Source organism: Tasmannia lanceolata, unplaced genomic scaffold (genome assembly GCF_043159265.1).
Source record: "Tasmannia lanceolata isolate RefF3 unplaced genomic scaffold, GAP_Taslan_0.1 ptg000044l, whole genome shotgun sequence".
Lineage (NCBI taxonomy): Eukaryota > Viridiplantae > Streptophyta > Magnoliopsida > Canellales > Winteraceae > Tasmannia > Tasmannia lanceolata.
This window is the reverse complement of record NW_027518721.1, coordinates 6,863,645-6,935,733: the sequence shown is the minus strand read 5'-3', so window position 1 is coordinate 6,935,733 and position 72,089 is coordinate 6,863,645.

Below are 72,089 nucleotides of genomic sequence, written 5' to 3'. Positions count from 1 at the left end.
GTAAAATTGAGTGAGTTATGGTCAATCAATCGGAGGTAGGTCAGTAAATTGCTAAACCAAAGCGCGAGTCTAACTATTTCCATCATAACTCTCAAAATACTTGGAGTTTTTCATCTCCGTTTCTTTCGTTTTAAACTACACTTCGATTCCTTCGAAATGAAACTAATTTCAATGAGTTAAGAGTTAAATTGAGAGAGTTATGGTCAATCAATCGGAGGTAGATCAGTAAATTGCTAAACCAAAGCGCGAGTCTAACTATTTCCATCATAACTCTCAAAATACTTGTAGTTTTTCATCTCCGTTTCTTTCGTTTTAAGATACACTTCGATTCCTTAGAAATGAAACTAATTACAATGAATTACGAGTTAAATTGAGTGAGGTATGGTCAATCAATCGGAGGGAGGTCAGTAAATTGCTAAACCAAAGCGCGAGTCTAACTATTTCCATCATAACTCTCAAAATACTTGGAGTTTTTCATCTCCGTTTCTTTCGTTTTAAACTACACTTCGATTCCTTCGAAATGAAACTAATTTAAATGAATTACGACTTAAATTGAGAGAGTTATGGTCAATCAATCGGAGGTAGGTCAGTAAATTGCTAAACCAAAGCGCGAGTCTAATTATTTCCATCATAACTCTCAAAATACTTGGAGTTTTTCATCTACGTTTCTTTCGTTTTAAACTACACTTCGAGTCCTTCGAAATGAAACTAATTTCAATCAATTACAAGTAAAATTGAGTGAGTTATGGTCAATCAAGCGGAGGTAGGTCAGTAAATTGCTAAACCAAAGCGCGAGTCTAACTATTTCCATCATAACTCTCAAAATACTTGGAGTTTTTCATCTCCGTTTCTTTCGTTTTAAACTACACTTCGATTCCTTCGAAATGAAACTAATTTCAATGAGTTAAAAGTTAAATTGAGAGAGTTATGGTCAATCAATCGGAGGTATATCAGTAAATTGCTAAACCAAAGCGCGAGTCTAACTATTTCCATCATAACTCTCAAAATACTTGTAGTTTTTCATCTCCGTTTCTTTCGTTTTAAGATACACTTCGATTCCTTAGAAATGAAACTAATTACAACGAATTACGAGTTAAATTGAGTGAGTTATGGTCAATCAATCGGAGGGAGGTCAGTAAATTGCTAAACCAAAGCGCGAGTCTAACTATTTCCATCATAACTCTCAAAATACTTGGAGTTTTTCATCTCCGTTTCTTTCGTTTTAAACTACACTTCGATTCCTTCGAAATGAAACTAATTTAAATGAATTACGACTTAAATTGAGAGAGTTATGGTCAATCAATCGGAGGTAGGTCAGTAAATTGCTAAACCAAAGCGCGAGTCTAACTATTTCCATCATAACTCTCAAAATACTTGGAGTTTTTCATCTCCGTTTCTTTCGTTTTAAACTACACTTCGATTCCTTCGAAATGAAACTAATTTCAAAGAGTTAAGAGTTAAATTAAGAGAGTTATGGTCAATCAAGCGGAGGTAGGTCTGTAAATTGCTAAACCAAAGCGCGAGTCTAACTATTTCCATCATAACTCTCAAAATACTTGGAGTTTTTCATCTCCGTTTCTTTCGTTTTAAACTACACTTCGATTCCTTCGAAATGAAACTAATTTAAATGAATTACGAGTTAAATTTAGAGAGTTATGGTCAATCAATCGGAGGTAGGTCAGTAAATTGCTAAACTAAAGCGCGAGTCTAAATATTTCCATCATAACTCTCAAAATACTTGGAGTTTTTCATCTCCGTTTCTTTCGTTTTAAACTACACTTCGATTACTTCGAAATGAAACTAATTTCAATGAGTTAAGAGTTAAATTGAGAGAGTTATGGTCAATTAATCGAAGGTATGTCAGTAAATTGCTAAACAAAGCGCGAGTCTAACTATTTCTATCATAACTCTCAAAATACTTGGAATTTTTCATCTCCGTTTCTTTCGTTTTAAACTACACTTCGATTCCTTCGAAATGAAACTAATTTCAATGAGTTAAGAGTTAAATTGAAAGAGTTATGGTCAATCAATCGTACGTAGATCAGTAAATTGCTAAACCAAAGCGCAAGTCTAACTATTTCCATCATAACTCTCAAAATACTTGGAGTTTTTCATCTCCGTTTCTTTCGTTTTAAGATACACTTCGATTCCTTCGAAATGAAACTAATTTAAATGAATTAAGAGTTAAATTGAGAGAGTTATGATCAATCAATCGGAGGTAGGTCAGTAAATTGCTAAACCAAAGCGCGAGTCTAACTATTTCCATCATAACTCTCAAAATACTTGGAGTTTTTCATCTCCGTTTCTTTCGTTTTAAACTACACTTCGATTCCTTCGAAATGAAACTAATTTCAATGAGTTAAAAGTTAAATTGAGAGAGTTATGGTCAATCAATCGGAGGTATATCAGTAAATTGCTAAACCAAAGCGCGAGTCTAACTATTTCCATCATAACTCTCAAAATACTTGTAGTTTTTCATCTCCGTTTCTTTCGTTTTAAGATACACTTCGATTCCTTAGAAATGAAACTAATTACAACGAATTACGAGTTAAATTGAGTGAGTTATGGTCAATCAATCGGAGGGAGGTCAGTAAATTGCTAAACCAAAGCGCGAGTCTAACTATTTCCATCATAACTCTCAAAATACTTGGAGTTTTTCATCTCCGTTTCTTTCGTTTTAAACTACACTTCGATTCCTTCGAAATGAAACTAATTTAAATGAATTACGACTTAAATTGAGAGAGTTATGGTCAATCAATCGGAGGTAGGTCAGTAAATTGCTAAACCAAAGCGCGAGTCTAACTATTTCCATCATAACTCTCAAAATACTTGGAGTTTTTCATCTCCGTTTCTTTCGTTTTAAACTACACTTCGATTCCTTCGAAATGAAACTAATTTCAAAGAGTTAAGAGTTAAATTAAGAGAGTTATGGTCAATCAAGCGGAGGTAGGTCTGTAAATTGCTAAACCAAAGCGCGAGTCTAACTATTTCCATCATAACTCTCAAAATACTTGGAGTTTTTCATCTCCGTTTCTTTCGTTTTAAACTACACTTCGATTCCTTCGAAATGAAACTAATTTAAATGAATTACGAGTTAAATTTAGAGAGTTATGGTCAATCAATCGGAGGTAGGTCAGTAAATTGCTAAACTAAAGCGCGAGTCTAAATATTTCCATCATAACTCTCAAAATACTTGGAGTTTTTCATCTCCGTTTCTTTCGTTTTAAACTACACTTCGATTACTTCGAAATGAAACTAATTTCAATGAGTTAAGAGTTAAATTGAGAGAGTTATGGTCAATTAATCGAAGGTATGTCAGTAAATTGCTAAACAAAGCGCGATTCTAACTATTTCTATCATAACTCTCAAAATACTTGGAATTTTTCATCTCCGTTTCTTTCGTTTTAAACTACACTTCGATTCCTTCGAAATGAAACTAATTTCAATGAGTTAAGAGTTAAATTGAGAGAGTTATGGTCAATCAATCGGAGGTAGATCAGTAAATTGCTAAACCAAAGCGCGAGTCTAACTATTTCCATCATAACTCTCAAAATACTTGTAGTTTTTCATCTCCGTTTCTTTCGTTTTAAGATACACTTCGATTCCTTAGAAATGAAACTAATTACAATGAATTACGAGTTAAATTGAGTGAGTTATGGTCAATCAATCGAAGGGAGGTCAGTAAATTGCTAAACCAAAGCGCGAGTCTAACTATTTCCATCATAACTCTCAAAATACTTGGAGTTTTTCATCTCCGTTTCTTTCGTTTTAAACTACACTTCGATTCCTTCGAAATGAAACTAATTTAAATGAATTACGACTTAAATTGAGAGAGTTATGGTCAATCAATCGGAGGTAGGTCAGTAAATTGCTAAACCAAAGCGCGAGTCTAATTATTTCCATCATAACTCTCAAAATACTTGGAGTTTTTCATCTACGTTTCTTTCGTTTTAAACTACACTTCGAGTCCTTCGAAATGAAACTAATTTCAATCAATTACAAGTAAAATTGAGTGAGTTATGGTCAATCAAGCGGAGGTAGGTCGTTAAATTGCTAAACCAAAGCGCGAGTCTAACTATTTCCATCATAACTCTCAAAATACTTGGAGTTTTTCATCTCCGTTTCTTTCGTTTTAAACTACACTTCGATTCCTTCGAAATGAAACTAATTTCAATGAGTTAAGAGTTAAATTGAGAGAGTTATGGTCAATCAATCGGAGGTATATCAGTAAATTGCTAAACCAAAGCGCGAGTCTAACTATTTCCATCATAACTCTCAAAATACTTGTAGTTTTTCATCTCCGTTTCTTTCGTTTTAAGATACACTTCGATTCCTTAGAAATGAAACTAATTACAACGAATTACGAGTTAAATTGAGTGAGTTATGGTCAATCAATCGGAGGGAGGTCAGTAAATTGCTAAACCAAAGCGCGAGTCTAACTATTTCCATCATAACTCTCAAAATACTTGGAGTTTTTCATCTCCGTTTCTTTCGTTTTAAACTACACTTCGATTCCTTCGAAATGAAACTAATTTCAATGACTTAAGAGTTAAATTGAGAGAGTTATGGTCAATCAATCGGATGTAGGTCAGTAAATTGCTAAATCAAAGCGCGAGTCTAACTATTTCCATCATAACTCTCAAAATACTTGGAGTTTTTCATCTCCGTTTCTTTCGTTTTAAACTACACTTCGATTCCTTCGAAATGAAACTAATTTCAATGAATTAAGAGTTAAATTGAGAGAGTTATGGTCAATCAATCGTAGGTACGTCAGTAAATTGCTAAACCAAAGCGCGAGTCTAACTATTTTCATCATAACTCTCAAAATACTTGGAGTTTTTCATCTCCGTTTCTTTCGTTTTAAACTACACGTCGATTCCTTCGAAATAAAACTAATTTCAATGAATTACGAGTTAAATTGAGTGATTTATGGTCAATCAATCGGAGGGAGGTCAGTAAATTGCTAAACCAAAGCGCGAGTCTAACTATTTCTATCATAACTCTCAAAATACTTGGAGTTTTTCATCTCCGTTTCTTTCGTTTTAAACTACACTTCGAGTCTTTCGAAATGAAACTAATTTAAATGAATTACGAGTTAAATTGAGAGAGTTATGTTCAATCAATCGGAGGTAGGTCAGTAAATTGCTAAACTAAAGCGCGAGTCTAACTATTTCCATCATAACTCTCAAAATACTTGGAGTTTTTCAACTTCGTTTCTTTCGTTTTAAACTAAAGTTCGATTCCTTCGAAATGAAACTAATTTCAATGAGTTAAGAGTTAAATTGAGAGAGTTATGGTCAATCAATCGGAGGTAGATCAGTAAATTGCTAAACCAAAGCGCGAGTCTAACTATTTCTATCATAACTCTCAAAATACTTGGAGTTTTTCATCTCCGTTTCTTTCGTTTTAAACTACACTTTGATTCTTTCGAAATGAAACTAATTTCAATGAATTACGAGTTAAATTGAGTGATTTATGATATATCAATCGGAGGGAGGTCAGTAAATTACTAAACCAAAGCGCGAGTCTAACTATTTCCATCATAACTCTCAAAATACTTGGAGTTTTTCATCTCCGTTTCTTTCGTTTTAAACTACACTTCGATTCCTTCGAAATGAAACTAATTTAAATGAATTACGAGTTAAATTTAGAGAGTTATGGTCAATCAATCGGAGGTAGGTCAGTAAATTGCTAAACTAAAGCGCGAGTCTAACTATTTCCATCATAACTCTTAAAATACTTGGAGTTTTTCATCTCCGTTTCTTTCGTTTTAAACTACACTTCGATTACTTCGAAATGAAACTAATTTCAATGAGTTAAGAGTTAAATTGAGAGAGTTATGGTCAATTAATCGAAGGTAGGTCAGTAAATTGCTAAACAAAGCGCGATTCTAAATATTTCTATCATAACTCTCAAAATACTTTGAATTTTTCATCTCCGTTTCTTTCGTTTTAAACTACACTTCGATTCCTTCGAAATGAAACTAATTTCAATGAGTTAAGAGTTAAATTGAGAGAGTTATGGTCAATCAATCGGAGGTAGGTCAGTAAATTGCTAAACCAAAGTGCGAGTCTAACTATTTCCATCATAACTCTCAAAATACTTGGAGTTTTTCATCTCCGTTTCTTTCGTTTTAAACTACACTTCGAGTCCTTCGAAATGAAACTAATTTCAATCAATTACAAGTAAAATTGAGTGAGTTATGGTCAATCAATCGGAGGTAGGTCAGTAAATTGCTAAACCAAAGCGCGAGTCTAACTATTTCCATCATAACTCTCAAAATACTTGGAGTTTTTCATCTCCGTTTCTTTCGTTTTAAACTACACTTCGATTCCTTCGAAATGAAACTAATTTCAATGAGTTAAGAGTTAAATTGAGAGAGTTATGGTCAATCAATCGGAGGTAGATCAGTAAATTGCTAAACCAAAGCGCGAGTCTAACTATTTCCATCATAACTCTCAAAATACTTGTAGTTTTTCATCTCCGTTTCTTTCGTTTTAAGATACACTTCGATTCCTTAGAAATGAAACTAATTACAATGAATTACGAGTTAAATTGAGTGAGGTATGGTCAATCAATCGGAGGGAGGTCAGTAAATTGCTAAACCAAAGCGCGAGTCTAACTATTTCCATCATAACTCTCAAAATACTTGGAGTTTTTCATCTCCGTTTCTTTCGTTTTAAACTACACTTCGATTCCTTCGAAATGAAACTAATTTAAATGAATTACGACTTAAATTGAGAGAGTTATGGTCAATCAATCGGAGGTAGGTCAGTAAATTGCTAAACCAAAGCGCGAGTCTAATTATTTCCATCATAACTCTCAAAATACTTGGAGTTTTTCATCTACGTTTCTTTCGTTTTAAACTACACTTCGAGTCCTTCGAAATGAAACTAATTTCAATCAATTACAAGTAAAATTGAGTGAGTTATGGTCAATCAAGCGGAGGTAGGTCAGTAAATTGCTAAACCAAAGCGCGAGTCTAACTATTTCCATCATAACTCTCAAAATACTTGGAGTTTTTCATCTCCGTTTCTTTCGTTTTAAACTACACTTCGATTCCTTCGAAATGAAACTAATTTCAATGAGTTAAAAGTTAAATTGAGAGAGTTATGGTCAATCAATCGGAGGTATATCAGTAAATTGCTAAACCAAAGCGCGAGTCTAACTATTTCCATCATAACTCTCAAAATACTTGTAGTTTTTCATCTCCGTTTCTTTCGTTTTAAGATACACTTCGATTCCTTAGAAATGAAACTAATTACAACGAATTACGAGTTAAATTGAGTGAGTTATGGTCAATCAATCGGAGGGAGGTCAGTAAATTGCTAAACCAAAGCGCGAGTCTAACTATTTCCATCATAACTCTCAAAATACTTGGAGTTTTTCATCTCCGTTTCTTTCGTTTTAAACTACACTTCGATTCCTTCGAAATGAAACTAATTTAAATGAATTACGACTTAAATTGAGAGAGTTATGGTCAATCAATCGGAGGTAGGTCAGTAAATTGCTAAACCAAAGCGCGAGTCTAACTATTTCCATCATAACTCTCAAAATACTTGGAGTTTTTCATCTCCGTTTCTTTCGTTTTAAACTACACTTCGATTCCTTCGAAATGAAACTAATTTCAAAGAGTTAAGAGTTAAATTAAGAGAGTTATGGTCAATCAAGCGGAGGTAGGTCTGTAAATTGCTAAACCAAAGCGCGAGTCTAACTATTTCCATCATAACTCTCAAAATACTTGGAGTTTTTCATCTCCGTTTCTTTCGTTTTAAACTACACTTCGATTCCTTCGAAATGAAACTAATTTAAATGAATTACGAGTTAAATTTAGAGAGTTATGGTCAATCAATCGGAGGTAGGTCAGTAAATTGCTAAACTAAAGCGCGAGTCTAAATATTTCCATCATAACTCTCAAAATACTTGGAGTTTTTCATCTCCGTTTCTTTCGTTTTAAACTACACTTCGATTACTTCGAAATGAAACTAATTTCAATGAGTTAAGAGTTAAATTGAGAGAGTTATGGTCAATTAATCGAAGGTATGTCAGTAAATTGCTAAACAAAGCGCGAGTCTAACTATTTCTATCATAACTCTCAAAATACTTGGAATTTTTCATCTCCGTTTCTTTCGTTTTAAACTACACTTCGATTCCTTCGAAATGAAACTAATTTCAATGAGTTAAGAGTTAAATTGAAAGAGTTATGGTCAATCAATCGTACGTAGATCAGTAAATTGCTAAACCAAAGCGCAAGTCTAACTATTTCCATCATAACTCTCAAAATACTTGGAGTTTTTCATCTCCGTTTCTTTCGTTTTAAGATACACTTCGATTCCTTCGAAATGAAACTAATTTAAATGAATTAAGAGTTAAATTGAGAGAGTTATGATCAATCAATCGGAGGTAGGTCAGTAAATTGCTAAACCAAAGCGCGAGTCTAACTATTTCCATCATAACTCTCAAAATACTTGGAGTTTTTCATCTCCGTTTCTTTCGTTTTAAACTACACTTCGATTCCTTCGAAATGAAACTAATTTCAATGAGTTAAAAGTTAAATTGAGAGAGTTATGGTCAATCAATCGGAGGTATATCAGTAAATTGCTAAACCAAAGCGCGAGTCTAACTATTTCCATCATAACTCTCAAAATACTTGTAGTTTTTCATCTCCGTTTCTTTCGTTTTAAGATACACTTCGATTCCTTAGAAATGAAACTAATTACAACGAATTACGAGTTAAATTGAGTGAGTTATGGTCAATCAATCGGAGGGAGGTCAGTAAATTGCTAAACCAAAGCGCGAGTCTAACTATTTCCATCATAACTCTCAAAATACTTGGAGTTTTTCATCTCCGTTTCTTTCGTTTTAAACTACACTTCGATTCCTTCGAAATGAAACTAATTTAAATGAATTACGACTTAAATTGAGAGAGTTATGGTCAATCAATCGGAGGTAGGTCAGTAAATTGCTAAACCAAAGCGCGAGTCTAACTATTTCCATCATAACTCTCAAAATACTTGTAGTTTTTCATCTCCGTTTCTTTCGTTTTAAGATACACTTCGATTCCTTAGAAATGAAACTAATTACAATGAATTACGAGTTAAATTGAGTGAGTTATGGTCAATCAATCGGAGGGAGGTTAGTAAATTGCTAAACCAAAGCGCGAGTCTAACTATTTCCATCATAACTCTCAAAATACTTGGAGTTTTTCATCTCCGTTTCTTTCGTTTTAAACTACACTTCGATTCCTTCGAAATGAAACTAATTTCAATGAGTTAAGAGTTAAATTGAGAGAGTTATGGTCAATCAATCGGAGGTAGATCAGTAAATTGCTAAACCAAAGCGCGAGTCTAACTATTTCCACCATAACTCTCAAAATACTTGGAGTTTTTCATCTCCGTTTCTTTCGTTTTAAACTACACTTCGATTCCTTCGAAATGAAACTAATTTCAAAGAGTTAAGAGTTAAATTGAGAGAGTTATGGTCAATCAAGCGGAGGTAGGTCTGTAAATTGCTAAACCAAAGCGCGAGTCTAACTATTTCCATCATAACTCTCAAAATACTTGGAGTTTTTCATCTCCGTTTCTTTCGTTTTAAACTACACTTCGATTCCTTCGAAATGAAACTAATTTCAATGAGTTAAGAGTTAAATTGAGAGAGTTATGGTCAATCAATCGGAGGTAGATCAGTAAATTGCTAAACCAAAGCGCGAGTCTAACTATTTCCATCATAACTCTCAAAATACTTGTAGTTTTTCATCTCCGTTTCTTTCGTTTTAAGATACACTTCGATTCCTTAGAAATGAAACTAATTACAATGAATTACGAGTTAAATTGAGTGAGTTATGGTCAATCAATCGGAGGGAGGTCAGTAAATTGCTAAACCAAAGCGCGAGTCTAACTATTTCCATCATAACTCTCAAAATACTTGGAGTTTTTCATCTCCGTTTCTTTCGTTTTAAACTACACTTCGATTCCTTCGAAATCAAACTAATTTAAATGAATTACGAGTAAAATTGAGAGAGTTATGGTCAATCAATCGGAGGTAGGTCAGTAAATTGCTAAACCAAAGCGCGAGTCTAACTATTTCCATCATAACTCTCAAAATACTTGGAGTTTTTCAACTCCGTTTCTTTCGTTTTAAACTACACTTCGATTCCTTCGAAATGAAACTAATTTCAATGAGTTAAGAGTTAAATTGAGAGAGTTATGGTCAATCAATCGGAGGTATATCAGTAAATTGCTAAACCAAAGCGCGAGTCTAACTATTTCCATCATAACTCTCAAAATACTTGTAGTTTTTCATCTCCGTTTCTTTCGTTTTAAGATACACTTCGATTCCTTAGAAATGAAACTAATTACAACGAATTACGAGTTAAATTGAGTGAGTTATGGTCAATCAATCGGAGGGAGGTCAGTAAATTGCTAAACCAAAGCGCGAGTCTAACTATTTCCATCATAACTCTCAAAATACTTGGAGTTTTTCATCTCCGTTTCTTTCGTTTTAAACTACACTTCGATTCCTTCGAAATGAAACTAATTTAAATGAATTACGACTTAAATTGAGAGAGTTATGGTCAATCAATCGGAGGTAGGTCAGTAAATTGCTAAACTAAAGCGCGAGTCTAAATATTTCCATCATAACTCTCAAAATACTTGGAGTTTTTCATCTCCGTTTCTTTCGTTTTAAACTACACTTCGATTACTTCGAAATGAAACTAATTTCAATGAGTTAAGAGTTAAATTGAGAGAGTTATGGTCAATTAATCGAAGGTATGTCAGTAAATTGCTAAACAAAGCGCGATTCTAACTATTTCTATCATAACTCTCAAAATACTTGGAATTTTTCATCTCCGTTTCTTTCGTTTTAAACTACACTTCGATTCCTTCGAAATGAAACTAATTTCAATGAGTTAAGAGTTAAATTGAGAGAGTTATGGTCAATCAATCGGAGGGAGGTCAGTAAATTGCTAAACCAAAGCGCGAGTCTAACTATTTCCATCATAACTCTCAAAATACTTGGAGTTTTTCATCTCCGTTTCTTTCGTTTTAAACTACACTTCGATTCCTTCGAAATCAAACTAATTTAAATGAATTACGAGTAAAATTGAGAGAGTTATGGTCAATCAATCGGAGGTAGGTCAGTAAATTGCTAAACCAAAGCGCGAGTCTAACTATTTCCATCATAACTCTCAAAATACTTGGAGTTTTTCATCTCCGTTTCTTTCGTTTTAAACTACACTTCGATTCCTTCGAAATGAAACTAATTTCAATGAGTTAAGAGTTAAATTGAGAGAGTTATGGTCAATCAATCGGAGGTATATCAGTAAATTGCTAAACCAAAGCGCGAGTCTAACTATTTCCATCATAACTCTCAAAATACTTGTAGTTTTTCATCTCCGTTTCTTTCGTTTTAAGATACACTTCGATTCCTTAGAAATGAAACTAATTACAACGAATTACGAGTTAAATTGAGTGAGTTATGGTCAATCAATCGGAGGGAGGTCAGTAAATTGCTAAACCAAAGCGCGAGTCTAACTATTTCCATCATAACTCTCAAAATACTTGGAGTTTTTCATCTCCGTTTCTTTCGTTTTAAACTACACTTCGATTCCTTCGAAATGAAACTAATTTAAATGAATTACGACTTAAATTGAGAGAGTTATGGTCAATCAATCGGAGGTAGGTCAGTAAATTGCTAAACCAAAGCGCGAGTCTAACTATTTCCATCATAACTCTCAAAATACTTGGAGTTTTTCATCTCCGTTTCTTTCGTTTTAAACTACACTTCGATTCCTTCAAAATGAAACTAATTTCAAAGAGTTAAGAGTTAAATTAAGAGAGTTATGGTCAATCAAGCGGAGGTAGGTCTGTAAATTGCTAAACCAAAGCGCGAGTCTAACTATTTCCATCATAACTCTCAAAATACTTGGAGTTTTTCATCTCCGTTTCTTTCGTTTTAAACTACACTTCGATTCCTTCGAAATGAAACTAATTTAAATGAATTACGAGTTAAATTGAGAGAGTTATGTTCAATCAATCGGAGGTAGGTCAGTAAATTGCTAAACTAAAGCGCGAGTCTAACTATTTCCATCATAACTCTCAAAATACTTGGAGTTTTTCATCTTCGTTTCTTTTGTTTTAAACTAAAGTTCGATTCCTTCGAAATGAAACTAATTTCAATGAGTTAAGAGTTAAATTGAGAGAGTTATGGTCAATCAATCGGAGGTAGGTCAGTAAATTGATAAACCAAAGCGCGAGTCTAACTATTTCTATCATAACTCTCAAAATACTTGGAGTTTTTCATCTCCGTTTCTTTCGTTTTAAACTACACTTCGATTCTTTCGAAATGAAACTAATTTCAATGAATTACGAGTTAAATTGAGTGATTTATGATATATCAATCGGAGGGAGGTCAGTAAATTGCTAAACCAAAGCGCGAGTCTAACTATTTCCATCATAACTCTCAAAATACTTGGAATTTTTCATCTCCGTTTCTTTCGTTTTAAACTACACTTCGATTCCTTCGAAATGAAACTAATTTAAATGAATTACGAGTTAAATTTAGAGAGTTATGGTCAATCAATCGGAGGTAGGTCAGTAAATTGCTAAACTAAAGCTCGAGTCTAACTATTTCCATCATAACTCTCAAAATACTTGGAGTTTTTCATCTCCGTTTCTTTCGTTTTAAACTACACTTCGATTACTTCGAAATGAAACTAATTTCAATGAGTTAAGAGTTAAATTGAGAGAGTTATGGTCAATTAATCGAAGGTAGGTCAGTAAATTGCTAAACAAAGCGCGATTCTAAATATTTCTATCATAACTCTCAAAATACTTGGAATTTTTCATCTCCGTTTCTTTCGTTTTAAACTACACTTCGATTCCTTCGAAATGAAACTAATTTCAATGAATTAAGAGTTAAATTGAGAGAGTTATGGTCAATCAATCGGAGGTAGGTCAGTAAATTGCTAAACCAAAGTGCGAGTCTAACTATTTCCATCATAACTCTCAAAATACTTGGAGTTTTTCATCTCCGTTTCTTTCGTTTTAAACTACACTTCGAGTCCTTCGAAATGAAACTAATTTCAATCAATTACAAGTAAAATTGAGTGAGTTATGGTCAATCAATCGGAGGTAGGTCAGTAAATTGCTAAACCAAAGCGCGAGTCTAACTATTTCCATCATAACTCTCAAAATACTTGGAGTTTTTCATCTCCGTTTCTTTCGTTTTAAACTACACTTCGATTCCTTCGAAATGAAACTAATTTCAATGAGTTAAGAGTTAAATTGAGAGAGTTATGGTCAATCAATCGGAGGTATATCAGTAAATTGCTAAACCAAAGCGCGAGTCTAACTATTTCCATCATAACTCTCAAAATACTTGTAGTTTTTCATCTCCGTTTCTTTCGTTTTAAGATACACTTCGATTCCTTAGAAATGAAACTAATTACAACGAATTACGAGTTAAATTGAGTGAGTTATGGTCAATCAATCGGAGGGAGGTCAGTAAATTGCTAAACCAAAGCGCGAGTCTAACTATTTCCATCATAACTCTCAAAATACTTGGAGTTTTTCATCTCCGTTTCTTTCGTTTTAAACTACACTTCGATTCCTTCGAAATGAAACTAATTTAAATGAATTACGACTTAAATTGAGAGAGTTATGGTCAATCAATCGGAGGTAGGTCAGTAAATTGCTAAACTAAAGCGCGAGTCTAAATATTTCCATCATAACTCTCAAAATACTTGGAGTTTTTCATCTCCGTTTCTTTCGTTTTAAACTACACTTCGATTACTTCGAAATGAAACTAATTTCAATGAGTTAAGAGTTAAATTGAGAGAGTTATGGTCAATTAATCGAAGGTATGTCAGTAAATTGCTAAACAAAGCGCGATTCTAACTATTTCTATCATAACTCTCAAAATACTTGGAATTTTTCATCTCCGTTTCTTTCGTTTTAAACTACACTTCGATTCCTTCGAAATGAAACTAATTTCAATGAGTTAAGAGTTAAATTGAGAGAGTTATGGTCAATCAATCGGAGGGAGGTCAGTAAATTGCTAAACCAAAGCGCGAGTCTAACTATTTCCATCATAACTCTCAAAATACTTGGAGTTTTTCATCTCCGTTTCTTTCGTTTTAAACTACACTTCGATTACTTCGAAATGAAACTAATTTCAATGAGTTAAGAGTTAAATTGAGAGAGTTATGGTCAATTAATCGAAGGTATGTCAGTAAATTGCTAAACAAAGCGCGAGTCTAACTATTTCTATCATAACTCTCAAAATACTTGGAATTTTTCATCTCCGTTTCTTTCGTTTTAAACTACACTTCGATTCCTTCGAAATGAAACTAATTTCAATGAGTTAAGAGTTAAATTGAAAGAGTTATGGTCAATCAATCGTACGTAGATCAGTAAATTGCTAAACCAAAGCGCAAGTCTAACTATTTCCATCATAACTCTCAAAATACTTGGAGTTTTTCATCTCCGTTTCTTTCGTTTTAAGATACACTTCGATTCCTTCGAAATGAAACTAATTTAAATGAATTAAGAGTTAAATTGAGAGAGTTATGATCAATCAATCGGAGGTAGGTCAGTAAATTGCTAAACCAAAGCGCGAGTCTAACTATTTCCATCATAACTCTCAAAATACTTGGAGTTTTTCATCTCCGTTTCTTTCGTTTTAAACTACACTTCGATTCCTTCGAAATGAAACTAATTTCAATGAGTTAAAAGTTAAATTGAGAGAGTTATGGTCAATCAATCGGAGGTATATCAGTAAATTGCTAAACCAAAGCGCGAGTCTAACTATTTCCATCATAACTCTCAAAATACTTGTAGTTTTTCATCTCCGTTTCTTTCGTTTTAAGATACACTTCGATTCCTTAGAAATGAAACTAATTACAACGAATTACGAGTTAAATTGAGTGAGTTATGGTCAATCAATCGGAGGGAGGTCAGTAAATTGCTAAACCAAAGCGCGAGTCTAACTATTTCCATCATAACTCTCAAAATACTTGGAGTTTTTCATCTCCGTTTCTTTCGTTTTAAACTACACTTCGATTCCTTCGAAATGAAACTAATTTAAATGAATTACGACTTAAATTGAGAGAGTTATGGTCAATCAATCGGAGGTAGGTCAGTAAATTGCTAAACCAAAGCGCGAGTCTAACTATTTCCATCATAACTCTCAAAATACTTGTAGTTTTTCATCTCCGTTTCTTTCGTTTTAAGATACACTTCGATTCCTTAGAAATGAAACTAATTACAATGAATTACGAGTTAAATTGAGTGAGTTATGGTCAATCAATCGGAGGGAGGTTAGTAAATTGCTAAACCAAAGCGCGAGTCTAACTATTTCCATCATAACTCTCAAAATACTTGGAGTTTTTCATCTCCGTTTCTTTCGTTTTAAACTACACTTCGATTCCTTCGAAATGAAACTAATTTCAATGAGTTAAGAGTTAAATTGAGAGAGTTATGGTCAATCAATCGGAGGTAGATCAGTAAATTGCTAAACCAAAGCGCGAGTCTAACTATTTCCACCATAACTCTCAAAATACTTGGAGTTTTTCATCTCCGTTTCTTTCGTTTTAAACTACACTTCGATTCCTTCGAAATGAAACTAATTTCAAAGAGTTAAGAGTTAAATTGAGAGAGTTATGGTCAATCAAGCGGAGGTAGGTCTGTAAATTGCTAAACCAAAGCGCGAGTCTAACTATTTCCATCATAACTCTCAAAATACTTGGAGTTTTTCATCTCCGTTTCTTTCGTTTTAAACTACACTTCGATTCCTTCGAAATGAAACTAATTTCAATGAGTTAAGAGTTAAATTGAGAGAGTTATGGTCAATCAATCGGAGGTAGATCAGTAAATTGCTAAACCAAAGCGCGAGTCTAACTATTTCCATCATAACTCTCAAAATACTTGTAGTTTTTCATCTCCGTTTCTTTCGTTTTAAGATACACTTCGATTCCTTAGAAATGAAACTAATTACAATGAATTACGAGTTAAATTGAGTGAGTTATGGTCAATCAATCGGAGGGAGGTCAGTAAATTGCTAAACCAAAGCGCGAGTCTAACTATTTCCATCATAACTCTCAAAATACTTGGAGTTTTTCATCTCCGTTTCTTTCGTTTTAAACTACACTTCGATTCCTTCGAAATCAAACTAATTTAAATGAATTACGAGTAAAATTGAGAGAGTTATGGTCAATCAATCGGAGGTAGGTCAGTAAATTGCTAAACCAAAGCGCGAGTCTAACTATTTCCATCATAACTCTCAAAATACTTGGAGTTTTTCAACTCCGTTTCTTTCGTTTTAAACTACACTTCGATTCCTTCGAAATGAAACTAATTTCAATGAGTTAAGAGTTAAATTGAGAGAGTTATGGTCAATCAATCGGAGGTATATCAGTAAATTGCTAAACCAAAGCGCGAGTCTAACTATTTCCATCATAACTCTCAAAATACTTGTAGTTTTTCATCTCCGTTTCTTTCGTTTTAAGATACACTTCGATTCCTTAGAAATGAAACTAATTACAACGAATTACGAGTTAAATTGAGTGAGTTATGGTCAATCAATCGGAGGGAGGTCAGTAAATTGCTAAACCAAAGCGCGAGTCTAACTATTTCCATCATAACTCTCAAAATACTTGGAGTTTTTCATCTCCGTTTCTTTCGTTTTAAACTACACTTCGATTCCTTCGAAATGAAACTAATTTAAATGAATTACGACTTAAATTGAGAGAGTTATGGTCAATCAATCGGAGGTAGGTCAGTAAATTGCTAAACTAAAGCGCGAGTCTAAATATTTCCATCATAACTCTCAAAATACTTGGAGTTTTTCATCTCCGTTTCTTTCGTTTTAAACTACACTTCGATTACTTCGAAATGAAACTAATTTCAATGAGTTAAGAGTTAAATTGAGAGAGTTATGGTCAATTAATCGAAGGTATGTCAGTAAATTGCTAAACAAAGCGCGATTCTAACTATTTCTATCATAACTCTCAAAATACTTGGAATTTTTCATCTCCGTTTCTTTCGTTTTAAACTACACTTCGATTCCTTCGAAATGAAACTAATTTCAATGAGTTAAGAGTTAAATTGAGAGAGTTATGGTCAATCAATCGGAGGGAGGTCAGTAAATTGCTAAACCAAAGCGCGAGTCTAACTATTTCCATCATAACTCTCAAAATACTTGGAGTTTTTCATCTCCGTTTCTTTCGTTTTAAACTACACTTCGATTCCTTCGAAATCAAACTAATTTAAATGAATTACGAGTAAAATTGAGAGAGTTATGGTCAATCAATCGGAGGTAGGTCAGTAAATTGCTAAACCAAAGCGCGAGTCTAACTATTTCCATCATAACTCTCAAAATACTTGGAGTTTTTCATCTCCGTTTCTTTCGTTTTAAACTACACTTCGATTCCTTCGAAATGAAACTAATTTCAATGAGTTAAGAGTTAAATTGAGAGAGTTATGGTCAATCAATCGGAGGTATATCAGTAAATTGCTAAACCAAAGCGCGAGTCTAACTATTTCCATCATAACTCTCAAAATACTTGTAGTTTTTCATCTCCGTTTCTTTCGTTTTAAGATACACTTCGATTCCTTAGAAATGAAACTAATTACAACGAATTACGAGTTAAATTGAGTGAGTTATGGTCAATCAATCGGAGGGAGGTCAGTAAATTGCTAAACCAAAGCGCGAGTCTAACTATTTCCATCATAACTCTCAAAATACTTGGAGTTTTTCATCTCCGTTTCTTTCGTTTTAAACTACACTTCGATTCCTTCGAAATGAAACTAATTTAAATGAATTACGACTTAAATTGAGAGAGTTATGGTCAATCAATCGGAGGTAGGTCAGTAAATTGCTAAACCAAAGCGCGAGTCTAACTATTTCCATCATAACTCTCAAAATACTTGGAGTTTTTCATCTCCGTTTCTTTCGTTTTAAACTACACTTCGATTCCTTCAAAATGAAACTAATTTCAAAGAGTTAAGAGTTAAATTAAGAGAGTTATGGTCAATCAAGCGGAGGTAGGTCTGTAAATTGCTAAACCAAAGCGCGAGTCTAACTATTTCCATCATAACTCTCAAAATACTTGGAGTTTTTCATCTCCGTTTCTTTCGTTTTAAACTACACTTCGATTCCTTCGAAATGAAACTAATTTAAATAAATTACGAGTTAAATTGAGAGAGTTATGTTCAATCAATCGGAGGTAGGTCAGTAAATTGCTAAACTAAAGCGCGAGTCTAACTATTTCCATCATAACTCTCAAAATACTTGGAGTTTTTCATCTTCGTTTCTTTTGTTTTAAACTAAAGTTCGATTCCTTCGAAATGAAACTAATTTCAATGAGTTAAGAGTTAAATTGAGAGAGTTATGGTCAATCAATCGGAGGTAGGTCAGTAAATTGATAAACCAAAGCGCGAGTCTAACTATTTCTATCATAACTCTCAAAATACTTGGAGTTTTTCATCTCCGTTTCTTTCGTTTTAAACTACACTTCGATTCTTTCGAAATGAAACTAATTTCAATGAATTACGAGTTAAATTGAGTGATTTATGATATATCAATCGGAGGGAGGTCAGTAAATTGCTAAACCAAAGCGCGAGTCTAACTATTTCCATCATAACTCTCAAAATACTTGGAATTTTTCATCTCCGTTTCTTTCGTTTTAAACTACACTTCGATTCCTTCGAAATGAAACTAATTTAAATGAATTACGAGTTAAATTTAGAGAGTTATGGTCAATCAATCGGAGGTAGGTCAGTAAATTGCTAAACTAAAGCTCGAGTCTAACTATTTCCATCATAACTCTCAAAATACTTGGAGTTTTTCATCTCCGTTTCTTTCGTTTTAAACTACACTTCGATTACTTCGAAATGAAACTAATTTCAATGAGTTAAGAGTTAAATTGAGAGAGTTATGGTCAATTAATCGAAGGTAGGTCAGTAAATTGCTAAACAAAGCGCGATTCTAAATATTTCTATCATAACTCTCAAAATACTTGGAATTTTTCATCTCCGTTTCTTTCGTTTTAAACTACACTTCGATTCCTTCGAAATGAAACTAATTTCAATGAATTAAGAGTTAAATTGAGAGAGTTATGGTCAATCAATCGGAGGTAGGTCAGTAAATTGCTAAACCAAAGTGCGAGTCTAACTATTTCCATCATAACTCTCAAAATACTTGGAGTTTTTCATCTCCGTTTCTTTCGTTTTAAACTACACTTCGAGTCCTTCGAAATGAAACTAATTTCAATCAATTACAAGTAAAATTGAGTGAGTTATGGTCAATCAATCGGAGGTAGGTCAGTAAATTGCTAAACCAAAGCGCGAGTCTAACTATTTCCATCATAACTCTCAAAATACTTGGAGTTTTTCATCTCCGTTTCTTTCGTTTTAAACTACACTTCGATTCCTTCGAAATGAAACTAATTTCAATGAGTTAAGAGTTAAATTGAGAGAGTTATGGTCAATCAATCGGAGGTATATCAGTAAATTGCTAAACCAAAGCGCGAGTCTAACTATTTCCATCATAACTCTCAAAATACTTGTAGTTTTTCATCTCCGTTTCTTTCGTTTTAAGATACACTTCGATTCCTTAGAAATGAAACTAATTACAACGAATTACGAGTTAAATTGAGTGAGTTATGGTCAATCAATCGGAGGGAGGTCAGTAAATTGCTAAACCAAAGCGCGAGTCTAACTATTTCCATCATAACTCTCAAAATACTTGGAGTTTTTCATCTCCGTTTCTTTCGTTTTAAACTACACTTCGATTCCTTCGAAATGAAACTAATTTAAATGAATTACGACTTAAATTGAGAGAGTTATGGTCAATCAATCGGAGGTAGGTCAGTAAATTGCTAAACTAAAGCGCGAGTCTAAATATTTCCATCATAACTCTCAAAATACTTGGAGTTTTTCATCTCCGTTTCTTTCGTTTTAAACTACACTTCGATTACTTCGAAATGAAACTAATTTCAATGAGTTAAGAGTTAAATTGAGAGAGTTATGGTCAATTAATCGAAGGTATGTCAGTAAATTGCTAAACAAAGCGCGATTCTAACTATTTCTATCATAACTCTCAAAATACTTGGAATTTTTCATCTCCGTTTCTTTCGTTTTAAACTACACTTCGATTCCTTCGAAATGAAACTAATTTCAATGAGTTAAGAGTTAAATTGAGAGAGTTATGGTCAATCAATCGGAGGGAGGTCAGTAAATTGCTAAACCAAAGCGCGAGTCTAACTATTTCCATCATAACTCTCAAAATACTTGGAGTTTTTCATCTCCGTTTCTTTCGTTTTAAACTACACTTCGATTCCTTCGAAATCAAACTAATTTAAATGAATTACGAGTAAAATTGAGAGAGTTATGGTCAATCAATCGGAGGTAGGTCAGTAAATTGCTAAACCAAAGCGCGAGTCTAACTATTTCCATCATAACTCTCAAAATACTTGGAGTTTTTCATCTCCGTTTCTTTCGTTTTAAACTACACTTCGATTCCTTCGAAATGAAACTAATTTCAATGAGTTAAGAGTTAAATTGAGAGAGTTATGGTCAATCAATCGGAGGTATATCAGTAAATTGCTAAACCAAAGCGCGAGTCTAACTATTTCCATCATAACTCTCAAAATACTTGTAGTTTTTCATCTCCGTTTCTTTCGTTTTAAGATACACTTCGATTCCTTAGAAATGAAACTAATTACAACGAATTAAGAGTTAAATTGAGTGAGTTATGGTCAATCAATCGGAGGGAGGTCAGTAAATTGCTAAACCAAAGCGCGAGTCTAACTATTTCCATCATAACTCTCAAAATACTTGGAGTTTTTCATCTCCGTTTCTTTCGTTTTAAACTACACTTCGATTCCTTCGAAATGAAACTAATTTAAATGAATTACGAGTTAAATTGAGAGAGTTATGGTCAATCAATCGGAGGTAGGTCAGTAAATTGCTAAACAAAGCGCGATTCTAACTATTTCTATCATAACTCTCAAAATACTTGGAATTTTTCATCTCCGTTTCTTTCGTTTTAAACTACACTTCGATTCCTTCGAAATGAAACTAATTTCAATGAGTTAAGAGTTAAATTGAGAGAGTTATGGTCAATCAATCGGAGGGAGGTCAGTAAATTGCTAAACCAAAGCGCGAGTCTAACTATTTCCATCATAACTCTCAAAATACTTGGAGTTTTTCATCTCCGTTTCTTTCGTTTTAAACTACACTTCGATTACTTCGAAATGAAACTAATTTCAATGAGTTAAGAGTTAAATTGAGAGAGTTATGGTCAATTAATCGAAGGTAGGTCAGTAAATTGCTAAACAAAGCGCGATTCTAAATATTTCTATCATAACTCTCAAAATACTTGGAATTTTTCATCTCCGTTTCTTTCGTTTTAAACTACACTTCGATTCCTTCGAAATGAAACTAATTTCAATGAATTAAGAGTTAAATTGAGAGAGTTATGGTCAATCAATCGGAGGTAGGTCAGTAAATTGCTAAACCAAAGTGCGAGTCTAACTATTTCCATCATAACTCTCAAAATACTTGGAGTTTTTCATCTCCGTTTCTTTCGTTTTAAACTACACTTCGAGTCCTTCGAAATGAAACTAATTTCAATCAATTACAAGTAAAATTGAGTGAGTTATGGTCAATCAATCGGAGGTAGGTCAGTAAATTGCTAAACCAAAGCGCGAGTCTAACTATTTCCATCATAACTCTCAAAATACTTGGAGTTTTTCATCTCCGTTTCTTTCGTTTTAAACTACACTTCGATTCCTTCGAAATGAAACTAATTTCAATGAGTTAAGAGTTAAATTGAAAGAGTTATGGTCAATCAATCGGAGGTAGATCAGTAAATTGCTAAACCAAAGCGCGAGTCTAACTATTTCCATCATAACTCTCAAAATACTTGGAGTTTTTCATCTCCGTTTCTTTCGTTTTAAGATACAATTCGATTCCTTAGAAATGAAACTAATTACAATGAATTACGAGTTAAATTTAGTGAGTTATGATCAATCAATCGGAGGGAGGTCAGTAAATTGCTAAACCAAAGCGCGAGTCTAACTATTTCCATCATAACTCTCAAAATACTTGGAGTTTTTCATCTCCGTTTCTTTCGTTTTAAACTACACTTCGATTCCTTCGAAATGAAACTAATTTCAATGAGTTAAGAGTTAAATTGAGAGAGTTATGGTCAATCAATCGGAGGTAGATCAGTAAATTGCTAAACCAAAGCGCGAGTCTAACTATTTCCATCATAACTCTCAAAATACTTGGAGTTTTTCATCTCCGTTTCTTTCGTTTTAAACTACACTTCGATTCCTTCGAAATGAAACTAATTTCAAAGAGTTAAGAGTTAAATTGAGAGAGTTATGGTCAATCAAGCGGAGGTAGGTCTGTAAATTGCTAAACCAAAGCGCGAGTCTAACTATTTCCATCATAACTCTCAAAATACTTGGAGTTTTTCATCTCCGTTTCTTTCGTTTTAAACTACACTTCGATTCCTTCGAAATGAAACTAATTTCAATGAGTTAAGAGTTAAATTGAGAGAGTTATGGTCAATCAATCGGAGGTAGATCAGTAAATTGCTAAACCAAAGCGCGAGTCTAACTATTTCCATCATAACTCTCAAAATACTTGTAGTTTTTCATCTCCGTTTCTTTCGTTTTAAGATACACTTCGATTCCTTAGAAATGAAACTAATTACAATGAATTACGAGTTAAATTGAGTGAGTTATGGTCAATCAATCGGAGGGAGGTCAGTAAATTGCTAAACCAAAGCGCGAGTCTAACTATTTCCATCATAACTCTCAAAATACTTGGTGTTTTTCATCTCCGTTTCTTTCGTTTTAAACTATACTTCGATTCCTTCGAAATGAAACTAATTTAAATGAATTACGACTTAAATTGAGAGAGTTATGGTCAATTAATCGGAGGTAGGTCAGTAAATTGCTAAACCAAAGCGCGAGTCTAACTATTTCCATCATAACTCTCAAAATACTTGGAGTTTTTCATCTCCGTTTCTTTCGTTTTAAACTACGCTTCGATTCCTTCGAAATGAAACTAATTTCAAAGAGTTAAGAGTTAAATTGAGAGAGTTATGGTCAATCAAGCGGAGGTAGGTCTGTAAATTGCTAAACCAAAGCGCGAGTCTAACTATTTCCATCATAACTCTCAAAATACTTGGAGTTTTTCATCTCCGTTTCTTTCGTTTTAAACTACACTTCGATTCCTTCGAAATGAAACTAATTTCAATGACTTAAGAGTTAAATTGAGAGAGTTATGGTCAATCAATCGGAGGTAGGTCAGTAAATTGCTAAACCAAAGCGCGAGTCTAACTATTTCCATCATAACTCTCAAAATACTTGGAGTTTTTCATCTCCATTTCTTTCGTTTTAAACTACACTTCGATTCCTTCGAAATGAAACTAATTTCAATGAATTACGAGTTAAATTGAGTGAGTTATGTTCAATCAATCGGAGGTAGGTCAGTAAATTGCTAAACCAAAGCCCGAGTCTAACTATTTCCATCATAACTCTCAAAATACTTGGAGTTTTTCATCTCCGTTTCTTTCGTTTTAAACTACACTTCGATTCCTTCGAAATGAAACTAATTTCAAAGAGTTAAGAGTTAAATTAAGAGAGTTATGGTCAATCAAGCGGAGGTAGGTCTGTAAATTGCTAAACCAAAGCGCGAGTCTAACTATTTCCATCATAACTCTCAAAATACTTGGTGTTTTTCATCTCCGTTTCTTTCGTTTTAAACTATACTTCGATTCCTTCGAAATGAAACTAATTTAAATGAATTACGACTTAAATTGAGAGAGTTATGGTCAATTAATCGGAGGTAGGTCAGTAAATTGCTAAACCAAAGCGCGAGTCTAACTATTTCCATCATAACTCTCAAAATACTTGGAGTTTTTCATCTCCGTTTCTTTCGTTTTAAACTACACTTCGATTCCTTCGAAATGAAACTAATTTCAAAGAGTTAAGAGTTAAATTGAGAGAGTTATGGTCAATCAAGCGGAGGTAGGTCTGTAAATTGCTAAACCAAAGCGCGAGTCTAACTATTTCCATCATAACTCTCAAAATACTTGGAGTTTTTCATCTCCGTTTCTTTCGTTTTAAACTACACTTCGATTCCTTCGAAATGAAACTAATTTCAATGAATTACGAGTTAAATTGAGTGAGTTATGGTCAATCAATCGGAGGGAGGTCAGTAAATTGCTAAACCAAAGCGTGAGTCTAACTATTTCCATCATAACTCTCAAAATACTTGGAGTTTTTCATCTCCGTTTCTTTCGTTTTAAACTACACTTCGATTCCTTCGAAATCAAACTAATTTAAATGAATTACGAGTAAAATTGAGAGAGTTATGGTCAATCAATCGGAGGTAGGTCAGTAAATTGCTAAACCAAAGCGCGAGTCTAACTATTTCCATCATAACTCTCAAAATATTTGGAGTTTTTCATCTCCGTTTCTTTCGTTTTAAACTACACTTCGATTCCTTCGAAATGAAACTAATTTCAATGACTTAAGAGTTAAATTGAGAGAGTTATGGTCAATCAATCGGAGGTAGGTCAGTAAATTGCTAAACCAAAGCGCGAGTCTAACTATTTCCATCATAACTCTCAAAATACTTGGAGTTTTTCATCTCCATTTCTTTCGTTTTAAACTACACTTCGATTCCTTCGAAATGAAACTAATTTCAATGAATTACGAGTTAAATTGAGTGAGTTATGTTCAATCAATCGGAGGTAGGTCAGTAAATTGCTAAACCAAAGCCCGAGTCTAACTATTTCCATCATAACTCTCAAAATACTTGGAGTTTTTCATCTCCGTTTCTTTCGTTTTAAACTACACTTCGATTCCTTCGAAATCAAACTAATTTAAATGAATTACGAGTAAAATTGAGAGAGTTATGGTCAATCAATCGGAGGTAGGTCAGTAAATTGCTAAACCAAAGCGCGAGTCTAACTATTTCCATCATAACTCTCAAAATACTTGTAGTTTTTCATCTCCGTTTCTTTCGTTTTAAACTACACTTCGATTCCTTCGAAATGAAACTAATTTCAATGACTTAAGAGTTAAATTGAGAGAGTTATGGTCAATCAATCGGAGGTAGGTCAGTAAATTGCTAAACCAAAGCGCGAGTCTAACTATTTCCATCATAACTCTCAAAATACTTGGAGTTTTTCATCTCCATTTCTTTCGTTTTAAACTACACTTCGATTCCTTCGAAATGAAACTAATTTCAATGAATTACGAGTTAAATTGAGTGAGTTATGTTCAATCAATCGGAGGTAGGTCAGTAAATTGCTAAACCAAAGCCCGAGTCTAACTATTTCCATCATAACTCTCAAAATACTTGGAGTTTTTCATCTCCGTTTCTTTCGTTTTAAACTACACTTCGATTCTTTCGAAATGAAACTAATTTCAATGAATTACGAGTTAAATTGAGTGATTTATGATATATCAATCGGAGGGAGGTCAGTAAATTGCTAAACCAAAGCGCGAGTCTAACTATTTCCATCATAACTCTCAAAATACTTGGAGTTTTTCATCTCCGTTTCTTTCGTTTTAAACTACACTTCGATTCCTTCGAAATGAAACTAATTTAAATGAATTACGAGTTAAATTTAGAGAGTTATGGTCAATCAATCGGAGGTAGGTCAGTAAATTGCTAAACTAAAGCTCGAGTCTAACTATTTCCATCATAACTCTCAAAATACTTGGAGTTTTTCATCTCCGTTTCTTTCGTTTTAAACTACACTTCGATTACTTCGAAATGAAACTAATTTCAATGAGTTAAGAGTTAAATTGAGAGAGTTATGGTCAATTAATCGAAGGTAGGTCAGTAAATTGCTAAACAAAGCGCGATTCTAAATATTTCTATCATAACTCTCAAAATACTTGGAATTTTTCATCTCCGTTTCTTTCGTTTTAAACTACACTTCGATTCCTTCGAAATGAAACTAATTTCAATGAATTAAGAGTTAAATTGAGAGAGTTATGGTCAATCAATCGGAGGTAGGTCAGTAAATTGCTAAACCAAAGTGCGAGTCTAACTATTTCCATCATAACTCTCAAAATACTTGGAGTTTTTCATCTCCGTTTCTTTCGTTTTAAACTACACTTCGAGTCCTTCGAAATGAAACTAATTTCAATCAATTACAAGTAAAATTGAGTGAGTTATGGTCAATCAATCGGAGGTAGGTCAGTAAATTGCTAAACCAAAGCGCGAGTCTAACTATTTCCATCATAACTCTCAAAATACTTGGAGTTTTTCATCTCCGTTTCTTTCGTTTTAAACTACACTTCGATTCCTTCGAAATGAAACTAATTTCAATGAGTTAAGAGTTAAATTGGGAGAGTTATGGTCAATCAATCGGAGGTAGATCAGTAAATTGCTAAACCAAAGCGCGAGTCTAACTATTTCCATCATAACTCTCAAAATACTTGTAGTTTTTCATCTCCGTTTCTTTCGTTTTAAGATACACTTCGATTCCTTAGAAATGAAACTAATTACAATGAATTACGAGTTAAATTGAGTGAGTTATGGTCAATCAATCGGAGGGAGGTCAGTAAATTGCTAAACCAAAGCGCGAGTCTAACTATTTCCATCATAACTCTCAAAATACTTGGAGTTTTTCATCTCCGTTTCTTTCGTTTTAAACTACACTTCGATTCCTTCGAAATGAAACTAATTTCAATGAGTTAAGAGTTAAATTGAGAGAGTTATGGTCAATCAATCGGAGGTAGATCAGTAAATTGCTAAACCAAAGCGCGAGTCTAACTATTTCCACCATAACTCTCAAAATACTTGGAGTTTTTCATCTCCGTTTCTTTCGTTTTAAACTACACTTCGATTCCTTCGAAATGAAACTAATTTCAAAGAGTTAAGAGTTAAATTGAGAGAGTTATGGTCAATCAAGCGGAGGTAGGTCTGTAAATTGCTAAACCAAAGCGCGAGTCTAACTATTTCCATCATAACTCTCAAAATACTTGGAGTTTTTCATCTCCGTTTCTTTCGTTTTAAACTACACTTCGATTCCTTCGAAATGAAACTAATTTCAATGAGTTAAGAGTTAAATTGAGAGAGTTATGGTCAATCAATCGGAGGTAGATCAGTAAATTGCTAAACCAAAGCGCGAGTCTAACTATTTCCATCATAACTCTCAAAATACTTGTAGTTTTTCATCTCCGTTTCTTTCGTTTTAAGATACACTTCGATTCCTTAGAAATGAAACTAATTACAATGAATTACGAGTTAAATTGAGTGAGTTATGGTCAATCAATCGGAGGGAGGTCAGTAAATTGCTAAACCAAAGCGCGAGTCTAACTATTTCCATCATAACTCTCAAAATACTTGGTGTTTTTCATCTCCGTTTCTTTCGTTTTAAACTATACTTCGATTCCTTCGAAATGAAACTAATTTAAATGAATTACGACTTAAATTGAGAGAGTTATGGTCAATTAATCGGAGGTAGGTCAGTAAATTGCTAAACCAAAGCGCGAGTCTAACTATTTCCATCATAACTCTCAAAATACTTGGAGTTTTTCATCTCCGTTTCTTTCGTTTTAAACTACACTTCGATTCCTTCGAAATGAAACTAATTTCAAAGAGTTAAGAGTTAAATTGAGAGAGTTATGGTCAATCAAGCGGAGGTAGGTCTGTAAATTGCTAAACCAAAGCGCGAGTCTAACTATTTCCATCATAACTCTCAAAATACTTGGAGTTTTTCATCTCCGTTTCTTTCGTTTTAAACTACACTTCGATTCCTTCGAAATGAAACTAATTTCAATGACTTAAGAGTTAAATTGAGAGAGTTATGGTCAATCAATCGGAGGTAGGTCAGTAAATTGCTAAACCAAAGCGCGAGTCTAACTATTTCCATCATAACTCTCAAAATACTTGGAGTTTTTCATCTCCATTTCTTTCGTTTTAAACTACACTTCGATTCCTTCGAAATGAAACTAATTTCAATGAATTACGAGTTAAATTGAGTGAGTTATGTTCAATCAATCGGAGGTAGGTCAGTAAATTGCTAGACCAAAGCCCGAGTCTAACTATTTCCATCATAACTCTCAAAATACTTGGAGTTTTTCATCTCCGTTTCTTTCGTTTTAAACTACACTTCGATTCCTTCGAAATGAAACTAATTTCAAAGAGTTAAGAGTTAAATTAAGAGAGTTATGGTCAATCAAGCGGAGGTAGGTCTGTAAACTGCTAAACCAAAGCGCGAGTCTAACTATTTCCATCATAACTCTCAAAATACTTGGTGTTTTTCATCTCCGTTTCTTTCGTTTTAAACTATACTTCGATTCCTTCGAAATGAAACTAATTTAAATGAATTACGACTTAAATTGAGAGAGTTATGGTCAATTAATCGGAGGTAGGTCAGTAAATTGCTAAACCAAAGCGCGAGTCTAACTATTTCCATCATAACTCTCAAAATACTTGGAGTTTTTCATCTCCGTTTCTTTCGTTTTAAACTACACTTCGATTCCTTCGAAATGAAACTAATTTCAAAGAGTTAAGAGTTAAATTGAGAGAGTTATGGTCAATCAAGCGGAGGTAGGTCTGTAAATTGCTAAACCAAAGCGCGAGTCTAACTATTTCCATCATAACTCTCAAAATACTTGGAGTTTTTCATCTCTGTTTCTTTCGTTTTAAACTACACTTCGATTCCTTCGAAATGAAACTAATTTCAATGAATTACGAGTTAAATTGAGTGAGTTATGGTCAATCAATCGGAGGGAGGTCAGTAAATTGCTAAACCAAAGCGTGAGTCTAACTATTTCCATCATAACTCTCAAAATACTTGGAGTTTTTCATCTCCGTTTCTTTCGTTTTAAACTACACTTCGATTCCTTCGAAATCAAACTAATTTAAATGAATTACGAGTAAAATTGAGAGAGTTATGGTCAATCAATCGGAGGTAGGTCAGTAAATTGCTAAACCAAAGCGCGAGTCTAACTATTTCCATCATAACTCTCAAAATATTTGGAGTTTTTCATCTCCGTTTCTTTCGTTTTAAACTACACTTCGATTCCTTCGAAATGAAACTAATTTCAATGACTTAAGAGTTAAATTGAGAGAGTTATGGTCAATCAATCGGAGGTAGGTCAGTAAATTGCTAAACCAAAGCGCGAGTCTAACTATTTCCATCATAACTCTCAAAATACTTGGAGTTTTTCATCTCCATTTCTTTCGTTTTAAACTACACTTCGATTCCTTCGAAATGAAACTAATTTCAATGAATTACGAGTTAAATTGAGTGAGTTATGTTCAATCAATCGGAGGTAGGTCAGTAAATTGCTAAACCAAAGCCCGAGTCTAACTATTTCCATCATAACTCTCAAAATACTTGGAGTTTTTCATCTCCGTTTCTTTCGTTTTAAACTACACTTCGATTCCTTCGAAATCAAACTAATTTAAATGAATTACGAGTAAAATTGAGAGAGTTATGGTCAATCAATCGGAGGTAGGTCAGTAAATTGCTAAACCAAAGCGCGAGTCTAACTATTTCCATCATAACTCTCAAAATACTTGGAGTTTTTCATCTCCGTTTCTTTCGTTTTAAACTACACTTCGATTCCTTCGAAATGAAACTAATTTCAATGACTTAAGAGTTAAATTGAGAGAGTTATGGTCAATCAATCGGAGGTAGGTCAGTAAATTGCTAAACCAAAGCGCGAGTCTAACTATTTCCATCATAACTCTCAAAATACTTGGAGTTTTTCATCTCCGTTTCTTTCGTTTTAAACTACACTTCGATTCCTTCGAAATGAAACTAATTTCAATGAGTTAAGAGTTAAATTGAGAGAGTTATGGTCAATCAATCGGAGGTAGATCAGTAAATTGCTAAACCAAAGCGCGAGTCTAACTATTTCCATCATAACTCTCAAAATACTTGTAGTTTTTCATCTCCGTTTCTTTCGTTTTAAGATACACTTCGATTCCATAGAAATGAAACTAATTACAATGAATTACGAGTTAAATTGAGTGAGTTATGGTCAATCAATCGGAGGGAGGTCAGTAAATTGCTAAACCAAAGCGCGAGTCTAACTATTTCCATCATAACTCTCAAAATATTTGGAGTTTTTCATCTCCGTTTCTTTCGTTTTAAACTACACTTCGATTCCTTCGAAATGAAACTAATTTCAATGACTTAAGAGTTAAATTGAGAGAGTTATGGTCAATCAATCGGAGGTAGGTCAGTAAATTGCTAAACCAAAGCGCGAGTCTAACTATTTCCATCATAACTCTCAAAATACTTGGAGTTTTTCATCTCCATTTCTTTCGTTTTAAACTACACTTCGATTCCTTCGAAATGAAACTAATTTCAATGAATTACGAGTTAAATTGAGTGAGTTATGTTCAATCAATCGGAGGTAGGTCAGTAAATTGCTAAACCAAAGCCCGAGTCTAACTATTTCCATCATAACTCTCAAAATACTTGGAGTTTTTCATCTCCGTTTCTTTCGTTTTAAACTACACTTCGATTCCTTCGAAATCAAACTAATTTAAATGAATTACGAGTAAAATTGAGAGAGTTATGGTCAATCAATCGGAGGTAGGTCAGTAAATTGCTAAACCAAAGCGCGAGTCTAACTATTTCCATCATAACTCTCAAAATACTTGGAGTTTTTCATCTCCGTTTCTTTCGTTTTAAACTACACTTCGATTCCTTCGAAATGAAACTAATTTCAATGACTTAAGAGTTAAATTGAGAGAGTTATGGTCAATCAATCGGAGGTAGGTCAGTAAATTGCTAAACCAAAGCGCGAGTCTAACTATTTCCATCATAACTCTCAAAATACTTGGAGTTTTTCATCTCCATTTCTTTCGTTTTAAACTACACTTCGATTCCTTCGAAATGAAACTAATTTCAATGAATTACGAGTTAAATTGAGTGAGTTATGTTCAATCAATCGGAGGTAGGTCAGTAAATTGCTAAACCAAAGCCCGAGTCTAACTATTTCCATCATAACTCTCAAAATACTTGGAGTTTTTCATCTCCGTTTCTTTCGTTTTAAACTACACTTCGATTCTTTCGAAATGAAACTAATTTCAATGAATTACGAGTTAAATTTAGTGATTTATGATATATCAATCGGAGGGAGGTCAGTAAATTGCTAAACCAAAGCGCGAGTCTAACTATTTCCATCATAACTCTCAAAATACTTGGAGTTTTTCATCTCCGTTTCTTTCGTTTTAAACTACACTTCGATTCCTTCGAAATGAAACTAATTTAAATGAATTACGAGTTAAATTTAGAGAGTTATGGTCAATCAATCGGAGGTAGGTCAGTAAATTGCTAAACTAAAGCCCGAGTCTAACTATTTCCATCATAACTCTCAAAATACTTGGAGTTTTTCATCTCCGTTTCTTTCGTTTTAAACTACACTTCGATTACTTCGAAATGAAACTAATTTCAATGAGTTAAGAGTTAAATTGAGAGAGTTATGGTCAATTAATCGAAGGTAGGTCAGTAAATTGCTAAACAAAGCGCGATTCTAAATATTTCTATCATAACTCTCAAAATACTTGGAATTTTTCATCTCCGTTTCTTTCGTTTTAAACTACACTTCGATTCCTTCGAAATGAAACTAATTTCAATGAATTAAGAGTTAAATTGAGAGAGTTATGGTCAATCAATCGGAGGTAGGTCAGTAAATTGCTAAACCAAAGTGCGAGTCTAACTATTTCCATCATAACTCTCAAAATACTTGGAGTTTTTCATCTCCGTTTCTTTCGTTTTAAACTACACTTCGATTCCTTCGAAATGAAACTAATTTCAAAGAGTTAAGAGTTAAATTGAGAGAGTTATGGTCAATCAAGCGGAGGTAGGTCTGTAAATTGCTAAACCAAAGCGCGAGTCTAACTATTTCCATCATAACTCTCAAAATACTTGGAGTTTTTCATCTCCGTTTCTTTCGTTTTAAACTACACTTCGATTCCTTCGAAATGAAACTAATTTCAATGAATTACGAGTTAAATTGAGTGAGTTATGGTCAATCAATCGGAGGGAGGTCAGTAAATTGCTAAACCAAAGCGTGAGTCTAACTATTTCCATCATAACTCTCAAAATACTTGGAGTTTTTCATCTCCGTTTCTTTCGTTTTAAACTACACTTCGATTCCTTCGAAATCAAACTAATTTAAATGAATTACGAGTAAAATTGAGAGAGTTATGGTCAATCAATCGGAGGTAGGTCAGTAAATTGCTAAACCAAAGCGCGAGTCTAACTATTTCCATCATAACTCTCAAAATATTTGGAGTTTTTCATCTCCGTTTCTTTCGTTTTAAACTACACTTCGATTCCTTCGAAATGAAACTAATTTCAATGACTTAAGAGTTAAATTGAGAGAGTTATGGTCAATCAATCGGAGGTAGGTCAGTAAATTGCTAAACCAAAGCGCGAGTCTAACTATTTCCATCATAACTCTCAAAATACTTGGAGTTTTTCATCTCCATTTCTTTCGTTTTAAACTACACTTCGATTCCTTCGAAATGAAACTAATTTCAATGAATTACGAGTTAAATTGAGTGAGTTATGTTCAATCAATCGGAGGTAGGTCAGTAAATTGCTAAACCAAAGCCCGAGTCTAACTATTTCCATCATAACTCTCAAAATACTTGGAGTTTTTCATCTCCGTTTCTTTCGTTTTAAACTACACTTCGATTCCTTCGAAATCAAACTAATTTAAATGAATTACGAGTAAAATTGAGAGAGTTATGGTCAATCAATCGGAGGTAGGTCAGTAAATTGCTAAACCAAAGCGCGAGTCTAACTATTTCCATCATAACTCTCAAAATACTTGGAGTTTTTCATCTCCGTTTCTTTCGTTTTAAACTACACTTCGATTCCTTCGAAATGAAACTAATTTCAATGACTTAAGAGTTAAATTGAGAGAGTTATGGTCAATCAATCGGAGGTAGGTCAGTAAATTGCTAAACCAAAGCGCGAGTCTAACTATTTCCATCATAACTCTCAAAATACTTGGAGTTTTTCATCTCCATTTCTTTCGTTTTAAACTACACTTCGATTCCTTCGAAATGAAACTAATTTCAATGAATTACGAGTTAAATTGAGTGAGTTATGTTCAATCAATCGGAGGTAGGTCAGTAAATTGCTAAACCAAAGCCCGAGTCTAACTATTTCCATCATAACTCTCAAAATACTTGGAGTTTTTCATCTCCGTTTCTTTCGTTTTAAACTACACTTCGATTCTTTCGAAATGAAACTAATTTCAATGAATTACGAGTTAAATTGAGTGATTTATGATATATCAATCGGAGGGAGGTCAGTAAATTGCTAAACCAAAGCGCGAGTCTAACTATTTCCATCATAACTCTCAAAATACTTGGAGTTTTTCATCTCCGTTTCTTTCGTTTTAAACTACACTTCGATTCCTTCGAAATGAAACTAATTTAAATGAATTACGAGTTAAATTTAGAGAGTTATGGTCAATCAATCGGAGGTAGGTCAGTAAATTGCTAAACTAAAGCCCGAGTCTAACTATTTCCATCATAACTCTCAAAATACTTGGAGTTTTTCATCTCCGTTTCTTTCGTTTTAAACTACACTTCGATTACTTCGAAATGAAACTAATTTCAATGAGTTAAGAGTTAAATTGAGAGAGTTATGGTCAATTAATCGAAGGTAGGTCAGTAAATTGCTAAACAAAGCGCGATTCTAAATATTTCTATCATAACTCTCAAAATACTTGGAATTTTTCATCTCCGTTTCTTTCGTTTTAAACTACACTTCGATTCCTTCGAAATGAAACTAATTTCAATGAATTAAGAGTTAAATTGAGAGAGTTATGGTCAATCAATCGGAGGTAGGTCAGTAAATTGCTAAACCAAAGTGCGAGTCTAACTATTTCCATCATAACTCTCAAAATACTTGGAGTTTTTCATCTCCGTTTCTTTCGTTTTAAACTACACTTCGAGTCCTTCGAAATGAAACTAATTTCAATCAATTACAAGTAAAATTGAGTGAGTTATGGTCAATCAATCGGAGGTAGGTCAGTAAATTGCTAAACCAAAGCGCGAGTCTAACTATTTCCATCATAACTCTCAAAATACTTGGAGTTTTTCATCTCCGTTTCTTTCGTTTTAAACTACACTTCGATTCCTTCGAAATGAAACTAATTTCAATGAGTTAAGAGTTAAATTGAGAGAGTTATGGTCAATCAATCGGAGGTAGATCAGTAAATTGCTAAACCAAAGCGCGAGTCTAACTATTTCCATCATAACTCTCAAAATACTTGTAGTTTTTCATCTCCGTTTCTTTCGTTTTAAGATACACTTCGATTCCTTAGAAATGAAACTAATTACAATGAATTACGAGTTAAATTGAGTGAGTTATGGTCAATCAATCGGAGGGAGGTCAGTAAATTGCTAAACCAAAGCGCGAGTCTAACTATTTCCATCATAACTCTCAAAATACTTGGAGTTTTTCATCTCCGTTTCTTTCGTTTTAAACTACACTTCGATTCCTTCGAAATGAAACTAATTTCAATGAGTTAAGAGTTAAATTGAGAGAGTTATGGTCAATCAATCGGAGGTAGATCAGTAAATTGCTAAACCAAAGCGCGAGTCTAACTATTTCCACCATAACTCTCAAAATACTTGGAGTTTTTCATCTCCGTTTCTTTCGTTTTAAACTACACTTCGATTCCTTCGAAATGAAACTAATTTCAAAGAGTTAAGAGTTAAATTGAGAGAGTTATGGTCAATCAAGCGGAGGTAGGTCTGTAAATTGCTAAACCAAAGCGCGAGTCTAACTATTTCCATCATAACTCTCAAAATACTTGGAGTTTTTCATCTCCGTTTCTTTCGTTTTAAACTACACTTCGATTCCTTCGAAATGAAACTAATTTCAATGAGTTAAGAGTTAAATTGAGAGAGTTATGGTCAATCAATCGGAGGTAGATCAGTAAATTGCTAAACCAAAGCGCGAGTCTAACTATTTCCATCATAACTCTCAAAATACTTGTAGTTTTTCATCTCCGTTTCTTTCGTTTTAAGATACACTTCGATTCCTTAGAAATGAAACTAATTACAATGAATTACGAGTTAAATTGAGTGAGTTATGGTCAATCAATCGGAGGGAGGTCAGTAAATTGCTAAACCAAAGCGCGAGTCTAACTATTTCCATCATAACTCTCAAAATACTTGGTGTTTTTCATCTCCGTTTCTTTCGTTTTAAACTATACTTCGATTCCTTCGAAATGAAACTAATTTAAATGAATTACGACTTAAATTGAGAGAGTTATGGTCAATTAATCGGAGGTAGGTCAGTAAATTGCTAAACCAAAGCGCGAGTCTAACTATTTCCATCATAACTCTCAAAATACTTGGAGTTTTTCATCTCCGTTTCTTTCGTTTTAAACTACACTTCGATTCCTTCGAAATGAAACTAATTTCAAAGAGCTAAGAGTTAAATTGAGAGAGTTATGGTCAATCAAGCGGAGGTAGGTCTGTAAATTGCTAAACCAAAGCGCGAGTCTAACTATTTCCATCATAACTCTCAAAATACTTGGAGTTTTTCATCTCCGTTTCTTTCGTTTTAAACTACACTTCGATTCCTTCGAAATGAAACTAATTTCAATGACTTAAGAGTTAAATTGAGAGAGTTATGGTCAATCAATCGGAGGTAGGTCAGTAAATTGCTAAACCAAAGCGCGAGTCTAACTATTTCCATCATAACTCTCAAAATACTTGGAGTTTTTCATCTCCATTTCTTTCGTTTTAAACTACACTTCGATTCCTTCGAAATGAAACTAATTTCAATGAATTACGAGTTAAATTGAGTGAGTTATGTTCAATCAATCGGAGGTAGGTCAGTAAATTGCTAGACCAAAGCCCGAGTCTAACTATTTCCATCATAACTCTCAAAATACTTGGAGTTTTTCATCTCCGTTTCTTTCGTTTTAAACTACACTTCGATTCCTTCGAAATGAAACTAATTTCAAAGAGTTAAGAGTTAAATTAAGAGAGTTATGGTCAATCAAGCGGAGGTAGGTCTGTAAACTGCTAAACCAAAGCGCGAGTCTAACTATTTCCATCATAACTCTCAAAATACTTGGTGTTTTTCATCTCCGTTTCTTTCGTTTTAAACTATACTTCGATTCCTTCGAAATGAAACTAATTTAAATGAATTACGACTTAAATTGAGAGAGTTATGGTCAATTAATCGGAGGTAGGTCAGTAAATTGCTAAACCAAAGCGCGAGTCTAACTATTTCCATCATAACTCTCAAAATACTTGGAGTTTTTCATCTCCGTTTCTTTCGTTTTAAACTACACTTCGATTCCTTCGAAATGAAACTAATTTCAAAGAGTTAAGAGTTAAATTGAGAGAGTTATGGTCAATCAAGCGGAGGTAGGTCTGTAAATTGCTAAACCAAAGCGCGAGTCTAACTATTTCCATCATAACTCTCAAAATACTTGGAGTTTTTCATCTCCGTTTCTTTCGTTTTAAACTACACTTCGATTCCTTCGAAATGAAACTAATTTCAATGAATTACGAGTTAAATTGAGTGAGTTATGGTCAATCAATCGGAGGGAGGTCAGTAAATTGCTAAACCAAAGCGTGAGTCTAACTATTTCCATCATAACTCTCAAAATACTTGGAGTTTTTCATCTCCGTTTCTTTCGTTTTAAACTACACTTCGATTCCTTCGAAATCAAACTAATTTAAATGAATTACGAGTAAAATTGAGAGAGTTATGGTCAATCAATCGGAGGTAGGTCAGTAAATTGCTAAACCAAAGCGCGAGTCTAACTATTTCCATCATAACTCTCAAAATACTTGGAGTTTTTCATCTCCGTTTCTTTCGTTTTAAACTACACTTCGATTCCTTCGAAATGAAACTAATTTCAATGACTTAAGAGTTAAATTGAGAGAGTTATGGTCAATCAATCGGAGGTAGGTCAGTAAATTGCTAAACCAAAGCGCGAGTCTAACTATTTCCATCATAACTCTCAAAATACTTGGAGTTTTTCATCTCCATTTCTTTCGTTTTAAACTACACTTCGATTCCTTCGAAATGAAACTAATTTCAATGAATTACGAGTTAAATTGAGTGAGTTATGTTCAATCAATCGGAGGTAGGTCAGTAAATTGCTAAACCAAAGCCCGAGTCTAACTATTTCCATCATAACTCTCAAAATACTTGGAGTTTTTCATCTCCGTTTCTTTCGTTTTAAACTACACTTCGATTCCTTCGAAATGAAACTAATTTCAATGAATTAAGAGTTAAATTGAGAGAGTTATGGTCAATCAATCGGAGGTAGGTCAGTAAATTGCTAAAACAAAGCGCGAGTCTAACTATTTCCATCATAACTCTCAAAATACTTGGAGTATTTCATCTCCGTTTCTTTCGTTTTAAACTACACTTCGATTCCTTCGAAATGAAACTAATTTAAATGAATTACGAGTTAAATTGAGAGAGTTATTGTCAATCAATCGGAGGTAGGTCAGTAAATTGCTAAACCAAAGCGCGAGTCTAACTATTTCCATCATAACTCTCAAAATACTTGGAGTTTTTCATCTCCGTTTCTTTCGTTTTAAACTACACTTCGATTCCTTCGAAATGAAACTAATTTCAATGACTTAAGAGTTAAATTGAGAGAGTTATGGTCAATCAATCGGATGTAGGTCAGTAAATTGCTAAACCAAAGCGCGAGTCTAACTATTTCCATCATAACTCTCAAAATAGTTGGAGTTTTTCATCTCCGTTTCTTTCATTTTAAACTACACTTCGATTCCTTCGAAATGAAAGTAATTTCAATGAATTACGAGTTAAATTGAGTGAGTTATGGTCAATCAATCGGAGGTAGGTCAGTAAATTGCTATACCAAAGCCCGAGTCTAACTATTTCCATCATAACTCTCAAAATACTTGGAGTTTTTCATCTCCGTTTCTTTCATTTTAAACTACACTTCGAGTCCTTCGAAATGAAACTAATTTCAATCAATTACAAGTAAAATTGAGTGAGTTATGGTCAATCAATCGAAGGTAAGTCAGTAAATTGCTAAACCAAAGCACGAGTCTAACTATTTCCATCATAACTCTCAAAATACTTGGAGTTTTTCATCTCCGTTTCTTTCGTTTTAAACTACACGTCGATTCCTTCGAAATAAAACTAATTTCAATTAATTACGAGTTAAATTGAGTGATTTATGGTCAATCAATCGGAGGGAGGCTAGTAAATTGCTAAACCAAAGCGCGAGTCTAACTATTTCTATCATAACTCTCAAAATACTTGGAGTTTTTCATCTCCGTTTCTTTCGTTTTAAACTACACTTCGATTCCTTCGAAATGAAACTAATTTAAATGAATTACGAGTTAAATTGAGAGAGTTATGTTCAATCAATCGGAGGTAGGTCAGTAAATTGCTAAACTAAAGCGCGAGTCTAACTATTTCCATCATAACTCTCAAAATACTTGGAGTTTTTCATCTTCGTTTCTTTCGTTTTAAACTAAAGTTCGATTCCTTCGAAATGAAACTAATTTCAATGAGTTAAGAGTTAAATTGAGAGAGTTATGGTCAATCAATCGGAGGTAGGTCAGTAAATTGATAAACCAAAGCGCGAGTCTAACTATTTCTATCATAACTCTCAAAATACTTGGAGTTTTTCATCTCCGTTTCTTTCGTTTTAAACTACACTTCGATTCTTTCGAAATGAAACTAATTTCAATGAATTACGAGTTAAATTGAGTGATTTATGATATATCAATCGGAGGGAGGTCAGTAAATTGCTAAACCAAAGCGCGAGTCTAACTATTTCCATCATAACTCTCAAAATACTTGGAGTTTTTCATCTCCGTTTCTTTCGTTTTAAACTACACTTCGATTCCTTCGAAATGAAACTAATTTAAATGAATTACGAGTTAAATTTAGAGAGTTATGGTCAATCAATCGGAGGTAGGTCAGTAAATTGCTAAACTAAAGCGCGAGTCTAACTATTTCCATCATAACTCTCAAAATACTTGGAGTTTTTCATCTCCGTTTCTTTCGTTTTAAACTACACTTCGATTCCTTCGAAATGAAACTAATTTCAATGAATTAAGAGTTAAATTGAGAGAGTTATGGTCAATCAATCGGAGGTAGGTCAGTAAATTGCTAAACCAAAGCGCGAGTCTAACTATTTCTATCATAACTCTCAAAATACTTGGAGTTTTTCATCTCCGTTTCTTTCGTTTTAAACTACACTTCGAGTCCTTCGAAATGAAACTAATTTCAATCAATTACAAGTAAAATTGAGTGAGTTATGGTCAATCAATCGGAGGTAGGTCAGTAAATTGCTAAACCAAAGCGCGAGTCTAACTATTTCCATCATAACTCTCAAAATACTTGGAGTTTTTCATCTCCGTTTCTTTCGTTTTAAACTACACTTCGATTCCTTCGAAATGAAACTAATTTCAATGAGTTAAGAGTTAAATTGAGAGAGTTATGGTCAATCAATCGGAGGTAGATCAGTAAATTGCTAAACCCAAGCGCGAGTCTAACTATTTCCATCATAACTCTCAAAATACTTGGAGTATTTCATCTCCGTTTCTTTCGTTTTAAACTACACTTCGATTCCTTCGAAATGAAACAAATTTCAATGAATTAAGAGTTAAATTGAGAGAGTTATGGTCAATCAATCGGAGGTAGGTCAGTAAATTGCTAAAACAAAGCGCGAGTCTAACTATTTCCATCATAACTCTCAAAATACTTGGAGTATTTCATCTCCGTTTCTTTCGTTTTAAACTACACTTCGATTCCTTCGAAATGAAACTAATTTAAATGAATTACGAGTTAAATTGAGAGAGTTATGGTCAATCAATCGGAGGTAGGTCAGTAAATTGCTAAACCAAAGCGCGAGTCTAACTATTTCCATCATAACTCTCAAAATACTTGGAGTTTTTCATCTCCGTTTCTTTCGTTTTAAACTACACTTCGATTCCTTCGAAATGAAACTAATTTCAATGACTTAAGAGTTAAATTGAGAGAGTTATGGTCAATCAATCGGATGTAGGTCAGTAAATTGCTAAACAAAAGCGCGAGTCTAACTATTTCCATCATAACTCTCAAAATAGTTGGAGTTTTTCATCTCCGTTTCTTTCGTTTTAAACTACACTTCGATTCCTTCGAAATGAAACTAATTTCAATGAATTACGAGTTAAATTGAGTGAGTTATGGTCAATCAATCGGAGGTAGGTCAGTAAATTGCTAAACCAAAGCCCGAGTCTAACTATTTCCATCATAACTCTCAAAATACTTGGAGTTTTTCATCTCCGTTTCTTTCATTTTAAACTACACTTCGAGTCCTTCGAAATGAAACTAATTTCAATCAATTACAAGTAAAATTGAGTGAGTTATGGTCAATCAATCGGAGGTAGGTCAGTAAATTGCTAAACCAAAGCACGAGTCTAACTATTTCCATCATAACTCTCAAAATACTTGGAGTTTTTCATCTCCGTTTCTTTCGTTTTAAACTACACGTCGATTCCTTCGAAATAAAACTAATTTCAATGAATTACGAGTTAAATTGAGTGATTTATGGTCAATCAATCGGAGGGAGGTCAGTAAATTGCTAAACCAAAGCGCGAGTCTAACTATTTCTATCATAACTCTCAAAATACTTGGAGTTTTTCATCTCCGTTTCTTTCGTTTTAAACTACACTTCGATTCCTTCGAAATGAAACTAATTTAAATGAATTACGAGTTAAATTGAGAGAGTTATGTTCAATCAATCGGAGGTAGGTCAGTAAATTGCTAAACTAAAGCGCGAGTCTAACTATTTCCATCATAACTCTCAAAATACTTGGAGTTTTTCATCTTCGTTTCTTTCGTTTTAAACTAAAGTTCGATTCCTTCGAAATGAAACTAATTTCAATGAGTTAAGAGTTAAATTGAGAGAGTTATGGTCAATCAATCGGAGGTATGTCAGTAAATTGATAAACCAAAGCGCGAGTCTAACTATTTCTATCATAACTCTCAAAATACTTGGAGTTTTTCATCTCCGTTTCTTTCGTTTTAAACTACACTTCGATTCTTTCGAAATGAAACTAATTTCAATGAATTACGAGTTAAATTGAGTGATTTATGATATATCAATCGGAGGGAGGTCAGTAAATTGCTAAACCAAAGCGCGAGTCTAACTATTTCCATCATAACTCTCAAAATACTTGGAGTTTTTCATCTCCGTTTCTTTCGTTTTAAACTACACTTCGATTCCTTCGAAATGAAACTAATTTAAATGAATTACGACTTAAATTTAGAGAGTTATGGTCAATCAATCGGAGGTAGGTCAGTAAATTGCTAAACTAAAGCGCGAGTCTAACTATTTCCATCATAACTCTCAAAATACTTGGAGTTTTTCATCTCCGTTTCTTTCGTTTTAAACTACACTTCGATTACTTCGAAATGAAACTAATTTCAATGAGTTAAGAGTAATTGAGAGAGTTATGGTCAATTAATCGAAGGTAGGTCAGTAAATTGCTAAACAAAGCGCGATTCTAAATATTTCTATCATAACTCTCAAAATACTTGGAATTTTTCATCTCCGTTTCTTTCGTTTTAAACTACACTTCGATTCCTTCGAAATGAAACTAATTTCAATGAATTAAGAGTTAAATTGAGAGAGTTATGGTCAATCAATCGGAGGTAGGTCAGTAAATTGCTAAACCAAAGTGCGAGTCTAACTATTTCCATCATAACTCTCAAAATACTTGGAGTTTTTCATCTCCGTTTCTTTCGTTTTAAACTACACTTCGATTCCTTCGAAATGAAACTAATTTCAATGAGTTAAGAGTTAAATTGAGAGAGTTATGGTCAATCAATCGGAGGTAGGTCAGTAAATTGCTAAACCAAAGCGCGAGTCTAACTATTTCCATCATAACTCTCAAAATACTTGCAGTTTTTCATCTCCCTTTCTTTCGTTTTAAACTACACTTCGATTCCTTCGAAATGAAACTAATTTCAATGACTTAAGAGTTAAATTGAGAGAGTTATGGTCAATCAATCGGATGTAGGTCAGTAAATTGCTAAACCAAAGCGCGAGTCTAACTATTTCCATCATAACTCTCAAAATAGTTGGAGTTTTTCATCTCCGTTTCTTTCGTTTTAAACTACACTTCGATTCCTTCGAAATGAAACTAATTTCAATGAATTACGAGTTAAATTGAGTGAGTTATGGTCAATCAATCGGAGGTAGGTCAGTAAATTGCTAAACCAAAGCCCGAGTCTAACTATTTCCATCATAACTCTGAAAATACTTGGAGTTTTTCATCTCCGTTTCTTTCGTTATAAACTACACTTCGAGTCCTTCGAAATCAAACTAATTTCAATCAATTACAAGTAAAATTGAGTGAGTTATGGTCAATCAATCGGAGGTATGTCAGTAAATTGCTAAACCAAAGCACGAGTCTAACTATTTCCATCATAACTCTCAAAATACTTGGAGTTTTTCATCTCCGTTTCTTTCGTTTTAAACTACACTTCGATTCCTTCGAAATGAAACTAATTTCAATGAATTAAGAGTTAAATTGAGAGAGTTATGGTCAATCAATCGTAGGTACGTCAGTAAATTGCTAAACCAAAGCGCGAGTCTAACTATTTCCATCATAACTCTCAAAATACTTGGAGTTTTTCATCTCCGTTTCTTTCGTTTTAAACTACACGTCGATTCCTTCGAAATAAAACTAATTTCAATGAATTACAAGTTAAATTGAGTGATTTATGGTCAATCAATCGGAGGGAGGTCAGTAAATTGCTAAACCAAAGCGCGAGTCTAACTATTTCTATCATAACTCTCAAAATACTTGGAAGTTTTCATCTCCGTTTCTTTCGTTTTAAACTACACTTCGATTCATTCGAAATGAAACTAATTTAAATGAATTACGAGTTAAATTGAGAGAGTTATGTTCAATCAATCGGAGGTAGGTCAGTAAATTGCTAAACTAAAGCGCGAGTCTAACTATTTCCATCATAACTCTCAAAATACATGGAGTTTTTCATCTTCGTTTCTTTCGTTTTAAACTAAAGTTCGATTCCTTCGAAATGAAACTAATTTCAATGAGTTAAGAGTTAAATTGAGAGAGTTATGGTCAATCAATCGGAGGTAGGTCAGTAAATTGATAAACCAAAGCGCGAGTCTAACTATTTCTATCATAACTTTCAAAATACTTGGAGTTTTTCATCTCCGTTTCTTTCGTTTTAAACTACACTTCGATTCTTTCGAAATGAAACTAATTTCAATGAATTACGAGTTAAATTGAGTGATTTATGATATATCAATCGGAGGGAGGTCAGTAAATTGCTAAACCAAAGCGCGAGTCTAACTATTTCCATCATAACTCTCAAAATACTTGGAGTTTTTCATCTCCGTTTCTTTCGTTTTAAACTACACTTCGATTCCTTCGAAATGAAACTAATTTAAATGAATTACGAGTTAAATTTAGAGAGTTATGGTCAATCAATCGGAGGTAGGTCAGTAAATTGCTAAACTAAAGCGCGAGTCTAACTATTTCCATCATAACTCTCAAAATACTTGGAGTTTTTCATCTCCGTTTCTTTCGTTTTAAACTACACTTCGATTACTTCGAAATGAAACTAATTTCAATGAGTTAAGAGTTAAATTGAGAGAGTTATGGTCAATTAATCGAAGGTAGGTCAGTAAATTGCTAAACAAAGCGCGATTCTAACTATTTCTATCATAACTCTCAAAATACTTGGAATTTTTCATCTCCGTTTCTTTCGTTTTAAACTACACTTCGATTCCTTCGAAATGAAACTAATTTCAATGAATTAAGAGTTAAATTGAGAGAGTTATGGTCAATCAATCGGAGGTAGGTCAGTAAATTGCTAAACCAAAGTGCGAGTCTAACTATTTCCATCATAACTCTCAAAATACTTAGAGTTTTTCATCTCCGTTTCTTTCGTTTTAAACTACACTTCGATTCCTTCGAAATGAAACTAATTTCAATGAGTTAAGAGTTAAATTGAGAGAGTTATGGTCAATCAATCGGAGGTAGGTCAGTAAATTGCTAAACCAAAGCGCGAGTCTAACTATTTCCATCATAACTCTCAAAATACTTGGAGTTTTTCATCTCCGTTTCTTTCGTTTTAAACTACACTTCGATTCCTTCGAAATGAAACTAATTTCAATGAGTTAAGAGTTAAATTGAAAGAGTTATGGTCAATCAATCGTACGTAGATCAGTAAATTGCTAAACCAAAGCGCGAGTCTAACTATTTCCATCATAACTCTCAAAATACTTGGAGTTTTTCATCTCCGTTTCTTTCGTTTTAAGATACACTTCGATTCCTTAGAAATGAAACTAATTACAATGAATTACGAGTTAAATTGAGTGAGTTATGGTCAATGAATCGGAGGGAGGTCAGTAAATTGCTAAACCAAAGCGCGAGTCTAACTATTTCCATCATAACTCTCAAAATACTTGGAGTTTTTCATCTCCGTTTCTTTCGTTTTAAACTACACTTCGATTCCTTCGAAATGAAACTAATTTAAATGAATTACGACTTAAATTGAGAGAGTTATGGTCAATCAATCGGAGGTAGGTCAGTAAATTGCTAAAACAAAGCGCGAGTCTAACTATTTCCATCATAACTCTCAAAATACTTGGAGTATTTCATCTCCGTTTCTTTCGTTTTAAACTACACTTCGATTCCTTCGAAATTAAACTAATTTAAATGAATTACGAGTTAAATATAGAGAGTTATGGTCAATCAATCGGAGGTAAGTCAGTAAATTGCTAAACCAAAGCGCGAGTCTAACTATTTCCATCATAACTCTCAAAATACTTGGAGTTTTTCATCTCCGTTTCTTTCGTTTTAAACTACACTTCGATTCCTTCGAAATGAAACTAATTTCAATGACTTAAGAGTTAAATTGAGAGAGTTATGGTCAATCAATCGGATGTAGGTCAGTAAATTGCTAAATCAAAGCGCGAGTCTAACTATTTCCATCATAACTCTCAAAATAGTTGGAGTTTTTCATCTCCGTTTCTTTCGTTTTAAACTACACTTCGATTCCTTCGAAATGAAACTAATTTCAATGAATTACGAGTTAAATTGAGTGAGTTATGGTCAATCAATCGGAGGTAGGTCAGTAAATTGCTAAACCAAAGCCCGAGTCTAACTATTTCCATCATAACTCTCAAAGTACTTGGAGTTTTTCATCTCCGTTTCTTTCGTTTTAAACTATACTTCGAGTCCTTCGAAATGAAACTAATTTCAATCAATTACAAGTAAAATTGAGTGAGTTATGGTCAATCAATCGGAGGTAAGTCAGTAAATTGCTACACCAAAGCACGAGTCTAACTATTTCCATCATAACTCTCAAAATACTTGGAGTTTTTCATCTCCGTTTCTTTCGTTTTAAACTACAATTCGATTCCTTCGAAATGAAACTAATTTCAATGAATTAAGAGTTAAATTGAGAGAGTTATGGTCAATCAATCGTAGGTACGTCAGTAAATTGCTAAACCAAAGCGCGAGTCTAACTATTTCCATCATAACTCTCAAAATACTTGGAGTATTTCATCTCCGTTTCCTTCGTTTTAAACTACACGTCGGTTCCTTCGAAATGAAACTAATTTCAATGAATTACGAGTTAAATTGAGTGATTTATGGTCAATCAATCGGAGGGAGGTCAGTAAATTGCTAAACCAAAGCGCGAGTCTAACTATTTCTATCATAACTCTCAAAATACTTGGAGTTTTTCATCTCCGTTTCTTTCGTTTTAAACTACACTTCGATTCCTTCGAAATGAAACTAATTTAAATGAATTACGAGTTAAATTGAGAGAGTTATGTTCAATCAATCGGAGGTAGGTTAGTAAATTGCTAAACTTAAGCGCGAGTCTAACTATTTCCATCATAACTCTCAAAATACTTGGAGTTTTTCATCTTCGTTTCTTTCGTTTTAAACTAAAGTTTGATTCCTTCGAAATGAAACTAATTTCAATGAGTTAAGAGTTAAATTGAGAGAGTTATAGTCAATCAATCGGAGGTAGGTCAGTAAATTGATAAACCAAAGCGCGAGTCTAACTATTTCTATCATAACTCTCAAAATACTTGGAGTTTTTCATCTCCGTTTCTTTCGTTTTAAACTACACTTCGATTCTTTCGAAATGAAACTAATTTCAATGAATTACGAGTTAAATTTAGTGATTTATGGTATATCAATCGGAGGGAGGTCAGTAAATTGCTAAACCAAAGCGCGAGTCTAACTATTTTCATCATAACTCTCAAAATACTTGGAGTTTTTCATCTCCGTTTCTTTCGTTTTAAACTACACTTCGATTCCTTCGAAATGAAACTAATTTAAATGAATTACGAGGTAAATTTAGAGAGTTATGGTCAATCAATCGGAGGTAGGTCAGTAAATTGCTAAACTAAAGCGCGAGTCTAACTATTTCCATCATAACTCTCAAAATACTTGGAGTTTTTCATCTCCGTTTCTTTCGTTTTAAACTACACTTCGATTACTTCGAAATGAAACTAATTTCAATGAGTTAAGAGTTAAATTGAGAGAGTTATGGTCAATTAATCGGAGGTAGGTCAGTAAATTGCTAAACAAAGCGCGATTCTAACTATTTCTATCATAACTCTCAAAATACTTGGAATTTTTCATCTCCGTTTCTTTCGTTTTAAACTACACTTCGATTCCTTCGAAATGAAACTAATTTCAATGAATTAAGAGTTAAATTGAGAGAGTTATGGTCAATCAATCGGAGGTAGGTCAGTAAATTGCTAAACCAAAGCGCGAGTCTAACTATTTCCATCATAACTCTCAAAATACTTGGAGTTTTTCATCTCCGTTTCTTTCGTTTTAAACTACACTTCGATTCCTTCGAAATGAAACTAATTTCAATGAGTTAAGAGTTAAATTGAGAGAGTTATGGTCAATCAATCGGAGGTATGTCAGTAAATTGCTAAACTAAAGCGCGAGTCTAACTATTTCCATCATAACTCTCAAAATACTTGGAGTTTTTCATCTCCGTTTCTTTCGTTTTAAACTACACTTCGATTCCTTCGAAATGAAACTAATTTCAATGAGTTAAGAGTTAAATTGAGAGAGTTATGGTCAATGAATCGGAGGTAGGTCAGTAAATTGCTAAACCAAAGCGCGAGTCTAACTATTTCCATAATAACTCTCAAAATACTTGGAGTTTTTCATCTCCGTTTCTTTCGTTTTAAACTACACTTCGATTCCTTCGAAATGAAACTAATTTCAATGAATTAAGAGTTAAATTGAGAGAGTTATGATCAATCAATCGGATGTAGGACAGTAAATTGCTAAACCAAAGCGCGAGTCTAACTATTTCCATCATAACTCTCAAAATACTTGGATTTTTTCATTTCCGTTTCTTTCGTTTTAAACTAAACTTCGATTCCTTCGAAATGAAACTAATTACAATGAATTACGAGTTAAATTGAGTGAGTTGTGGTCAATGAATCGGAGGGAGGTCAGTAAATTGCTAAACCAAAGCGCGAGTCTAACTATTTCCATCATAACTCTCAAAATACTTGGAGTTTTTCATCTCCGTTTCTTTCGTTTTAAACTACACTTCGATTCCTTCGAAATGAAACTAATTTAAATGAATTATGACTTAAATTGAGAGAGTTATGGTCAATCAATCGGAGGTAGGTCAGTAAATTGCTAAACCAAAGCGCGAGTCTAACTATTTCCATCATAACTCTCAAAATACTTGGAGTTTTTCATCTCCGTTTCTTTCGTTTTAAACTACACTTCGATTCCTTCGAAATGAAACTAATTTTAATGACTTAAGAGTTAAATTGAGAGAGTTATGGTCAATTAATCGGATGTAGGACAGTAAATTGCTAAACCAAAGCGCGAGTCTAACTATTTCCATCATAACTCTCAAAATACTTGGAGTTTTTCATCTCCGTTTCTTTCGTTTTAAACTAAACTTCGATTCCTTCGAAATGAAACTAATTTCAATTAATTACGAGTTAAATTGAGTGATTTATGGTCAATTAATCGGAGGTAGGTCAGTAAATTGCTAAACCAAAGCGCGAGTCTAACTATTTCCATAATAACTCTCAAAATACTTGGAGTTTTTCATCTCCGTTTCTTTCGTTTTAAACTACACTTCGATTCCTTCGAAATGAAACTAATTTCAATGAATTAAGAGTTAAATTGAGAGAGTTATGATCAATCAATCGGATGTAGGACAGTAAATTGCTAAACCAAAGCGCGAGTCTAACTATTTCCATCATAACTCTCAAAATACTTGGAGTTTTTCATTTCCGTTTCTTTCGTTTTAAACTAAACTTCGATTCCTTCGAAATGAAACTAATTTCAATTAATTACGAGTTAAATTGAGTGATTTATGGTCAATTAATCGGAGGTAGGTCAGTAAATTGCTAAACCAAAGCGCGAGTCTAACTATTTCCATAATAACTCTCAAAATACTTGGAGTTTTTCATCTCCGTTTCTTTCGTTTTAAACTACACTTCGATTCCTTCGAAATGAAACTAATTTCAATGAATTAAGAGTTAAATTGAGAGAGTTATGATCAATCAATCGGAGGTAGGTCAGTAAATTGCTAAACCAAAGCGCGAGTCTAACTATTTCCATCATAACTCTCAAAATACTTGGAGTTTTTCATCTCCGTTTCTTTTGTTTTAAACTACACTTCGATTCCTTCGAAATGAAACTAATTTCAATGAATTACGAGTTAAATTGAGTGATTTATGGTCAATCAATCGGAGGGAGGTCAGTAAATTGTTAAACCAAAGCGCGAGTCTAACTATTTCCATCATAACTCTCAAAATACTTGGAGTTTTTCATCTCCGTTTCTTTCGTTTTAAACTACACTTCGATTCCTTCGAAATGAAACTAATTTCAATGAGTTAAGAGTTAAATTGAGAAAGTTATGGTCAATCAATCGGAGGTAGGTCAATAAATTGCTAAACCAAAGCGCGAGTCTAACTATTTCCATCATAACTCTCAAAATACTTGTAGTTTTTCATCTCCGTTTCTTTCGTTTTAAACTACACTTCGATTCCTTCGAAATGAAACTAATTTCAATGAATTAAGAGTTAAATTGAGAGAGTTATGGTCAATCAATCGGAGGTAAGTCAGTAAATTGCTAAACCAAAGCGCGAGTCTAACTATTTCCATCCTATCTCTCAAAATACTTGGAGTTTTTCATCTCCGTTTCTTTCGTTTTAAACTACACTTCGATTCCTTCGAAATGAAACTAATTTCAATGAATTACGAGTTAAATTGAGTGAGTTATGGTCAATCAATCGGAGGGAGATCAGTAAATTGCTAAACTAAAGCGCGAGTCTAACTATTTCCATCATAACTCTCAAAATACTTGGAGTTTTTCATCTCCGTTTCTTTCGTTTTAAACTAAACTTCGATTCCTCCAAAATGAAACTAATTTAAATGAATTACGAGTTAAATTGAGAGAGTTATGGTCAATCAATCGGAGGTAGGTCAGTAAATTGCTAAACCAAAGCGCGAGTCTAACTATTTCCATCATAACTCTCAAAATACTTGGAGTTTTTCATTTCCGTTTCTTTCGTTTTAAACTAAACTTCGATTCCTTCGAAATGAAACTAATTTCAATTAATTACGAGTTAAATTGAGTGATTTATGGTCAATTAATCGGAGGTAGGTCAGTAAATTGCTAAACCAAAGCGCGAGTCTAACTATTTCCATAATAACTCTCAAAATACTTGGAGTTTTTCATCTCCGTTTCTTTCGTTTTAAACTACACTTCGATTCCTTCGAAATGAAACTAATTTCAATGAATTACGAGTTAAATTGAGTGAGTTATGATCAATCAATCGGAGGTAGGTCAGTAAATTGCTAAACCAAAGCGCGAGTCTAACTATTTCCATCATAACTCTCAAAATACTTGGAGTTTTTCATCTCCGTTTCTTTCGTTTTAAACTACACTTCGATTCCTTCGAAATGAAACTAATTTCAATGAATTAAGAGTTAAATTGAGAGAGTTATGGTCAATCAATCGGAGGTAAGTCAGTAAATTGCTAAACCAAAGCGCGAGTCTAACTATTTCCATCATAACTCTCAAAATACTTGGAGTTTTTCATCTCCGTTTCTTTCGTTTTAAACTACACTTCGATTCCTTCGAAATGAAACTAATTTCAATGAGTTAAGAGTTAAATTGAGAGAGTTATGGTCAATGAATCGGAGGTAGGTCAGTAAATTGCTAAACCAAAGCGCGAGTCTAACTATTTCCATAATAACTCTCAAAATACTTGGAGTTTTTCATCTCCGTTTCTTTCGTTTTAAACTACACTTCGATTCCTTCGAAATGAAACTAATTTTAATAAATTAAGAGTTAAATTGAGAGAGTTATGATCAATCAATCGGATGTAGGACAGTAAATTGCTAAACCAAAGCGCGAGTCTAACTATTTCCATCATAACTCTCAAAATACTTGGAGTTTTTCATTTCCGTTTCTTTCGTTTTAAACTAAACTTCGATTCCTTCGAAATGAAACTAATTACAATGAATTACGAGTTAAATTGAGTGAGTTATGGTCAATGAATCGGAGGGAGGTCAGTAAATTGCTAAACCAAAGCGCGAGTCTAACTATTTCCATCATAACTCTCAAAATACTTGGAGTTTTTCATCTCCGTTTCTTTCGTTTTAAACTACACTTCGATTCCTTCGAAATGAAACTAATTTAAATGAATTATGACTTAAATTGAGAGAGTTATGGTCAATCAATCGGAGGTAGGTCAGTAAATTGCTAAACCAAAGCGCGAGTCTAACTATTTCCATCATAACTCTCAAAATACTTGGAGTTTTTCATCTCCGTTTCTTTCGTTTTAAACTACACTTCGATTCCTTCGAAATGAAACTAATTTTAATGACTTAAGAGTTAAATTGAGAGAGTTATGGTCAATTAATCGGATGTACTACAGTAAATTGCTAAACCAAAGCGCGAGTCTAACTATTTCCATCATAACTCTCAAAATACTTGGAGTTTTTCATCTCCGTTTCTTTCGTTTTAAACTAAACTTCGATTCCTTCGAAATGAAACTAATTTCAATTAATTACGAGTTAAATTGAGTGATTTATGGTCAATTAATCGGAGGTAGGTCAGTAAATTGCTAAACCAAAGCGCGAGTCTAACTATTTCCATAATAACTCTCAAAATACTTGGAGTTTTTCATCTCCGTTTCTTTCGTTTTAAACTACACTTCGATTCCTTCGAAATGAAACTAATTTCAATGAATTAAGAGTTAAATTGAGAGAGTTATGATCAATCAATCGGATGTAGGACAGTAAATTGCTAAACCAAAGCGTGAGTCTAACTATTTCCATCATAACTCTCAAAATACTTGGAGTTTTTCATTTCCGTTTCTTTCGTTTTAAACTAAACTTCGATTCCTTCGAAATGAAACTAATTTCAATTAATTACGAGTTAAATTGAGTGATTTATGGTCAATTAATCGGAGGTAGGTCAGTAAATTGCTAAACCAAAGCGCGAGTCTAACTATTTCCATAATAACTCTCAAAATACTTGGAGTTTTTCATCTCCGTTTCTTTCGTTTTAAACTACACTTCGATTCCTTCGAAATGAAACTAATTTCAATGAATTAAGAGTTAAATTGAGAGAGTTATGATCAATCAATCGGAGGTAGGTCAGTAAATTGCTAAACCAAAGCGCGAGTCTAACTATTTCCATCATAACTCTCAAAATACTTGGAGTTTTTCATCTCCGTTTCTTTCGTTTTAAACTACACTTCGATTCCTTCGAAATGAAACTAATTTCAATGAATTACGAGTTAAATTGAGTGATTTATGGTCAATCAATCGGAGGGAGGTCAGTAAATTGTTAAACCAAAGCGCGAGTCTAACTATTTCCATCATAACTCTCAAAATACTTAGAGTTTTTCATCTCCGTTTCTTTCGTTTTAAACTACACTTCGATTCCTTCGAAATGAAACTAATTTCAATGAGTTAAGAGTTAAATTGAGAAAGTTATGGTCAATCAATCGGAGGTAGGTCAATAAATTGCTAAACCAAAGCGCGAGTCTAACTATTTCCATCATAACTCTCAAAATACTTGTAGTTTTTCATCTCCGTTTCTTTCGTTTTAAACTACACTTCGATTCCTTCGAAATGAAACTAATTTCAATGAATTAAGAGTTAAATTGAGAGAGTTATGGTCAATCAATCGGAGGTAAGTCAGTAAATTGCTAAACCAAAGCGCGAGTCTAACTATTTCCATCATAACTCTCAAAATACTTGGAGTTTTTCATCTCCGTTTCTTTCGTTTTAAACTACACTTCGATTCCTTCGAAATGAAACTAATTTCAATGAATTACGAGTTAAATTGAGTGAGTTATGGTCAATCAATCGGAGGGAGATCATTAAATTGCTAAACTAAAGCGCGAGTCTAACTATTTCCATCATAACTCTCAAAATACTTGGAGTTTTTCATCTCCGTTTCTTTCGTTTTAAACTAAACTTCGATTCCTTCAAAATGAAACTAATTTAAATGAATTACGAGTTAAATTGAGAGAGTTATGGTCAATCAATCGGAGGTAGGTCAGTAAATTGCTAAACCAAAGCGCGAGTCTAACTATTTCCATCATAACTCTCAAAATACTTGGAGTTTTTCGTTTCCGTTTCTTTCGTTTTAAACTAAACTTCGATTCCTTCGAAATGAAACTAATTTCAATTAATTACGAGTTAAATTGAGTGATTTATGGTCAATTAATCGGAGGTAGGTCAGTAAATTGCTAAACCAAAGCGCGAGTCTAACTATTTCCATAATAACTCTCAAAATACTTGGAGTTTTTCATCTCCGTTTCTTTCGTTTTAAACTACACTTCGATTCCTTCGAAATGAAACTAATTTCAATGAAATACGAGTTAAATTGAGTGAGTTATGATCAATCAATCGGAGGTAGGTCAGTAAATTGCTAAACCAAAGCGCGAGTCTAACTATTTCCATCATAACTCTCAAAATACTTGGAGTTTTTCATCTCCGTTTCTTTCGTTTTAAACTACACTTCGATTCCTTCGAAATGAAACTAATTTCAATGAATTACGAGTTAAATTGAGTGATTTATGGTCAATCAATCGGAGGGAGGTCAGTAAATTGTTAAACCAAAGCGCGAGTCTAACTATTTCCATCATAACTCTCAAAATACTTGGAGTTTTTCATCTCCGTTTCTTTCGTTTTAAACTACACTTCGATTCCTTCGAAATGAAACTAATTTCAATGAGTTAAGAGTTAAATTGAGAAAGTTATGGTCAATCAATCGGAGGTAGGTCAATAAATTGCTAAACCAAAGCGCGAGTCTAACTATTTCCATCATAACTCTCAAAATACTTGTAGTTTTTCATCTCCGTTTCTTTCGTTTTAAACTACACTTCGATTCCTTCGAAATGAAACTAATTTCAATGAATTAAGAGTTAAATTGAGAGAGTTATGGTCAATCAATCGGAGGTAAGTCAGTAAATTGCTAAACCAAAGCGCGAGTCTAACTATTTCCATCATAACTCTCAAAATACTTGGAGTTTTTCATCTCCGTTTCTTTCGTTTTAAACTAAACTTCGATTCCTTCGAAATGAAACTAATTTAAATGAATTACGAGTTAAATTGAGAGAGTTATGGTCAATCAATCGGAGGTAGGTCAGTAAATTGCTAAACCAAAGCGCGAGTCTAACTATTTCCATCATAACTCTCAAAATACTTGGAGTTTTTCATTTCCGTTTCTTTCGTTTTAAACTAAACTTCGATTCCTTCGAAATGAAACTAATTTCAATTAATTACGAGTTAAATTGAGTGATTTATGGTCAATTAATCGGAGGTAGGTCAGTAAATTGCTAAACCAAAGCGCGAGTCTAACTATTTCCATAATAACTCTCAAAATACTTGGAGTTTTTCATCTCCGTTTCTTTCGTTTTAAACTACACTTCGATTCCTTCGAAATGAAACTAATTTCAATGAATTACGAGTTAAATTGAGTGATTTATGGTATATCAATCGGAGGGAGGTCAGTAAATTGCTAAACCAAAGCGCGAGTCTAACTATTTTCATCATAACTCTCAAAATACTTGGAGTTTTTCATCTCCGTTTCTTTCGTTTTAAGATACACTTCGATTCCTTAGAAATGAAACTAATTACAATGAATTACGAGTTAAATTGAGTGAGTTATGGTCAATGAATCGGAGGGAGGTCAGTAAATTGCTAAACCAAAGCGCGAGTCTAACTATTTCCATCATAACTCTCAAAATACTTGGAGTTTTTCATCTCCGTTTCTTTCGTTTTAAACTACACTTCGATTCCTTCGAAATGAAACTAATTTAAATGAATTACGACTAAAATTGAGAGAGTTATGGTCAATCAATCGGAGGTAGGTCAGTAAATTGCTAAACCAAAGCGCGAGTCTAACTATTTCCATCATAACTCTCAAAATACTTGGAGTTTTTCATCTCCGTTTCTTTCGTTTTAAACTACACTTCGATTCCTTCGAAATGAAACTAATTTTAATGACTTAAGAGTTAAATTGAGAGAGTTATGGTCAATTAATCGGATGTAGGACAGTAAATTGCTAAACCAAAGCGCGAGTCTAACTATTTCCATCATAACTCTCAAAATACTTGGAGTTTTTCATCTCCGTTTCTTTCGTTTTAAACTAAACTTCGATTCCTTCGAAATGAAACTAATTTCAATTAATTACGAGTTAAATTGAGTGATTTATGGTCAATTAATCGGAGGTAGGTCAGTAAATTGCTAAACCAAAGCGCGAGTCTAACTATTTCCATAATAACTCTCAAAATACTTGGAGTTTTTCATCTCCGTTTCTTTCGTTTTAAACTACACTTCGATTCCTTCGAAATGAAACTAATTTCAATGAATTAAGAGTTAAATTTAGAGAGTTATGATCAATCAATCGGATGTAGGACAGTAAATTGCTAAACCAAAGCGCGAGTCTAACTATTTCCATCATAACTCTCAAAATACTTGGAGTTTTTCATTTCCGTTTCTTTCGTTTTAAACTAAACTTCGATTCCTTCGAAATGAAACTAATTTCAATTAATTACGAGTTAAATTGAGTGATTTATGGTCAATTAATCGGAGGTAGGTCAGTAAATTGCTAAACCAAAGCGCGAGTCTAACTATTTCCATAATAACTCTCAAAATACTTGGAGTTTTTCATCTCCGTTTCTTTCGTTTTAAACTACACTTCGATTCCTTCGAAATGAAACTAATTTCAATGAATTAAGAGTTAAATTGAGAGAGTTATGATCAATCAATCGGAGGTAGGTCAGTAAATTGCTAAACCAAAGCGCGAGTCTAACTATTTCCATCATAACTCTCAAAATACTTGGAGTTTTTCATCTCCGTTTCTTTCGTTTTAAACTACACTTTGATTCCTTCGAAATGAAACTAATTTCAATGAATTACGAGTTAAATTGAGTGATTTATGGTCAATCAATCGGAGGGAGGTCAGTAAATTGTTAAACCAAAGCGCGAGTCTAACTATTTCCATCATAACTCTCAAAATACTTGGAGTTTTTCATCTCCGTTTCTTTCGTTTTAAACTACACTTCGATTCCTTCGAAATGAAACTAATTTCAATGAGTTAAGAGTTAAATTGAGAAAGTTATGGTCAATCAATCGGAGGTAGGTCAATAAATTGCTAAACCAAAGCGCGAGTCTAACTATTTCCATCATAACTCTCAAAATACTTGTAGTTTTTCATCTCCGTTTCTTTCGTTTTAAACTACACTTCGATTCCTTCGAAATGAAACTAATTTCAATGAATTAAGAGTTAAATTGAGAGAGTTATGGTCAATCAATCGGAGGTAAGTCAGTAAATTGCTAAACCAAAGCGCGAGTCTAACTATTTCCATCATAACTCTCAAAATACTTGGAGTTTTTCATCTCCGTTTCTTTCGTTTTAAACTACACTTCGATTCCTTCGAAATGAAACTAATTTCAATGAATTACGAGTTAAATTGAGTGAGTTATGGTCAATCAATCGGAGGGAGATCAGTAAATTGCTAAACTAAAGCGCGAGTCTAACTATTTCCATCATAACTCTCAAAATACTTGGAGTTTTTCATCTCCGTTTCTTTCGTTTTAAACTAAACTTCGATTCCTTCAAAATGAAACTAATTTAAATGAATTACGAGTTAAATTGAGAGAGTTATGGTCAATCAATCGGAGGTAGGTCAGTAAATTGCTAAACCAAAGCGCGAGTCTAACTATTTTCATCATAACTCTCAAAATACTTGGAGTTTTTCATTTCCGTTTCTTTCGTTTTAAACTAAACTTCAATTCCTTCGAAATGAAACTAATTTCAATTAATTACGAGTTAAATTGAGTGATTTATGGTCAATTAATCGGAGGTAGGTCAGTAAATTGCTAAACCAAAGCGCGAGTCTAACTATTTCCATAATAACTCTCAAAATACTTGGAGTTTTTCATCTCCGTTTCTTTCGTTTTAAACTACACTTCGATTCCTTCGAAATGAAACTAATTTCAATGAATTACGAGTTAAATTGAGTGATTTATGGTATATCAATCGGAGGGAGGTCAGTAAATTGCTAAACCAAAGCGCGAGTCTAACTATTTTCATCATAACTCTCAAAATACTTGGAGTTTTTCATCTCCGTTTCTTTCGTTTTAAGATACACTTCGATTCCTTAGAAATGAAACTAATTACAATGAATTACGAGTTAAATTGAGTGAGTTATGGTCAATGAATCGGAGGGAGGTCAGTAAATTGCTAAACCAAAGCGCGAGTCTAACTATTTCCATCATAACTCTCAAAATACTTGGAGTTTTTCATCTCCGTTTCTTTCGTTTTAAACTACACTTCGATTCCTTCGAAATGAAACTAATTTCAATGAATTACGAGTTAAATTGAGTGATTTATGGTATATCAATCGGAGGGAGGTCAGTAAATTGCTAAACCAAAGCGCGAGTCTAACTATTTTCATCATAACTCTCAAAATACTTGGAGTTTTTCATCTCCGTTGCTTTCGTTTTAAGATACACTTCGATTCCTTAGAAATGAAACTAATTACAATGAATTACGAGTTAAATTGAGTGAGTTATGGTCAATGAATCGGAGGGAGGTCAGTAAATTGCTAAACCAAAGCGCGAGTCTAACTATTTCCATCATAACTCTCAAAATACTTGGAGTTTTTCATCTCCGTTTCTTTCGTTTTAAACTACACTTCGATTCCTTCGAAATGAAACTAATTTAAATGAATTACGACTTAAATTGAGAGAGTTATGGTCAATCAATCGGAGGTAGGTCAGTAAATTGCTAAACCAAAGCGCGAGTCTAACTATTTCCATCATAACTCTCAAAATACTTGGAGTTTTTCATCTCCGTTTCTTTCGTTTTAAACTACACTTCGATTCCTTCGAAATAAAACTAATTTTAATGACTTAAGAGTTAAATTGAGAGAGTTATGGTCAATTAATCGGATGTAGGACAGTAAATTGCTAAACCAAAGCGCGAGTCTAACTATTTCCATCATAACTCTCAAAATACTTGGAGTTTTTCATCTCCGTTTCTTTCGTTTTAAACTAAACTTCGATTCCTTCGAAATGAAACTAATTTCAATTAATTACGAGTTAAATTGAGTGATTTATGGTCAATTAATCGGAGGTAGGTCAGTAAATTGCTAAACCAAAGCGCGAGTCTAAATATTTCCATAATAACTCTCAAAATACTTGGAGTTTTTCATCTCCGTTTCTTTCGTTTTAAACTACACTTCGATTCCTTCGAAATGAAACTAATTTCAATGAATTAAGAGTTAAATTGAGAGAGTTATGATCAATCAATCGGATGTAGGACAGTAAATTGCTAAACCAAAGCGCGAGTCTAACTATTTCCATCATAACTCTCAAAATACTTGGAGTTTTTCATTTCCGTTTCTTTCGTTTTAAACTAAACTTTGATTCCTTCGAAATGAAACTAATTTCAATGAATTACGACTTAAATTGAGTGATTTATGGTATATCAATCGGAGGGAGGTCAGTAAATTGCTAAACCAAAGCGCGAGTCTAACTATTTTTATCATAACTCTCAAAATACTTGGAGTTTTTCATCTCCGTTTCTTTCGTTTTAAGATACACTTCGATTCCTTAGAAATGAAACTAATTACAATGAATTACGAGTTAAATTGAGTGAGTTATGGTCAATGAATCGGAGGGAGGTCAGTAAATTGCTAAACCAAAGCGCGAGTCTAACTATTTCCATCATAACTCTCAAAATACTTGGAGTTTTTCATTTCCGTTTCTTTCGTTTTAAACTAAACTTCGATTCCTTCGAAATGAAACTAATTTCAATTAATTACGAGTTAAATTGAGTGATTTATGGTCAATTAATCGGAGGTAGGTCAGTAAATTGCTAAACCAAAGCGCGAGTCTAACTATTTCCATAATAACTCTCAAAATACTTGGAGTTTTTCATCTCCGTTTCTTTCGTTTTAAACTACACTTCGATTCCTTCGAAATGAAACTAATTTCAATGAATTAAGAGTTAAATTGAGAGAGTTATGATCAATCAATCGGAGGTAGGTCAGTAAATTGCTAAACCAAAGCGCGAGTCTAACTATTTCCATCATAACTCTCAAAATACTTGGAGTTTTTCATCTCCGTTTCTTTCGTTTTAAACTACACTTCGATTCCTTCGAAATGAAACTAATTTCAATGAATTACGACTTAAATTGAGTGATTTATGGTATATCAATCGGAGGGAGGTCAGTAAATTGCTAAACTAAAGCGCGAGTCTAACTATTTTTATCATAACTCTCAAAATACTTGGAGTTTTTCATCTCCGTTTCTTTCGTTTTAAGATACACTTCGATTCCTTAGAAATGAAACTAATTACAATGAATTACGAGTTAAATTGAGTGAGTTATGGTCAATGAATCGGAGGGAGGTCAGTAAATTGCTAAACCAAAGCGCGAGTCTAACTATTTCCATCATAACTCTCAAAATACTTGGAGTTTTTCATCTCCGTTTCTTTCGTTTTAAACTACACTTCGATTCCTTCGAAATGAAACTAATTTAAATGAATTACGACTTAAATTGAGAGAGTTATGGTCAATCAATCGGAGGTAGGTCAGTAAATTGCTAAACCAAAGCGCGAGTCTAACTATTTCCATCATAACTCTCAAAATACTTGGAGTTTTTCATCTCCGTTTCTTTCGTTTTAAACTACACTTCGATTCCTTCGAAATAAAACTAATTTTAATGACTTAAGAGTTAAATTGAGAGAGTTATGGTCAATTAATCGGATGTAGGACAGTAAATTGCTAAACCAAAGCGCGAGTCTAACTATTTCCATCATAACTCTCAAAATACTTGGAGTTTTTCATCTCCGTTTCTTTCGTTTTAAACTAAACTTCGATTCCTTCGAAATGAAACTAATTTCAATTAATTACGAGTTAAATTGAGTGATTTATGGTCAATTAATCGGAGGTAGGTCAGTAAATTGCTAAACCAAAGCGCGAGTCTAACTATTTCCATAATAACTCTCAAAATACTTGGAGTTTTTCATCTCCGTTTCTTTCGTTTTAAACTACACTTCGATTCCTTCGAAATGAAACTAATTTCAATGAATTAAGAGTTAAATTGAGAGAGTTATGATCAATCAATCGGATGTAGGACAGTAAATTGCTAAACCAAAGCGCGAGTCTAACTATTTCCATCATAACTCTCAAAATACTTGGAGTTTTTCATTTCCGTTTCTTTCGTTTTAAACTAAACTTCGATTCCTTCGAAATGAAACTAATTTCAATTAATTACGAGTTAAATTGAGTGATTTATGGTCAATTAATCGGAGGTAGGTCAGTAAATTGCTAAACCAAAGCGCGAGTCTAACTATTTCCATAATAACTCTCAAAATACTTGGAGTTTTTCATCTTCGTTTCTTTCGTTTTAAACTACACTTCGATTCCTTCGAAATGAAACTAATTTCAATGAATTAAGAGTTAAATTGAGAGAGTTATGATCAATCAATCGGAGGTAGGTCAGTAAATTGCTAAACCAAAGCGCGAGTCTAACTATTTCCATCATAACTCTCAAAATACTTGGAGTTTTTCATCTCCGTTTCTTTCGTTTTAAACTACACTTCGATTCCTTCGAAATGAAACTAATTTCAATAAATTACGAGTTAAATTGAGTGATTTATGGTCAATCAATCGGAGGGAGGTCAGTAAATTGTTAAACCAAAGCGCGAGTCTAACTATTTCCATCATAACTCTCAAAATACTTGGAGTTTTTCATCTCCGTTTCTTTCGTTTTAAACTACACTTCGATTCCTTCGAAATGAAACTAATTTCAATGAGTTAAGAGTTAAATTGAGAAAGTTATGGTCAATCAATCGGAGGTAGGTCAATAAATTGCTAAACCAAAGCGCGAGTCTAACTATTTCCATCATAACTCTCAAAATACTTGTAGTTTTTCATCTCCGTTTCTTTCGTTTTAAACTACACTTCGATTCCTTCGAAATGAAACTAATTTCAATGAATTAAGAGTTAAATTGAGAGAGTTATGGTCAATCAATCGGAGGTAAGTCAGTAAATTGCTGAACCAAAGCGCGAGTCTAACTATTTCCGTCATAACTCTCAAAATACTTTGAGTTTTTCACCTCCGTTTCTTTCGTTTTAAACTACACTTCGATTCCTTCGAAATGAAACTAATTTCAATGAATTACGAGTTAAATTGAGTGAGTTATGGTCAATCAATCGGAGGGAGATCAGTAAATTGCTAAACTAAAGCGCGAGTCTAACTATTTCCATCATAACTCTCAAAATACTTGGAGTTTTTCATCTCCGTTTCTTTCGTTTTAAACTAAACTTCGATTCCTTCGAAATGAAACTAATTTAAATGAATTACGAGTTAAATTGAGAGAGTTATGGTCAATCAATCGGAGGTAGGTCAGTAAATTGCTAAACCAAAGCGCGAGTCTAACTATTTCCATCATAACTCTCAAAATACTTGGAGTTTTTCATTTCCGTTTCTTTCGTTTTAAACTAAACTTCGATTCCTTCGAAATGAAACTAATTTCAATTAATTACGAGTTAATTTGAGTGATTTATGGTCAATTAATCGGAGGTAGGTCAGTAAATTGCTAAACCAAAGCGCGAGTCTAACTATTTCCATAATAACTCTCAAAATACTTGGAGTTTTTCATCTCCGTTTCTTTCGTTTTAAACTACACTTCGATTCCTTCGAAATGAAACTAATTTTAATGAATTAAGAGTTAAATTGAGAGAGTTATGATCAATCAATCGGATGTAGGACAGTAAATTGCTAAACCAAAGCGCGAGTCTAACTATTTCCATCATAACTCTCAAAATACTTGGAGTTTTTCATTTCCGTTTCTTTCGTTTTAAACTAAACTTCGATTCCTTCGAAATGAAACTAATTTCAATTAATTACGAGTTAAATTGAGTGATTTATGGTCAATTAATCGGAGGTAGGTCAGTAAATTGCTAAACCATAGCGCGAGTCTAACTATTTCCATAATAACTCTCAAAATACTTGGAGTTTTTCATCTCCGTTTCTTTCGTTTTAAACTACACTTCGATTCCTTCGAAATGAAACTAATTTCAATGAATTAAGAGTTAAATTGAGAGAGTTATGATCAATCAATCGGAGGTAGGTCAGTAAATTGCTAAACCAAAGCGCGAGTCTAACTATTTCCATCATAACTCTCAAAATACTTGGAGTTTTTCATCTCTGTTTCTTTCGTTTTAAACTACACTTCGATTCCTTCGAAATGAAACTAATTTCAATGAATTACGAGTTAAATTGAGTGATTTATGGTCAATCAATCGGAGGGAGGACAGTAAATTGTTAAACCAAAGCGCGAGTCTAACTATTTCCATCATAACTCTCAAAATACTTGGAGTTTTTCATCTCCGTTTCTTTCGTTTTAAACTACACTTCGATTCCTTCGAAATGAAACTAATTTAAATGAGTTAAGAGTTAAATTGAGAAAGTTATGGTCAATCAATCGGAGGTAGGTCAATAAATTGCTAAACCAAAGCGCGAGTCTAACTATTTCCATCATAACTCTCAAAATACTTGTAGTTTTTCATCTCCGTTTCTTTCGTTTTAAACTACACTTCGATTCCTTCGAAATGAAACTAATTTCAAAGAGTTAAGAGTTAAATTGAGAGAGTTATGGTCAATCAAGCGGAGGTAGGTCAGTAAATTGCTAAACCAAAGCGCGAGTCTAACTATTTCCATCATAACTCTCAAAATACTTGGAGTTTTTCATCTCCGTTTCTTTCGTTTTAAACTACACTTCGATTCCTTCGAAATGAAACTAATTTCAATGAATTACGAGTTAAATTGAGTGAGTTATGGTCAATCAATCGGAGGGAGGTCAGTAAATTGCTAAACCAAAGCGTGAGTCTAACTATTTCCATCATAACTCTCAAAATACTTGGAGTTTTTCATCTCCGTTTCTTTCGTTTTAAACTACACTTCGATTCCTTCGAAATCAAACTAATTTAAATGAATTACGAGTTAAATTGAGAGAGTTATGGTCAATCAATCGGAGGTAGGTCAGTAAATTGCTAAACCAAAGCGCGAGTGTAACTATTTCCATCATAACTCTCAAAATACTTGGAGTTTTTCATCTCCGTTTCTTTCGTTTTAAACTACACTTTGATTCCTTCGAAATGAAACTAATTTCAATGACTTAAGAGTTAAATTGAGAGAGTTATGGTTAATCAATCGGAGGTAGGTCAGTAAATTGCTAAACCAAAGCGCGAGTCTAACTATTTCCATCATAACTCTCAAAATACTTAGAGTTTTTCATCTCCATTTCTTTCGTTTTAAACTACACTTCGATTCCTTCGAAATGAAACTAATTTCAATGAATTACGAGTTAAATTGAGTGAGTTATGTTCAATCAATCGGAGGTAGGTCAGTAAATTGCTAAACCAAAGCCCGAGTCTAACTATTTCCATCATAACTCTCAAAATACTTGGAGTTTTTCATCTCCGTTTCTTTCGTTTTAAACTACACTTCGATTCCTTCGAAATGAAACTAATTTCAATCAATTACAAGTAAAATTGAGTGAGTTATGGTCAATAAATCGGACGTATGTCAGTAAATTGCTAAACCAAAGCGCGAGTCTAACTATTTCCATCATAACTCTCAAAATACTTGGAGTTTTTCATCTCCGTTTCTTTCATATTAAACTACACTTCGATTCCTTCGAAATGAAACTAATTTCAATAAATTAAGAGTTAAATTGAGAGAGTTATGGTCAATCAATCGTAGGTACGTCAGTAAATTGCTAAACCAAAGCGCGAGTCTAACTATTTCCATCATAACTCTCAAAATACTTGGAGTTTTTCATCTCCGTTTCTTTCGTTTTAAACTACACTTCGATTCCTTCGAAATGAAACTAATTTAAATGAATTACGAGTTAAATTGAGAGAGTTCTGTTCAATCAATCGGAGGTAGGTCAGTAAATTGCTAAACTAAAGCGCGAGTCTAACTATTTCCATCATAACTCTCAAAATACTTGGAGTTTTTCATCTCCGTTTCTTTCGTTTTAAACTACACTTCGATTCCTTCGAAATGAAACTAATTTCAATGAATTACGAGTTAAATTTAGTGATTTATGGTCAATTAATCGGAGGGAGGTCAGTAAATTGCTAAACCAAAGCGCGAGTCTAACTATTTCCATCATAACTCTCAAAATACTTGGAGTTTTTCATCTCCGTTTCTTTCGTTTTAAACTACACTTCGATTCCTTCGAAATGAAACTAATTTAAATGAATTACGAGTTAAATTGAGAGAGTTATGTTCAATCAATCGGAGGTAGGTCAGTAAATTGCTAAACTAAAGCGCGAGTCTAACTATTTCCATCATAACTCTCAAAATACTTGGAGTTTTTCATCTCCGTTTCTTTCGTTTTAAACTACACTTCGATTCCTTCGAAATGAAACTAATTTCAATGAGTTAAGAGTTAAATTGAGAGAGTTATGGTCAATCAATCGGAGGTAGATCAGTAAATTGCTAAACCAAAGCGCGAGTCTAACTATTTCCATCATAACTCTCAAAATACTTGTAGTTTTTAATCTCCGTTTCTTTCGTTTTAAGATACACTTCGATTCCTTAGAAATGAAACTAATTACAATGAATTACGAGTTAAATTGAGTGAGTTATGGTCAATCAATCGGAGGGAGGTCAGTAAATTGCTAAACCAAAGCGCGAGTCTAACTATTTCCATCATAACTCTCAAAATACTTGGAGTTTTTCATCTCCGTTTCTTTCGTTTTAAACTACACTTCGATTCCTTCGAAATGAAACTAATTTAAATGAATTACGACTTAAATTGAGAGAGTTATGGTCAATCAATCGGAGGTAGGTCAGTAAATTGCTAAACCAAAGCGCGAGTCTAACTATTTCCATCATAGCTCTCAAAATACTTGGAGTTTTTCATCTCCGTTTCTTTCGTTTTAAACTACACTTCGATTCCTTCGAAATGAAACTAATTTCAATGAATTAAGAGTTAAAGTGAGAGAGTTATGATCAATCAATCGGAGGTAGGTCAGTAAATTGCTAAACCAAAGCGCGAGTCTAACTATTTCCATCATAACTCTCAAAATACTTGGAGTTTTTCATCTCCGTTTCTTTCGTTTTAAACTACACTTCGATTCCTTCGAAATGAAACTAATTTCAAAGAGTTAAGAGTTAAATTGAGAGAGTTATGGTCAATCAAGCGGAGGTAGGTCTGTAAATTGCTAAACCAAAGCGCGAGTCTAACTATTTCCATCATAACTCTCAAAATACTTGGAGTTTTTCATCTCCGTTTCTTTCGTTTTAAACTACACTTCGATTCCTTCGAAATGAAACTAATTTCAATGAATTACGAGTTAAATTGAGTGAGTTATGGTCAATCAATCGGAGGGAGGTCAGTAAATTGCTAAACCAAAGCGTGAGTCTAACTATTTCCATCATAACTCTCAAAATACTTGGAGTTTTTCATCTCCGTTTCTTTCGTTTTAAACTACACTTCGATTCCTTCGAAATCAAACTAATTTAAATGAATTACGAGTTAAATTGAGAGAGTTATGGTCAATCAATCGGAGGTAGGTCAGTAAATTGCTAAACCAAAGCGCGAGTCTAACTATTTCCATCATAACTCTCAAAATACTTGGAGTTTTTCATCTCCGTTTCTTTCGTTTTATGATACACTTCGATTCCTTAGAAATGAAACTAATTACAATGAATTACGAGTTAAATTGAGTGAGTTATGGTCAATGAATCGGAGGGAGGTCAGTAAATTGCTAAACCAAAGCGCGAGTCTAACTATTTCCATCATAACTCTCAAAATACTTGGAGTTTTTCATCTCCGTTTCTTTCGTTTTAAACTACACTTCGATTCCTTCGAAATGAAACTAATTTAAATGAATTACGACTTAAAGTGAGAGAGTTATGATCAATCAATCGGATGTAGGTCAGTAAATTGCTAAACCAAAGCGCGAGTCTAACTATTTCCATCATAACTCTCAAAATAGTTGGAGTTTTTCATCTCCGTTTCTTTCGTTTTAAACTACACTTCGATTCCTTCGAAATGAAACTAATTTCAATGAATTACGAGTTAAATTGAGTGAGTTATGGTCAATCAATCGGAGGTAGGTCAGTAAATTGCTAAACCAAAGCCCGAGTCTAACTATTTCCATCATAACTCTCAAAATACTTGGAGTTTTTCATCTCCGTTTCTTTCGTTTTAAACTACACTTCGAGTCCTTCGAAATGAAACTAATTTCAATCAATTACAAGTAAAATTGAGTGAGTTATGGTCAATCCATCGGAGGTAGGTCAGTAAATTGCTAAACCAAAGCACGAGTCTAACTATTTCCATCATAACTCTCAAAATACTTGGAGTTTTTCATCTCCGTTTCTTTCGTTTTAAACTACACTTCGATTCCTTCGAAATGAAACTAATTTCAATGAATTACGAGTTAAATTGAGTGAGTTATGGTCAATCAATCGTAGGTACGTCAGTAAATTGCTAAACCAAAGCGCGAGTCTAACTATTTCCATCATAACTCTCAAAATACTTGGAGTTTTTCATCTCCGTTTCTTTCGTTTTAAACTAAACTTCGATTCCTTCGAAATGAAACTAATTTAAATGAATTACGAGATAAATTGAGAGAGTTATGGTCAATCAATCGGAGGTAGGTCAGTAAATTGCTAAACCAAAGCGCGAGTCTAACTATTTCCATCATAACTCTCAAAATACTTGGAGTTTTTCATTTCCGTTTCTTTCGTTTTAAACTAAACTTCGATTCCTTCGAAATGAAACTAATTTCAATTAATTACGAGTTAATTTGAGTGATTTATGGTCAATTAATCGGAGGTAGGTCAGTAAATTGCTAAACCAAAGCGCGAGTCTAACTATTTCCATAATAACTCTCAAAATACTTGGAGTTTTTCATCTCCGTTTCTTTCGTTTTAAACTACACTTCGATTCCTTCGAAATGAAACTAATTTTAATGAATTAAGAGTTAAATTGAGAGAGTTATGATCAATCAATCGGATGTAGGACAGTAAATTGCTAAACCAAAGCGCGAGTCTAACTATTTCCATCATAACTCTCAAAATACTTGGAGTTTTTCATTTCCGTTTCTTTCGTTTTAAACTAAACTTCGATTCCTTCGAAATGAAACTAATTTCAATTAATTACGAGTTAAATTGAGTGATTTATGGTCAATTAATCGGAGGTAGGTCAGTAAATTGCTAAACCATAGCGCGAGTCTAACTATTTCCATAATAACTCTCAAAATACTTGGAGTTTTTCATCTCCGTTTCTTTCGTTTTAAACTACACTTCGATTCCTTCGAAATGAAACTAATTTCAATGAATTAAGAGTTAAATTGAGAGAGTTATGATCAATAAATCGGAGGTAGGTCAGTAAATTGCTAAACCAAAGCGCGAGTCTAACTATTTCCATCATAACTCTCAAAATACTTGGAGTTTTTCATCTCTGTTTCTTTCGTTTTAAACTACACTTCGATTCCTTCGAAATGAAACTAATTTCAATGAATTACGAGTTAAATTGAGTGATTTATGGTCAATCAATCGGAGGGAGGACAGTAAATTGTTAAACCAAAGCGCGAGTCTAACTATTTCCATCATAACTCTCAAAATACTTGGAGTTTTTCATCTCCGTTTCTTTCGTTTTAAACTACACTTCGATTCCTTCGAAATGAAACTAATTTCAATGAGTTAAGAGTTAAATTGAGAAAGTTATGGTCAATCAATCGGAGGTAGGTCAATAAATTGCTAAACCAAAGCGCGAGTCTAACTATTTCCATCATAACTCTCAAAATACTTGTAGTTTTTCATCTCCGTTTCTTTCGTTTTAAACTACACTTCGATTCCTTCGAAATGAAACTAATTTCAAAGAGTTAAGAGTTAAATTGAGAGAGTTATGGTCAATCAAGCGGAGGTAGGTCAGTAAATTGCTAAACCAAAGCGCGAGTCTAACTATTTCCATCATAACTCTCAAAATACTTGGAGTTTTTCATCTCCGTTTCTTTCGTTTTAAACTACACTTCGATTCCTTCGAAATGAAACTAATTTCAATGAATTACGAGTTAAATTGAGTGAGTTATGGTCAATCAATCGGAGGGAGGTCAGTAAATTGCTAAACCAAAGCGTGAGTCTAACTATTTCCATCATAACTCTCAAAATACTTGGAGTTTTTCATCTCCGTTTCTTTCGTTTTAAACTACACTTCGATTCCTTCGAAATCAAACTAATTTAAATGAATTACGAGTTAAATTGAGAGAGTTATGGTCAATCAATCGGAGGTAGGTCAGTAAATTGCTAAACCAAAGCGCGAGTCTAACTATTTCCATCATAACTCTCAAAATACTTGGAGTTTTTCATCTCCGTTTCTTTCGTTTTAAACTACACTTTGATTCCTTCGAAATGAAACTAATTTCAATGACTTAAGAGTTAAATTGAGAGAGTTATGGTTAATCAATCGGAGGTAGGTCAGTAAATTGCTAAACCAAAGCGCGAGTCTAACTATTTCCATCATAACTCTCAAAATACTTAGAGTTTTTCATCTCCATTTCTTTCGTTTTAAACTACACTTCGATTCCTTCGAAATGAAACTAATTTCAATGAATTACGAGTTAAATTGAGTGAGTTATGTTCAATCAATCGGAGGTAGGTCAGTAAATTGCTAAACCAAAGCCCGAGTCTAACTATTTCCATCATAACTCTCAAAATACTTGGAGTTTTTCATCTCCGTTTCTTTCGTTTTAAACTACACTTCGATTCCTTCGAAATGAAACTAATTTCAATCAATTACAAGTAAAATTGAGTGAGTTATGGTCAATAAATCGGACGTATGTCAGTAAATTGCTAAACCAAAGCGCGAGTCTAACTATTTCCATCATAACTCTCAAAATACTTGGAGTTTTTCATCTCCGTTTCTTTCATATTAAACTACACTTCGATTCCTTCGAAATGAAACTAATTTCAATAAATTAAGAGTTAAATTGAGAGAGTTATGGTCAATCAATCGTAGGTACGTCAGTAAATTGCTAAACCAAAGCGCGAGTCTAACTATTTCCATCATAACTCTCAAAATACTTGGAGTTTTTCATCTCCGTTTCTTTCGTTTTAAACTACACTTCGATTCCTTCGAAATGAAACTAATTTAAATGAATTACGAGTTAAATTGAGAGAGTTCTGTTCAATCAATCGGAGGTAGGTCAGTAAATTGCTAAACTAAAGCGCGAGTCTAACTATTTCCATCATAACTCTCAAAATACTTGGAGTTTTTCATCTCCGTTTCTTTCGTTTTAAACTACACTTCGATTCCTTCGAAATGAAACTAATTTCAATGAATTACGAGTTAAATTTAGTGATTTATGGTCAATTAATCGGAGGGAGGTCAGTAAATTGCTAAACCAAAGCGCGAGTCTAACTATTTCCATCATAACTCTCAAAATACTTGGAGTTTTTCATCTCCGTTTCTTTCGTTTTAAACTACACTTCGATTCCTTCGAAATGAAACTAATTTAAATGAATTACGAGTTAAATTGAGAGAGTTATGTTCAATCAATCGGAGGTAGGTCAGTAAATTGCTAAACTAAAGCGCGAGTCTAACTATTTCCATCATAACTCTCAAAATACTTGGAGTTTTTCATTTCCGTTTCTTTCGTTTTAAACTAAACTTCGATTCCTTCGAAATGAAACTAATTTCAATTAATTACGAGTTAAATTGAGTGATTTATGGTCAATCAATCGGAGGTAGATCAGTAAATTGCTAAACCAAAGCGCGAGTCTAACTATTTCCATCATAACTCTCAAAATACTTGGAGTTTTTCATCTCCGTTTCTTTCGTTTTAAACTACACTTCGATTCCTTAGAAATGAAACTAATTACAATGAATTAAGAGTTAAATTGAGTGAGTTATGGTCAATCAATCGGAGGGAGGTCAGTAAATTGCTAAACCAAAGCGCGAGTCTAACTATTTCCATCATAACTCTCAAAATACTTGGAGTTTTTCATCTCCGTTTCTTTCGTTTTAAACTACACTTCGATTCCTTCGAAATGAAACTAATTTAAATGAATTACGAGTTAAATTGAGTGATTTATGGTCAATCAATCGGAGGGAGGACAGTAAATTGTTAAACCAAAGCGCGAGTCTAACTATTTCCATCATAGCTCTCAAAATACTTGGAGTTTTTCATCTCCGTTTCTTTCGTTTTAAACTACACTTCGATTCCTTCGAAATGAAACTAATTTAAATGAGTTAAGAGTTAAATTGAGAAAGTTATGGTCAATCAATCGGAGGTAGGTCAATAAATTGCTAAACCAAAGCGCGAGTCTAACTATTTCCATCATAACTCTCAAAATACTTGTAGTTTTTCATCTCCGTTTCTTTCGTTTTAAACTACACTTCGATTCCTTCGAAATGAAACTAATTTCAAAGAGTTAAGAGTTAAATTGAGAGAGTTATGGTCAATCAAGCGGAGGTAGGTCAGTAAATTGCTAAACCAAAGCGCGAGTCTAACTATTTCCATCATAACTCTCAAAATACTTGGAGTTTTTCATCTCCGTTTCTTTCGTTTTAAACTACACTTCGATTCCTTCGAAATGAAACTAATTTCAATGAATTACGAGTTAAATTGAGTGAGTTATGGTCAATCAATCGGAGGGAGGTCAGTAAATTGCTAAACCAAAGCGTGAGTCTAACTATTTCCATCATAACTCTCAAAATACTTGGAGTTTTTCATCTCCGTTTCTTTCGTTTTAAACTACACTTCGATTCCTTCGAAATCAAACTAATTTAAATGAATTACGAGTTAAATTGAGAGAGTTATGGTCAATCAATCGGAGGTAGGTCAGTAAATTGCTAAACCAAAGCGCGAGTGTAACTATTTCCATCATAACTCTCAAAATACTTGGAGTTTTTCATCTCCGTTTCTTTCGTTTTAAACTACACTTTGATTCCTTCGAAATGAAACTAATTTCAATGACTTAAGAGTTAAATTGAGAGAGTTATGGTTAATCAATCGGAGGTAGGTCAGTAAATTGCTAAACCAAAGCGCGAGTCTAACTATTTCCATCATAACGCTCAAAATACTTAGAGTTTTTCATCTCCATTTCTTTCGTTTTAAACTACACTTCGATTCCTTCGAAATGAAACTAATTTCAATGAATTACGAGTTAAATTGAGTGAGTTATGTTCAATCAATCGGAGGTAGGTCAGTAAATTGCTAAACCAAAGCCCGAGTCTAACTATTTCCATCATAACTCTCAAAATACTTGGAGTTTTTCATCTCCGTTTCTTTCGTTTTAAACTACACTTCGATTCCTTCGAAATGAAACTAATTTCAATCAATTACAAGTAAAATTGAGTGAGTTATGGTCAATAAATCGGACGTATGTCAGTAAATTGCTAAACCAAAGCGCGAGTCTAACTATTTCCATCATAACTCTCAAAATACTTGGAGTTTTTCATCTCCGTTTCTTTCATATTAAACTACACTTCGATTCCTTCGAAATGAAACTAATTTCAATAAATTAAGAGTTAAATTGAGAGAGTTATGGTCAATCAATCGTAGGTACGTCAGTAAATTGCTAAACCAAAGCGCGAGTCTAACTATTTCCATCATAACTCTCAAAATACTTGGAGTTTTTCATCTCCGTTTCTTTCGTTTTAAACTACACTTCGATTCCTTCGAAATGAAACTAATTTAAATGAATTACGAGTTAAATTGAGAGAGTTCTGTTCAATCAATCGGAGGTAGGTCAGTAAATTGCTAAACTAAAGCGCGAGTCTAACTATTTCCATCATAACTCTCAAAATACTTGGAGTTTTTCATCTCCGTTTCTTTCGTTTTAAACTACACTTCGATTCCTTCGAAATGAAACTAATTTCAATGAATTACGAGTTAAATTTAGTGATTTATGGTCAATTAATCGGAGGGAGGTCAGTAAATTGCTAAACCAAAGCGCGAGTCTAACTATTTCCATCATAACTCTCAAAATACTTGGAGTTTTTCATCTCCGTTTCTTTCGTTTTAAACTACACTTCGATTCCTTCGAAATGAAACTAATTTAAATGAATTACGAGTTAAATTGAGAGAGTTATGTTCAATCAATCGGAGGTAGGTCAGTAAATTGCTAAACTAAAGCGCGAGTCTAACTATTTCCATCATAACTCTCAAAATACTTGGAGTTTTTCATCTCCGTTTCTTTCGTTTTAAACTACACTTCGATTCCTTCGAAATGAAACTAATTTCAATGAGTTAAGAGTTAAATTGAGAGAGTTATGGTCAATCAATCGGAGGTAGATCAGTAAATTGCTAAACCAAAGCGCGAGTCTAACTATTTCCATCATAACTCTCAAAATACTTGTAGTTTTTAATCTCCGTTTCTTTCGTTTTAAGATACACTTCGATTCCTTAGAAATGAAACTAATTACAATGAATTACGAGTTAAATTGAGTGAGTTATGGTCAATCAATCGGAGGGA